General features: G+C 42.9%; 2 protein-coding genes and 1 pseudogene across 2 annotated transcripts; 1 reads left to right on the forward strand and 2 right to left on the reverse strand.

The window, feature by feature from the left end:
* Positions 1-1,230: 1,230 nt before the first annotated feature.
* Positions 1,231-28,495, forward strand: LOC123938735 (proton-coupled amino acid transporter 3). Its single transcript, XM_046000367.1, has 10 exons — positions 1,231-1,370; positions 4,877-4,967; positions 7,390-7,478; positions 10,111-10,206; positions 15,687-15,771; positions 19,191-19,409; positions 21,688-21,786; positions 22,382-22,548; positions 24,991-25,160; positions 28,227-28,495. Exons 1-10 carry the CDS (start codon positions 1,231-1,233, stop codon positions 28,493-28,495), a joined length of 1,425 nt encoding a protein of 474 aa, XP_045856323.1.
* Positions 10,612-11,934, reverse strand: LOC123938736 (annotated as a pseudogene).
* Positions 28,496-42,817: 14,322 nt separating the features above from the next.
* GM2A (GM2 ganglioside activator) lies at positions 42,818-54,982 on the reverse strand. The gene is made up of 5 exons (XM_045998903.1): positions 54,713-54,982; positions 48,967-49,119; positions 44,844-45,026; positions 44,279-44,463; positions 42,818-43,153 (listed from the first exon to the last, which is right to left on the reverse strand). Exons 1-4 carry the CDS (start codon positions 54,812-54,814, stop codon positions 44,308-44,310), a joined length of 594 nt encoding a protein of 197 aa, XP_045854859.1. The 5' UTR covers positions 54,815-54,982; the 3' UTR covers positions 42,818-43,153; positions 44,279-44,307.
* Between the last annotated feature and the right edge of the window lie 1,909 nt (positions 54,983-56,891).

Here is a 56,891-nt window from a genome sequence, read left to right on the forward strand (position 1 = left end):
TTGCATTTACTCTTCCCTCTGCTTTAAGTTTCTTACCCAAGACATAAATGAGACATGTTCCCTCATCCCATTCAGCCCTTTACTCAGATGTCATTTTCTCAGTGCGGATCTCTCTGACCACCCCATCTAGGACTGCAACCCTCTCTATCCCACTCAGCACTTCACATTCCCCTTTATTCCTTTATTTTTCTGTATAGTACTGATTACCAACTAACATAACTTGACATAGTTGTTTGCTGTCTATCTCCTCAGTAGACTGCAGTTCCATGAGGGTAGAGATTGTAATAAATTTCTACCCGAATGTATTCCCAGGAGGGAGAACAGTGTCTAGTATATCTTAGGTGCTCAATAGATATTTGCTGAGTAAATTATTATTATTTTTTAAAAGATTTTATTTATTATTTATTTGACAAAGAGATCACCAGTAGGCAGAGAGAGAGAGAGAGGGAAGCAGGCTCCCTGCCAAGCAGAGCCCGATGCGGGGCTTGATCCCAGGACCCTGAGATCATGACCTGAGCTGAAGGCAGAGGCTTAACCCACTGAGCCACCCAGGTGCCCCAGAATAAATTATTTTTTAAAAGTTTACTTGTACTCCCTTCCAAGTAGGTGCAGAACATATGCCATTCCTGTACAAGAATTCTGAGCAGATAGCACTTGAACTGGGCCTTAAAAGACACTCTTCATTCCCACCCAGGGAAGGTGGTGGATGAATCAGTCTTGCTTGGGCCACACATGCATCCTGGATTCTGTAGCACCTTATTGGCCGGGCAGGCCTCATTGTGAGGTAGCTCTGGCTTCCTCCTCGCAGAGGTAGACAAGCGCTGAACTTGGCCCCACATCCAGGCACCAGGACTTGCAGTCCAATGGTGACTTCCTCCTCCCGGTCACACTGTTCACTTTGCCCTACAGGACTTAGGGCTGACCTGGGAGGGACTGGAAGCCCAGGTGAGTCCTGGCGTGTGGCTGACCAATGGTGAGGGGTCCTGAGCGTCATGCTGAGACTCTCCGAAGTCCCCCAAAAGCCAAGTGAGGCACAATCAACATCAACTTCCCCTGCCACCAGCGCTTAACTGATTCGCACATTTGGGCTTCAGTCTGGGTCAGACACCCTCGGGAAACAGGAACCATTATCTTGAGCCTGCAGCCTTGGTTTCTCTGGAGAAAAACCCATGGGAAGCTGGTTCAAGGCTATTACAGGCCTTCAACCTGATCTGCCACAACCCATCTGCCATGTTGAAGACGTCACTGCTTGGAAAGGACTTCAACAGTGCACCCAGCAACTTGGACGATGGGTCCAAGTCACTCTTAGAGAGTAGGACCGGTGTTGCTTCGCAGAACGTCTATCCTGCTGAGGAAGCCAGTGGATTATCGTAAGTGGCCGCACTGCCCTTCCAGACCTGAGGCCAAGCACTGCTACCCTCACAGCGCTGGGCCACATCTGCCTACTTCTCTCTTCCTAACACCCTTAGCCTCACTGAACAGAAGATGCATGGAAGAAATAAGAAAGCCAAATCTAAGAAGGTTCATCTGTGTGGCTCTCTGTACTATTACAACTGTCTCCTAGCTTTTGCAGAGAACCCAAATAGAGTAGGCATCCCAACATGAGCTTGATCCTAGGAACAGTTTTTATCACAGGCTGGCTGAATGCTCTTCCGCAGTTTCAGACTGCCTTCCTCTCTTTCTGCATCTGCTTTATTCATTCCTATTATTCGCCTTCCCTCCCTCCTTCCTGTAAACCTATCCAGGAAACAAAAGGTAACCTCCTAGCCCCATGTCCCTACTTCTACTGCTACAAACGCAGACACATGGAACTTTTTCTTAGAACTTTACTGCCAGTTAGACTATTATCCAGTAATCAGATCAGATAATAGCCCTGGGCATAACGAGATTGTATATGGCAATACCCAAGGTGGATAAGGATGTCAGGAAATGCCCTCACTCATGTTCTTCTAGGAAGAATTAAATGGGTGTATTTCCAAATGGCAATGTTGTAATGTACATCAAATCTTAACCCCTATTTATTTATTTTTTAAAAGATTTTATTTATTTATTTGTCAGAAAGAGAAAAAGAGTGCGAGAGTGCACAAGCAGGCAGAATGGCAGGCAGGGGTGGATAGAGAAGCAGGCTCCCTGCTGAGCAAGGAGCCCGATGGGGGACTCGATCCCAGAACCCTGGGATCATGACCTAAGCCAAAGGTAGCAGCTTAACTGACTGAGCCACCCAGATGTCCCTTAACACCAGTTTATATAAAACATACAAATATCGAGGCACCTGGGTGGCTCAGTGTGTTAAAGCCTCTGCCTTCAGCTCAGGTCATGATCCCAGGGTCCTGGGATTGAGCCCCACATCGGGCTCTCTGCTCGGCAGGGAGCCTGCTTCCTCCTCTCTCTCTGCCTGCCTCTCTGCCTACTTGTGATCTCTCTCTCTCTCTGTCAAATAAATAAATAAAATTTTAAAAAAATACAAATACCAACTTGGCATATGCTTCCTTTGAAAGTACACACCTACACAGAGTAGGCAACAGTGGCTGCTTTGGAGCGAGAGAATGGGGAGACCGAGAGGAAGAATGATATATATTTACTAATAAGGTTTTCTGGTTCTTATTTTTGTTCTACCTTTTGAATTTCATCTCTGTGTTACTTAGGTATTTTTTAAGTACAGATATAAATAAATACATCCTTTGATCAATAAACACCACTTCTAAGAATTTTTCCTAATGAGATAACAGGTATGCATAATTTTATTGAAGTACTGTCTATAATATTGATAATTTGGAAACAGTAACACATTATTTAAATGAAGTATAGTACATACATACAGTAGAATGCAATATGGCCTTTACAGGTGATGAAGGAAATCTGTGGAAAATGTGTAGGACACACCATTCATAAAGAAAATTTAGAATACAGTATTAATTTAGAATACAGTATTATAATGGTTCTGCATGTGTAAAAGTGTGCACCTTTAAAAACAAACACCCAGAGAAGTGCTAGTCAAAATGCTAACAGTGCTTATTTTCGATTCGTGGAATTTTGGTATCTCATTTTACAATAGTAATGTATCATTTCTCAAAGAAAAAAAATTTTTTTTAAACCCCAACATGGATTTTACTCTCCAAGGCCCTGATCTATAATGCTGTTAGCTAGGGCATCCAGCTTCTCCAAAGCTGATTTCACCTTTTTCGAGAGATCTGATTCAACTTGGACAAGATGCTGCTGTAGGCAAGAAGTAAGAAACGGAAGGACAGAAGTCAGGAAGGGGGGAGAAGAGCACATGTCTAGAGAAATTAGTACTAAGAAATTGACAAAACATAAAAAGTAGTGTTTTGTTTTTGTTTTGACATATTTTCCAATAATTGCAGTGATCAAGAAATAAAAGTCATAAATGTCCTCTTGGCAGTGAAGGGACAACAGGTGCCCACCCCCATCCTCAGGTGAATAGACCGAATTAATGAAGATGCAGAAAGTCAGGGGGGGCCCCAAGGGCCTACCCTGTTCTCTCAGCCCCAACCCTCTCCCAGGTCGATATTGGATTATAAAATTGGACACAACCCTAATTCCCTAACCAATGGGACAAAGACCTGGAGATCAGAACACCGTCTCTAAGGGACTCACTCTGTGACCGAGGCAGTCTGCCTCTAGAAAGTTCTAAGACTGCACAAGGAGCTCCCTCCAATGGCCTCCTCAAGGTCTCTTCTATTCCAGGAGGAGGGGACACCTCTACCTGCTTAAACCAGCCCTTACTTGCCTTCATCCCAGCTCTTCCCCTTCAAGGGAGTCCTTTTAGCAGGTGAGCACCATAAGGTCAGACCTTATGGTGATGCTGAAGATGAAGAGAGGATGGTGATGATGGTGATGGTGGTGGTGACGATGCCTCACTTCTGAGATATGCTTCATGGTTCCAGGATTCCTATTATCATTACCTCTTTGGATTTTTACCACTTCTCTGGAAGGAAGGGCAAGAATTATTCCCTTGCTCGCTCTCTCTCTCTCTCTCACTTTCTCTCTCTCTTTTCCTTTGTCCTAGAATCTTTTTTTGTTTGTTTATTTATTTATTTTTATTATTTCTTTCTCTTTTTTGGCAGATGAAGAAGCAGAAAATGTAAGCAGCTAAGGGTCTTTCCAAAGTAGTGACCAAATTTCAGACGTTAATGGCAGAACTAGAACTCAGAACTCAGTGTTCCTTACCTCTGAGTTCATTGCTCTTGAACTCAGCTTTTCATTTCCGTTCCTTCTTGATTCCCTCCCCGGATCTTGTCCCCGCTTCCCCCTTCCCAATGGATGGGTGGTGCCTGGGCAGGAACTGCTAGCACAGGCGTGGAGGGTGTTTCAAACCCTGGTACCCAGCCCCCTGCCAGGCACGTAGTAGGCATTCTGTATGCGTGACAACAATTATTATTAAATTGTATCCAATGCAGAGCATGGAATATAAATGGATGGAGTGAACTAGAACCAGTAAATACTCCATATGTCATGAGAAGTTATGTTCTTTCTAGTGAGTGAAATTAATACATGACCTGGCATCAATAATTACTCTAGAAATTGACAGAATTGCTATTAAGTTCTTTCATTGGTCCTCTAAATGCCAAGCAGCTAATAGGTCTCAATAAATATTATGTGAATGAGTAAGTAGTGAAAGAAATCATTGGATGAATGCAATTGTGAATTATTTCATTAGAGCCTATTGTGTATTAAATATTTGTTGGGTCACCTAAACTAGAACCAGCCCTGGATCAGATGTTACAGGGGCCACTTCATCTGGTTTTTGTCCCTCTTCCCAACAGAGGGTTCTGGAGATGCTGAAAGGAACCTGAGCTCTGGGTCACCTTTCCCATATACTAACATAACCTCTTGTCTCCCTACTCTCCCCCTACAGGATCATGCAAACGTTGATCCATTTATTGAAATGCAACATTGGCACAGGGCTCCTGGGGCTTCCCTTGGCCATGAAAAATGCCGGCTTATTGGTAAGAGGGACCTGTGCAATGGAAACTAGCTTTACCCATTTGGGGGGAAGGGGCAGTGGACCCCTAAGACCTCTGCATTATCAATGGCCAATTTGGGGGTACCCTCCACAATAGGAAATGTGCCTCTTGGCATCAATCCACCAGAGCCAGCCTGGAACCAAATGAAGTGCTCCTAGAGGGGCGGGCTATTACTCTCCCTTGCCCAGTTTTATTGAGATATAAATGGCATATAGTACCATATATGCTTAAGGTGTAGTACATAATGACTTAGTATACATGTATTGCAAAATGATTACCATAATAAGTTTGAGATATATGTATATATATATATATATATATATATATATATATAATTTATCATATACTTTGCAACTTTCAGGCTACCATACAGCAGTGTTAACTATGGTCATCATGTTGTACCTGTTTATCTCATAACTGGAAGTTTGTACCTCTTGGCCCCCTTCCTCCAATTCCCCCAGCCACCACTATTCTTAAAGACCCCCCACACTCACATACTGGCACTCAATCTGTTTCATCGCTGCCCTCCCACTCCCTAGAACTGTAACCAGTCCATTTCATTCATTTACCTTAGCAGCCTGGTCCCTGCAGGCATGCACTGCCTCTTGGTTCAAACCCTGAGGCTGACTGTGAGAAAGTGGCCTAGAAGAGGAGGATAGCGAAGGCCCCGCCCGTCCCCTGACACCCCACGTCATCCCACCTCTATCTCTTGCCTTCTACTGTTCCTTCTCCCTCATTTCTGTCTTTTGAAATCTGCCTCCTCTGTGAAACTTTACTGTTTCCTGCTAAAATTAATGCCACCTTCCCCTTGTGTTTTTCTAGAACTTGTATCTACCACACCCAGAATTCTTACAAAGATGAGATAATATTTTAGAATACCTACCTTCCTCACTTACCTGAGAGCCCTGAGGGCAGGAACTCTCTAATGCACTCTTACACCTCCTCACAATACGGGCTGTAGAGACAGGACACACAGGAAGTCTCAATTCATGTCTATTGAACTGAATTGATGCCAAATATGTGATTTCCATTTAGATGATGCTGATTTCTCCTCCTCTTCAGGCCTGGTAAGGGACCCACATGTCAAAAGAAGACATATCAAAACTCTGGCTGCTTCTGACGTGACTTGCAGTCTGAAGCAGTTCCAACCCACAGATGAGACTCTCCCCCTTGGGACTCCTCAGGGTTCTAGAACCTCTGAAGAGTATTATTACCACATGGCCTCCAGCCAAACTCTCTTTGCCTGTGTGGAATTTGAAGATAGCTCTCTTACCCTCTGACTTTTGCTTCCTAAGAACCATTCGATATTTTCTCTGCCCTCCATTTCCCACCAGAACTTCTGATCATGGTTCATTTGAGAAGTACATACTGAACACCTACTATGTGCATCCTTAGGCCCTGCAAATGTAAAAGTACACAAGATCAAAGGAAGTATCTCTTATATGGAGGCTGTGCTCTAGTGAAATCTAGTGGTGCTCTTGATCTCTCATTTGTTACTTTGTGATAATGTTCCATCAGGTCACATCTATAAAGGCATGACGAGTGACCAGCACAGAGGAGGTGAGGGAGTCTCTCTTTCCTCTATGCTCCTCTGATCATATCTGAGAGATTAGGATTAATAATGAGTTCTGGTTTTTTCATCTCATCACACAAAAATGGAAACTTTGTGAGAATAAGATAGTTTTATTAGCTTGACTGCAGTAAACATTTCACTATGTATATGTATGTCAAATTGTCATGTTGTACACCTTAAATATATAGTCTTTAAAAAATAATAGGGTTAATGACAAATTATACTAGAGCAATGATACTCACTGGGAACAATTTTGCACACACACCTCCCAAGACATTTACAGTGTCTAGAGACATTCTCAGCTGTCACAACTCATGGAGAGAGGGAGTACCACTAACGCTTAAATAGAGACCAACGAATAAGCTAAACATCCTGCAATGCACAAGAGGGCCTCCACAGCATAGAATCATCTGGTCCAAAGTATCGCTAATGTCCCCATTGACAACTCTACACTAGAAGAAGAGAGCCAAGTCCTAAGAGAAACCTTGGTCTTCCAGTATCTCGAAGGAGGTAAGGGCTAGGGTGTGAAGAAGGAACAAGGGATCTAGAAGGCAGAACCCAAGGCAGATGAGGAAAGGCGTGGGTTGTCTGTGGAGGTAGTAGGCTAGTCATGAGAAGTACTCAGCAGAGACAGGGCAGCTACTTTGCAGTGATGGTAAAAAGGGCATTTGGACTAGACTGTCTAGGGGCACAAGGACATTCAGGCAAGGACCTCCATCCCAGAGGCAGCTTTATCATGAGAGGGACACCCTAGCACCCAGACTAGGAGAGGACCAGTTATGGTAATGATCAATGTTTGGCTCACTGTCCCCACCCCTCTTCCCCCCCTAGGTGGGTCCTATCAGCCTGCTGGCCATTGGGATCCTCACCGTGCACTGCATGGTCATCCTGTTGAACTGTGCCCATCACCTTGGTCAGAGGTGAGAATCCTGCTTCTCTCTCCCCCCAGTGCCAGGCCCTGTCTGTGTTGAGTTTCCTTTGGCCACTGACCCACTTAATGAGCCACTTCTCCAGCCATGCACCTACTGCTCTAGATTCTATAGAAGTGCTGGAGACGGGGATACAATCGCAACGGGAAACTCCTCTGTCCCGGCCCCACTCTGCTAACCTGCTGGATGACTTTGTCAAGTTCCCGCACCATCTGGCTCTAAATATCTGCACCTGGAAAGATCAAAGGTGATAAAAGATGCAATCGTGCCCTAGAAACTACCATGAGTATGCATGATACTTAGGATGTCCTTCTTTCCCCCTTACTCCCCACACCCACCCTCCCCCCAACTCCAAGACACATACCTTGGAAGGGCAATTTGGGCCAGGGAAACCCTTCCTGGGACAATTCAGTAAAAGCAAAAACCATAGTTGAAATGAATAATTCATAATGGCTCTGGTCATTGATAAAGCATACATACACATACTCAGTGTTTCCATATTTGAAACTCCAACGCATAAGAAATTCCTGAAAGAGAAGACAAATGTAATGAAGGCGAACAATGCTGAGAGTTGCATATTTACAAACCAACATTCATGGGTGATTAGTAATTCCTTACAGCCAACTGCCTGGTGACTTTCTGTGTACAACCCTTAGCTGCTCCCAAGCCACACAAATCCAGAGGAGTCCTTGCTGATATGCAGAAATTCCCCATAGGTCAAAGTAGAGAGAGTAACAGAAACTCCTCCTACAGCCAAATTATCAAACCCAAACAGGTGTGTCCGGAGTACTCATCAGTCACACCTAACTTGTAGGGCACTTTCCAGCTCACAAAAACACTTGTAAGAGCATTTATTCATTCAACAATTAAATTTACTGTGCAATTACATGTGCGAGGTACATGGCCAGAGCTTTAGAAGTCTTCTTTTATTTACTCCTTACAGTAAACTTTTACATCAGGCGCTATTATTGTCCCCATCTTACACAAGAGGAAACTGAGACCTAGGGGAACTGAACGTCTTGCTCAGGGTCACACAGCTAGGAAGTGGCAGAGCTGGTATTCAAAAGCCTGTGGGACCCACTCCAACAATTCTGCACATCTCTTGCTGGGACAATAATATCACCTTGTAGGTTTCTGATGCCTAAGCCATGATAAGCCTTTTCCTGGTTTTTAAAAAGGTTTTATTTATTAGAGAGAGAGAGTGAGACCATAAACTTGGGTGGGGAGACTGCAGAGGGAGAAGCAGACTCCCCGCTGAGCAGGGAGTCTGATGTGGGGCTCCATCCCAGGAACCCAAGATCATGACCTGAGCTGAAGGCAGATGTTTAACTGCCTGAGCCACCCAGGTGCCCCCTGATTTTTTTTTTATGAGTTGTTTTTCCTTTTTCTTTTTTTCTAATATAGAGTTTACAGACTGATGGTCTAAGAGCTTCACAATTTTTGTTTCGTTTTGTTTTGTTTTAGCCTATGTTTAAAAACCTGGAAATTTCACATTAGGAAAAAAACAAACTTCACCTTCTCCTTGCCAGTTAGATAATCTGGAAGCTCTGGGGTCTCATTCCTCATTGCTCAGGGGGAACCGAGTCCTGGTCAATCCCTCTTAGAATAGAATGTGTACCAGGGGCTTGCTACGGTCTCTACTCTTCCCTCTTCTGTGGGGAAGAGCCCCTCTCCCCGTATCACTGAAACCTCATGCCCCACAGTTTTTGAATTTGTAACCGTCAGACTAATAAATTTACCACTCCTATGCAATGTGATGACCTCATTTATATGGGAGTGCCCAGCGTCATGAACAATAATAAAAATGGAAGGATTATGCCATATTTCCAACAGCATCTCCACATTCATCAGTCACCATCTCCTCTCCCAAACCCAGATGGTGTGGCTCAGAAGTCTAAAGAGACTTGTTCAAGGCCATCTGAAGGGGCTTGTGTTGGGATTTTAACCCAAGACCCAAGTCTGGGTCTCCTTCCCATTCCCAGCTACTTCCCTCAGGTCGCAGTTGGGGTCCATCCCTTGGCCCCCTGCTACAGCTCCCCTGCTCACAGATGGTTCTTCAGTAGGGTTTTCCCTGCCCTTAGGAAGGGCCATCTAGGGCAGAGGGACAAGACAGACAGCAACTTAGGTGTCACATCCCACAGGGGTGCTTGGCAGAAGCCTGAGTACCATGTTTGCATGGGACCTAGTCTAGGGCGGGTATCTCAAATGTTCCAACACCCTCAGCAGTGGGAGGGAGGGAATAAAGTCCAGAAAAGACTATCACTGGCTCGGTCATACCCAAACCCCCTTTTCTACTTCCTACTCCCCCTGACTAGGTTTACACACCTTTCATGACCCCTCTTCCCTGGTTTGTAGACTTAAGTCAAGACAAAGCTACTGTTTCCTTAAAAATCTTTTTTCACTTAAATATTATTGTTTAAGAAGACAACTACAAAAAAGAAAAAAAGGCAGTCTCCTGCAAGTTGTAAATGTGTATTATAAAATATCTTGTTAATACCATTGCTAGAAAATTTCCAGAATGTTCCATGCTAACACACAAATATATAATAATTACTCACTTTGGGAGTAAAGTATACCCTTAACAAAAATGCTTTAAGTTGTACATTGTTTGCCCTTTCCCTAGACTGCAGAAGACTTTCGTGAACTATGGAGACGCCATGATGTACAGCCTGGAAACCTGCCCAAACGCCTGGCTGAGGACCCACTCGGTGTGGGGAAGGTAGTACTCATAAATGTTGTAGCAGTAGTGGTGGGAGTAGTAAGAACAATAATAATCCTCTCCTGGTCTTCCATTATTCCTAGTTACAGGGTTAAATGAATACATTGTTATTACAAGCCATCCAATAAGACATCGGCTCTGTCCCCAGCCCCTCTTCATCCTATATGTAACAACTGATACCTAGTTAGTAAATATTCTTCTAGACTTTATCTCTACGGGTACATGAATATACCTGTGTGAGTGGAAATACAAGTTTCATTTAGCATTTTCTTGTACATTAAGTAGAATTTCATTTTTGAAATTTGCTTTTTCATCTAATAATCTATCTCTAATTTCTTTCCATGCTGGGACATAAAGATCTACCTGGTTATTTTTTTTTGTCATTTAATAGAAATATGGGATTTATTAGTCAACTATAATCACAATACAATCACTATAGATTTCCCCTTCTGTATTCATCCCACCAAACGTAAAACAGGAGTGTGTCAGTCTGACTTTCTTCATGTTACTCAGCATCTTGGGTCACTCCTTTGTCAGTGAAGTCCCTTTCTCAGTATCACAGTTCAGAACGACAAATTTGAATCTTCTTTCTCAGAAGTACACATCACTGGCCATGGAATGACATACATAGAATGATCTGAACGTCCGGGTGGTAGAAAATTTTCAGATTTTTAAAAAAGATTTTATTTATTTATTTGACAGAGAGAGAGATCACAAGTAGGCAGAGAGGCGGGCAGAGAGAGGGAGAAGCAGGCTCCCTGCCCAGCAGAGAGCCCGATGTGGGGCCAGATCCCGGATCCCAATATCATGACCTGAGCCAAAGGCAGAGGCTTAACCCACTGAGCCATCCAGGTGCCCCGAAAATTTTCAGATTTAAGCAAAGTCCATCCAATGCTGCTTTTCTATGTAATACTGGTACGTTGTGTCCAATGTTGCTGCGTGGGAGGGTCACCCCTACAAAGATATACAGGTATTTCCCCACAATGTCGGCTGAGTGCGCAGCACAGCCTATGGGAGGTGCCCCAGTGGGACTTAGCCTCTGCCACTTCATGTCACTTTTATCAGTGCAATGGACATTATCATAGAATTTGCCCCTGCCAAGCCTTGTGGATGAAGAGCTTTTTCTCTTGCTGCCACCGTCACATGAGGGGTGGAGGTTTTCCAAGTGTGTCTGTCTGTGACCACGTTAGAGTATCTGTGTCAAACACATGCAGCTTCACACCCCAGATGGGCTGGGCACCTCTCTTTCCACCTGCGAAGACATACAACTGGTTTTCAATGGCTGCATGATGTGTGGAATGTTCTTGTGGTAGGTGGGGGACTTGCTTACCTCTGGCATGGTCTCGAAGTCCTAGTTCCACAATTCAGAACTTGTAGGCAATTTCAGTTTCCTGACCTCCAAACACCCAGATGCTCTGAGGTGCACAAGAGGAAATGGAGCTAGCATGCTTGTAATGGGGCAAGAGGCCCTCCAGGGTGGCTAAATCCCACTGGTGTGTTCCCAGACCTGTGGTGTGCACAGCAGAGAAGCTTTTGCTTGAGTCTGCTCCCCCAACAATGAAGACCTTCTCTCTCTTGGCATCACCAACTGGGTAAATATGAGCAGCTGTGGCCAACTTGAGCACAGGAGCTGTCTTGGGGCAGGGGGTTGGTGCACGGTACAGTCAAGGTCTACCATGTTGCTTTCCTGGACATGTCTCCAGGCTCCAAGACTGGCAGCAGCTTCATGGTGTCCTATGGCAGCTTAGGATGGTGATTATTTTTTAAGGCTCAGAATGTTCCTCAGTGGAGACATGTGCCATAGTTGCATTTAAGTCTTCCCCTAATGTGAACATTCAGGCTGCTCCCTTGTTGATAAAAAGTGCCTGTTATACAAGATGATTTTCTGTGTCTTAGCATCTATGATTATCTCCTTGACTTTGTAGATAGGCAGGGAGGGTCTTTATTGTCCTGGAAATATGAGACGACTGAGGCTCATAAGGAAAAAAATAACGTGTCCATGAACAGATACAGATAGTGGTTGCACCAAAATTCGACCCAATCCTAACATTCCAGCCTTTCCCAGCAGAGTTCTTCAGGAGGTAGTGAGTCAGTATTGTGGCTGCCAAGATCCCTTCTGCAGCTCCTCTCTTGCGACTCTCAGTAGGTCATTGCTCTCTTGATCAGGAGACACTCTGATTATCAGACAGGTGAGGTCATGGGGCAATAATGAGTGAATGACTCACAAACGCTCATTCTCTCTCCCCAAGGTTTATGTTTCAGATAACCCTGAACAGAACTTTTGGGTAGGAAGGGTCCTTAGATACCACCATATCCATGCCTATTCAATGGCGAAATATAGAGCCCAGATAGGGCAATAAAGCTACCCAACATCACACAGGAATTTAGTGGCAGAGCAAGAACTAGAATCCTGAACTTCTAGCTCCCACCCATTACATTGTACCATTTTTTGAGAGACTCAGTAACTGAAAAAGAGTTGGGAACATATTTTAAACAATGATTTGTAATTTTTAGTGTGCTAAGGGATATGTGGGAGCATGAGGTAGCCAATAATCATCAATGGGTGCTCAGGCCACAAGGTGAAAATTCATTGGGAGACTTTATATAGGAAGAAAACACTAACACCACCCAACCCCAGGTATTAATCATAGCATCTCATGTCTAGACATGGGATAACCAGACATAATGTGTCTTATAATGGAATACAGTAGGGAGTACAGAGTATCACCCTGGAAATATTCTTGCCAGAGATGAATAAAGAGCCTCAATCTAGTCAAGCTGCTAGATCTAATACCAGTTTACAGGAAACATGGGGTATGGAGAAATGCGTTAACTGACATTATGAAGAAGTCATCAACCAAATCTAGGAAGTGGGACATACTACAAGATAAATTATCTGATGACTTCAACACCCCCTAAACGGTTAAAAATTGCAAAGGAAAAAAAAAATAGGGGCGCCTGGGTGGCTCAGTGGGTTAAGCCTCTGCCTTCAGCTCGGGTCATGATCTCAGGGTCCTGGGATCAAGCCCCGTATGGGGCTCTCTGCTCGGCGGGGAGCCTGCTTCCTCCCCTCTCTGGCTGCTGCTCTGCCTACTTGTAATCTCTCTCTCTCTCTCTCTCTCTCAATCTGTAAAAAAGAAAAAAAAAATTTTTTTAAAAAATAAAATAAAGCAGAGCGAGGGGAATGCAACAGTTTTAAAAACTTAAGAGATGTAGTAGTAATGACAAAATGCAATTATATAGACTTGTTTAGAAACCAGCAGTAAAATAGATATTTTTAAGACAATTAGAGAAACCTGAATATGGACTGTAATTAAATGATATGAAGAAATTATTGCTAATTTTGGAGGGATGATAATGGCATTTTGGAGATCTATATATAGTAAGTCCTTATCCATTAAAGTTGTGTATGGAATTATTTACAGAAGAATTGCCTTAAATTCTCTAGTCTGCGACAAATACTCCAACAAACAAGCATGTGTGTCATGGGGTAAAGGGAGAGATGTAAGAGGACTGGCAAAAAGTTAATAACTGTTGAAGCTGGGATTGGCAGGTGAAGAGTAATGGATTATTGTCATCCCTTTTGTATATGTTTAAAACTTTCCATCATAAAGAGAGAAAACATCTCTATTCTGGTCTCACATGATACTGAGCTTCTGATTTCAAAGGCTGATACAAGAGTCAGGAATCTGTATTTTTTTGCATAAAGCTCAGGTAATTCTGATGCAAGTGGTACTGCACCCCAACTTTGAAAACCACTTCTCTAAGGCTATACTACCCTGAACATATCCAATTTCATCTAAACTGATCATATTTTTGTTCCCTTAAACAATAAATGCATCTCCAATTTGGGGACAATTGAAGAATACAAAAGAATAATGACAATAATGGAGTATAATATACTAAATTTTAAAAATTAGAGTGAGTTTGGGGCACCTGGGTGGCTCAGTGGGTTAAGCCTCTGCCTTCGGCTCATGTCATGATCTCAGGGTCCTGGGATCGAGCCCCACATCGGGCTCTCTGCTCAGCGGGGAGCCTGCTTCCTCCTCTCTCTCTCTGCCTGCCTCTCTGCCTACTTGTGATCTCTGTCAAATAAGTAAATAAAATCTTTTAAAAAAAAATTAGAGTGAGTTTTTTGTGTGATACCCCAAAAGAGGAAGAATATATCTTTCTTAAATACCAAATGATAAATTTAGAAAAAATGCCAGATAGAATGAGAAAACCATCACTCTGTCACCGATGAAGTAATTGATTCAGACAAGGATCACCAATGAATGTCAAAACCCTTGGTTGGAGAGGAACAAGATATTCATGCCATCTCAAAGCTTTACTTCCAGATTATAATGAGGTTAAATGTGCATTTACAATGGAATCGTCTGACAGTCATCATCACAGAGGAGCCACAGGACAGGATGGGCCTCCTAATATGATGGAAAACGTACCACATATCACCTATGCAGTATGCTTGCCAAATATACTTACCTGAGTCTATCACGAGGAAGCAATCTTCCAAGTCTACAGTGTGGGACATTCTACAAGACAATTGTCCTGAATTCTTCCCCCAAAAACCAATGTCATGGAAAATCAAAGAATGTGGATGTTCACAGGGCTGGTCTAAATGGATAAAGACTAGAGATATAGCCACATGCAATATAGAAACCTCAATTAGATCCTGAATCCAAAAAATAAATAATAGCTTAAGAGATATTTTGGAGACAATTGGGTTATTTAAAATATGGACTAATATTTGAGGACGTTGAGGTTGATTTTCTGGATCATAGTCTCCAGAGGGATATGCTGAGGGAGTTACAGTTGAAGTATTATGATATCTGAAGTTGACCTTCAAGTGGTTCTGAAAAAGAATGCCTGTGTGGGGGGATGAATACGTACATTCATATACAAATCCATACTTATATAATGCAGTTAGGGCCAAAAGTTAACAATTGGCATATTTAGTTCAAGGACATATTGATGTTAATTATACCAGTCTTTCAATTGTTTCTGTGGGCTTGAAAATTTTTTTTAAAAGATTTTATTTATTTATTTGACAAACAGAGATCACAAGTAGGCAGAGAGAGAGGAGGAAGCAGGCTCCCTGCGTAGCAGAGAGCCCGATGTGGGGCTCGATGCCAGGGTCCTGGGATCATGACCTGAGCGGAAGGCAGAGGCTTTAACCAACTGAGCCACCCAGGCGCCTGGCTTGAAAATTTTTAACGTAAAAAAAATGTAGCAGAGTCTTGAGGGTTTTGAAGGGTCAGGGGTGAGAGGTTGGGGGAACAGGTGGTGGGTAATAGGGAGGGCACGTTTTGCATGGAGCACTGGGTGTTGTGCAAATAATGAATACTGTTACGCTGAAAAAATAAATAAATTTAAAAAAATAATAATAACAACAGAAATAATCACTTCAAAAAATAAAAACAAATACATTTTTAAAAGTAATTTGTTTTCTCCCTCTATCTGTCTCTTCTTTTCCTCTTCAGGTACACTGTCAGCTTCTTATTAATCACCACCCAACTGGGATTCTGCAGCGTTTATTTTATGTTTATGGCAGACAACTTGCAACAGGTGAAGAGGATCTTCTGGGCAGAGTGGGAAAAAAGCAGACATCCCACTGCTAGGGCTGCATTAGCAAAAGTATAGTGTTCAGATAGAGGGGGGGAAATGGTTTCATTTGTCATTCCTCATCAGTCTACATGGGGGTTCTCTCAGTCCTGTCACTTGTTAAGAGGATTATTGAGAAGTCAAAGCAACATCTGAGGAGTAGCCAGATGGAAAAGAGGCTTGCTATCACGTCCAATCAGAAATCATTGAGAATTTTTAGCCTGGAAAGTGTTGCTGGAATTCACTGTAGGTATCTCAGGGTTGTCACATAGAAAATGACTGCTTAAATATGAGACAAATAAGCTGCAATCCTGGCCCTCATTGCTTTACCAAGAGGCATTATGAATCAGTCATAGCATTCTTTCTTGGCTTCATGGATAGAGGAAGCGTAATTGGTTTTGTGCATTCAAACAGCCAGAACTATGGCAAGTATTGTAGATGAAATAGTCAAGCAGATGGATTTTGCTCAGAGCTTTCTAGCTTTTAGGACTAGCTAAAGTTAGAGAAGATATCCTTCTGTAATCAACTTCCATTCTCCGAGTATATGAAAGGAAACCACTTGTGACAGGAAAGAAGAAGTTGGGTTAGATGACAAAAGGAGATTTTAAGATTCTAAGGGTTTCTTATTGTCACAGTCATGGGCACCACAGTTGGGGTTACCAGATTTTGGGAAAAAATGTGTGTGTGTGTGTGTGTGTGTGTGTGTGTGTGTGTGTGTGTGTTGTTTGTGTGCAACACCCAGTTAAATTGATATTTCTTTTTTTTTTTTAGTGTTTTTTAAAAATTTATTTATTTATTTTCAGCGTAACAGTACTCATTGTTTTTGCACCACACCCAGTGCTCCATGCAATACGTGCCCTCTCTATTACCCTCCACCTGGTTCCCCAACCTCCCACTCCCCACCCCTTCAAAACCCTCAGGTTGTTTTTCAGAGTCCATAGTCTCTCATGGTTCATCTCCCCTTCCAATTTCCCACAACTCCCTTCTCCTCTCCATCTCCCCATGTCCTCCATGTTATTTGTTATGCTCCACAAATAAGTGAAACCATATGATACTTGACTCTCTCTGCTTGATTTATTTCGCTCAGCATAATCTCTTCCTGTCCCGTCCATGTTGCTACAAAAGTTGGGTATTCATCCTTTCTGATGGAGGCATAATACTCCATCGTGTATATGGACCACATCTTCCTTATCCATTCGTCCGTTGAAGGGCATCTTGGTTCTTTCCACAGTTTGGCGACTGTGGCCATTGCTGCTATAAACATTGGGGTACAGATGGCTCTTCTTTTCACTATATCTGTATCTTTGGGGTAAATGCCCAGTAGTGCAATTGCAGGGTCATAAGGAAGCTCTATTTTTAATTTCTTGAGGAATCTCCACACTGTTCTCCAGAGTGGCTGTACTAACTTGCATTCCCACCAACAGTGTAAGAGGGTTCCCCTTTCTCCACAACCTCTCCAACACACGTTGTTTCCTGTCTTGCTAATTTTGGCCATTCTAACTGGTGTCAGGTGATATCTCAATGAGGTTTTAATTTGAATCTCCCTGATGGCTAGTGATGATGAGCATTTTTTCATGTGTCTGATAGCCATTTGTATGTCCTCATTGGAGAAGTGTCTGTTCATATCTTCTGCCCATTTTTTGATATGATTATCTGTTTTGTGTGTGTTAAGTTTGAGGAGTTCTTTATAGATCCTGGATATCAACCTTTTGTCTGTACTGTCATTTGCAAATATCTTCTCCCATTCCGTGGGTTGCCTTTTTGTTTTGTTGACTGTTTCCTTTGCTGTGCAGAAGCTTTTGATCTTGATGAAGTCCCAAAAGTTCATTTTTGCTTTTGTTTCCTTGGCCTTTGGAGACATATCTTGAAAGAAGTTGCTGTGGCTGATATTGAAGAGGTTACTGCCTATGTTCTCCTCTAGGATTCTGATGGATTCCTGTCTCACATTGAGGTCTTTTATCCATTTCGAGTTTATCTTTGTGTACGGTGTAAGAGAATGGTCGAGTTTCATTCTTCTACGTATAGCTGTCCTGTTTTCCCAGCACCATTTATAGAAGAGACTGTTTTTTTTCCATTGTATATTTTTTCCTGTTTTGTCAAAGATTATCTGACCATAGAGTTGAGGGTCCATATCTGGGCTCTCCACTCTGTTCCACTGGTCTATGTGTCTGTTTTTATGCCAGTACCATGCTGTCTTGGTGATCACAGCTTTGTAGTAAAGCTTGAAATCAGGTAACATGATGCCGCCAGTTTTGTTTTTGTTTTTCAACATTTCCTTAGCAATTCGGGGTCTCTTCTGATTCCATACAAATTTTAGGATTATTTGCTCCAGCTCTTTGAAAAATAACGGTGGAATTTTGATCAGAATGGCATTAAAAGTAGAGATTGCTCTAGGCAGTATAGACATTTTAACAATGTTTATTCTTCTGATCCAAGAGCATGGACGGTCTTCCAACTTTTTGTGTCTTCTTCAATTTCTTTCATGAGTTTTCTGTAGTTCCTCGAGTACAGATCCTTAACCTCTTTGGTTAGGTTTATTCCCAGGTATCTTATGGTTCTTGGTGCTATAGTAAATGGAATCGATTCTCTAATTTCCCTTTCTGTATTTTCATTGTTAGTGTATAAGAAAGCCACTGATTTCTGTACATTGACTTTGTATCCTCCCACATTACTGAATTGCTGTATGAGTTCTAGTAGTTTGGGGGTGGAGTCTTTGGGGTTTTCCATATAAAGAATCATGTCATCTGCGAAGAGAGAGAGTTTGACTTTTTCATTGCCAATTTGGATACATTTTATTTCTCTTTGTTGTCTGATTGCCGTTGCTAGGACTTCCAATACTATGTTGAACAAGAGTGGTGAGAGGGGCCATCCTTGTCGTGTTCCTGATCTCAACGGGAAGGCTGCAAGTTTTCCCATTGAGGATGATATTTGCTGTGGGTCTTTCATAGATAGATTTTATGAAGTTCAGGAATGTTCCCTCTATCCCTATACTTTGAAGCGTTTTAATCAGGAACGGATGCTGGATTTTGTCAAATGCTTTTTCTGCATCAATTGAGAGGACCATGTGGTTCTTCTCTCTTCTCTTATTGATTTGTTCTATCACATTGACTGATTTGCAAATGTTGAACCATCCTTGCAACCCAGGGATGAATCCCACCTGGTCATGGTGGATAATCTTTTTAATGTGCTGCTGGATAAATTGGTATTTCAATAAACACAGAAAGTTTGTTTTTATTTTTTTACTGTGAATATGTCCTATGGTATATTTAGAACATACTCACTAAAAAGTTACTTGTTAATTATCTGAAATAGAAACTTAAATGGGCCTTTTGTATTTAATCTGACATTTCTAACTACATGGCCCCTCCTTATGAATACATCAGATGGTAGAGGAAGTCCACATGACCTCCAACAACTGCCAACCCAGGAAGATCCTAGTGCTGACTCCCATCCTGGACATTCGCTTCTACATGCTGACAATCCTGCCCTTTCTGGTCCTGCTGGTGTTCATCCAGAACCTCAGGCTGCTGTCCATCTTCTCGATGCTGGCCAACGTCACCACCCTGGGGAGCATGGCTCTGATCTTTGAGTATATCATACAGGTCTGTGCCTAAAATCGATGGCAGAAGGGGTTCTGAGACACCTGGGGAACGTTAGTATCATTATGGGCAGGTGAAGGTGAGGAAGGTGACCTGCTCTGAGCTAAAGTGACATCTGTGAGCACTTTGGCCCCCCAGGCTGTAAGAGCTAGTTGACATCATCATCGTTGTCATCATGCTGGATAACAGTGAGTCATTTGACAATTAGTTATTGAATACCTTCTGTGATCCAGGCATGGTGCAAGGCACTGGGATTCAGCAGTGGCTGAAACTGATGGCATATCTGCTCTCATGGAAGTCACATTCATGTGGGGAGATAAACCTCAACTAAGAACCAACCAAAGTTGTAACAGTGGTAGTTTGACAAGGGATACATGCATGATAAAGAAATTTTATTTACTTGGTGTCAAGTTCTCAACATATATTAACTCATTGAATCTTTTCAGTGATACTATTTTATATGTTTTATATTTTGTAAGTACTCAGCTTAGAGACAAGGAAACTGATAAACAGAAAGTAATTTTTTCACTAATTTCTATCAGTTTGCTTCCCAAGCCCATGCTTTGCTATTATCATAGGCCCTGAAATTCTACCATTATAGCTTTATTTCTTTGACTCTGGAAATCTTTGGGGCTATATTAGTTTCCTACTGCTCCTGTAACAAATTATCACAAATCTAACCTTTTAAAACAACACAAATTTATCTTACAGTTCTGGAGGTCTCACTGGGATAAAATCAAGGTGTCAGCAGGGCTGGGTTTCTTTTTGGAAGCTTATGGGGAGAATCTGTTTTCTTGCCTGCTCCAGCTTCTAGAGGCTGCCCACATGCCTTGGCTTATGGCTGCCTTCCATCTCCAATGTCAGCAATGCAAAGCTAAGTGTGTCCCACACCACCATCTCTCTAGTTCTCTTTTCTGATCCCCTTTTCCACTTTTAAAGACTGTTGTTATTACACTGGACTCACCTAGATGACCCAAGATAATCTCCTTCTTTTAAGGTCGGCTGATTAGAAACCTGAATTCAGTCTGAAAATTTAATTCTCCCTTGTCAAGTAATATAACATATTCAAAGGTTCCAGGACTAGGACAAGGGCATCTTTGGGAAAGAGCCATTATTCTGCCACAGGCGTCTATTAAAATAACCATTCTCTCTGCATGCAGTTGGTGCTATAGTAGAAGTGATGAGAAAGAGGCACTGGAGAGTGGGAAGACAGGAGACCTGAATTCTCATCCTGGCTAGGCCACTATCTTGCAGAATAGCCTCAGGCAACTCCCTTTTCCCTGGGTCCCACTTTGCCCACATGTAAAGAGGTGGTAAATACATGAAAAGCATTCCTGAAGAAGGAATGAAATTCTGATCTACGCTGCAACACGGATGAACCTTAAAGACATTATGCTCAGTGAGATAAGCCAGCCACAAAAGGACAGGGATTATATGATTCCACTTTATGAGGTACCTAGCATTCTCAAATTCAAAGAAACAATGTAGAATAGAGATGACCAGGAGCTGGGCAATAAAGAGTTATTATTTCATGGATACAAAGTTTCAATTTGGGAGGATGAAAAAGTTCAGGAGATGTGTGGTGTTGTACATCAGTGAGAATGTACTCAGTGCAACTGAATAGTACACTTAAGTGTTTAAAATATTAAATTTTATGCTATGTATAATTTACCACAATAAAAAGAAAAAACTTTTGAAAAAAGATTTATTTATTTATTTGTGACACAGAGAGAGAGAAAGAAACCATGAGTGGGGGAAGGGACAGAGGGTGAGGAGAGAGTCTAAACAGACTCCCCACTGAGTGTGGAGCCCAACATGGGGCTCAATTTTAGGACCCTGAGATCATGACCTGAGCTGAAATCAAGAGTTGGATGCTTAGGCACCCAGGTGGCTAAGCTAGCTGAGTACCTGCCTTCAGTTCAGGTCCTGGTCTCAGGGTCCTGGGATGGAGCCGTGCACTGTGATGGCTCCCTGCTCAGTGGGAAGCCTGCTTCTCCCTCTCCTTCTGCTACTTCCCATGCTCATGCTTTCCTCTCTCTTTCTCTGTCAAATAAATAAATAAAATCTTTTTTAAGAAGTTCGGGTGCTTAACTGACTGAGCCAGCCAGGTGCCCCCAAGAAATTTTTATTTAAAGATAAGAAGTCTGATTCAGCTCTAGCTACCTCATGGGTGCTCATAACACTCGTGATGGCAGGTGTGGCCCAATTTTCTACCAGGAAAAGTTTGAGGATGACTCCAGTACCATGGCAAAACAAATACCCTTCTTCTCCTTCCTCTCAGGAGATTCCAGATCCCAGCAGCCTCCCCTTGATGGCAAACTGGAAGACCTTCTTACTGTTCTTTGGTACAGCCATCTTCACATTTGAAGGCGTCGGTATGGTAAGATGGATGTAGGGTTTGTATAAAGAGTCCATGGTGCCCTCTGGGGAAGCCAGTTGTTCCAGATGTCTTAAAATATTTTTTTTAAGATTTTATTTGTTTATTTGTTTGACAGACAGAGATTACAAGTACACAGAGAGACAGGCAGAGAGAGAGAGAGAGAGGGAAGCAGGCTCCCTGGTGAGCAAAGAGCCCAATGCGGGGCTCGATCCCAGGACTCTGGGATCATGACCTGAGCTGAAGGCAGAGGTTTTAACACACTGAGCCACCCAGGTGCCCCAGATGTCTTAAAATATTAATGAGAAGTGCAGGATATGATCTTTTCCTGGTGGGAGGGAAAATCAGGACCCATCCTGGTCACCAGCTCCTCCATGCACCACACTAAGCCTTGAAGACTGAGTGCAAATGTACTCATTAGTCCAGCCAGAGTAGGGCACTCCTGGCAATAGAGAATGGAAGAAAATAAAAAAGAGTGTGGCCATTCCTGACCCTGGGCCACCCAGAGAAGGATGTCTACCTGCAGGTGAAGCCTGCTCCTTCAAGAGGGGCCACGCTTCTGACTACCTCTTCTTTCTCAATCTCCTTTAACCTTTAGGTTCTGCCTCTCAAAAATCAGATGAAGCATCCACAACAGTTTTCTTTTGTTCTGTACTTGGGGATGTCCCTTATCATCATCCTCTACATCTGCCTGGGGACACTGGGCTACATGAAGTTTGGGTCCAACACCCAAGCCAGCATCACCCTCAACTTGCCCAATTGCTGGTATGTCCCTGCCTGCCTGTGGTGATGAGGGTAGTAGAGTCATGGGATCTGAGTCTTAGCAACAGAATGTGGCATTCCTTTGGGTTGTCACTAGCACCATACCTTAACTGCCAGCATTGGTGAGATGATAACATGGGGGTTTAATAATAGAGGTATTGTGCATTATCTGGTTAAGCTCTCACAACAGCCCTATGAGTTAGCATGATTTTCATCAAGTCCAGTCACCAGACGAGGAAGTTGCTATTTGGAAAGGCTGTATAGAACTCTCCCAGCTCACCTTGTTTGTGAAAAGCGGAAACTTGACACTGAACCTGTCTGATTCTATGGTTCAAAGACCCTAAAACTGAACGATCTGGGAGTGTTTGGGAAATACAAATAGCAACAACAAAAAGTGTAACTCCAGAATAATGATCGAGGGTCTCGCAGATGGACCACTACTCGGGCCCCCAGTTCCAGAAATAGACCTGGGCTGCCATTGTTGTGCCCCAGCTGGAATTTAGTTTGGAGTTCTTACATTTGATTATTCATTCATTTACTCACCCACTTGTTCATCCAAGTAACATTTTTGGGGCTGGCACACAGCATTCATCAAGTGTTAGCTATTATCATTATTCTGACAGTATATAGTGAGTGCTTTGCAACTCAGCAGTCAGTAGAACCAAGTTGTTGAAGGGCACAGGTTCTAAAACTGAGTAAAGGGATTTGCATCCTGGTTCTTATGTGACCTTGGACAAACTGCCTAATTTTACAGACCTCATCCATCATCAGTAATATGCGGATAAACCTAACGCCTATGTGTATAGGCTCGGTTATGCTCCAGTAATAAACAACTCCAAAATTTCACTAGCTGAATACACACAAACGCTTCATTCTATGCTCATGCTACATGTCCGTTCTGGGGAGGCTGGGGCTTGCTTGGCTCTGCACCATCCCCACTCAAGGACACAGAATGAGGAGACAGCCACTCCCTCCAATGTCAAATAAAACATTCCAGAGAGGGCAGTGAATCATGCCCTTCACCATGAAACTGCTAAAGGAAAAGAAAAGTGCCTGGCACACAGTAAGTATTCGTCAAGTATTAGCTCTTGTCCTTGTTATGTCTCCTCACAGCCTTGCTCCTTCAGAGGCAAGTAGAGTGATAGGGTCTTCAATTCCCACAAGGCCACAGCTATAAAATAAGAAAAATACCACCAGCCCCACCCACCTCATTGTGTTGTGGTAATGAGTAGGTGGGGTAATAATGTGGAATTTCTTTGAAGACTTAACTTACTTTATGCAAGTAAGATATCATTCTAATATGCTCCTCCCATTCTGGGCCCTTCAGCTGCCTTTGGCTACCTTGGGCAGGGCACGTTCCTTGTGGGGGGGTCTCAACTGGACAACGTGGGCATCAGGTACCATGAGAACTTCACATTGGCTCTGAACCTGGCTGGCAACCAGATTCCCCAGAGGAGCCTTAGACAAATACCCCTTCCGAATAAGAAAAAGGCCAACAACCCAAGGAAAAAATGGGCGTGAGCCCACAGTTCACAGTCAAATCTTTTAAATGGCATTTTATATATTTGAAAAAATACTTTGTTTCCCTCATAATAACAGAAATGCCTGAAAAAAACAGAATGACAAAGACCAACACACATTCACACATTGTGTTTTGACAAAGATGCCAGGAAGCAAGCTTTCCAAAAAACTAGGATAAGGAAGGGGAAATATGTCAGTAGCTATCCTAAGTTCAAATCACATGTACTTTCAGCCAGCAATTTTTACCTCTCAGGGTATATGCTAAATGTGCATAGATAACTATGCAGCAGGATAGGTTTTGCAACATTGTTTACTAGCAAAAAAACTGGGAATAATCTAAATATCCATTAACTGGGACTGGTCAAAAAAAATTATAGTGTATGTATGCAATTGGAATATCAAGCATCTATTACAAAGAAGAGCCAAATCTATGTGTACTGATAAACAATCTCCAAGAAATATTTATTGAACAGAAGTGGAGCTCAGCTGTGTGTAGAGGATGCTATGGTATGTGTGTAGGTGTACCTATATTCAGTATAAGGCTCTTTATACACTGATTATTTTTGAAACGGCTACAGGGAAATTCTTAGAGGAGTTGCCCATGGAAAGAATGGGAATCAAGGGTGGGAGGGAGGCTTTTCACTCTATGACTTTTGAACTAGGAATTTTACTCTATATAAATAGAGCTTTTCAAGAAAGTAAAAGAATAAAAGGCACAGGTGCCTGAGACTGTACAGGCCTAATGAGTCAGAATATCCAGGAATGTCACTTTTAATGAGCTTCCTGGGTGGCTCTGATGGCAGGTCAAACCTGAGCCAGTTCTGTAACTCAGTGATAGGTACTAGTTTCCGAGCAATGAGTGAGTCCTGAGTGACCCTGCCCAGGAGCCACATCAAATTTCACATCCTATCCGTCTGTCTGCAGGCTGTACCAGTCGGTCAAGCTGATGTACTCCATCGGCATCTTCTTCACCTACGCCCTCCAGTTCCATGTCCCAGCCGAAATCATCATCCCCTTCGTCATCTCCCAAGTGTCAGAGAGCTGGACACTGTTAATAGACCTGTCTGTCCGCACAGCCTTGGTCTGTCTGACCTGTGAGTAGGATAAAAGGGCATTCTTTCTCCAAAGCTATGGCTGCTAGTCACACTGGCATCTACCCCACTATCACTGGCTCTGCCACTTACCTTCTTTGGACCTTGGCCAAGATAGCTTCACCTTCCTGAACCTCAACTTTCCATCTGAAAAATGGGCTTACACATGGAATGTATCCTTTGGCAGGTTTATTGGAGAAAGAAGTTCCATTCATTCAATCATACTCCTATGTGCCTGCCAGATGCCAGGTACCATACTGACGTTGCCTTATACTCATGACAGCCTAGCAACATAATATTACCAGCTGGAGGAACAATGGCCTAGAGAGTTTAGGTAACACACTCAAATCACAGAGCTGCTAAGTGACAGAGCTGAGCATCGGTTATATAGCACTTAAGTCTGTTTTCCATCGTGTGCCATATTGCCCTCTATTATAAATTAAGATCAAGTCCCTATCATAAAGTGCCTTCAACTGTAGGAGAAAACAAGGGATGATTTGTTAAAGTCTTGGCAATCATTTTTTGGGATGCAACCTTTTCTCCTCTCTTCCTCCCATATTCTTTCCTTAATGCTTCCTTCGTTCATTGATTCACTCATTCATTCTACATTAGGCACTGTTGTAGATGTGAACAGGGCTGGAGACCTTTTTCTCTGAAGTTTTTCCAAGGAAAGAACATCAGAAAAGGTGCCCCATGAGGAAAGAGGGAAAGAACTAGGAACGTTTTGCCTGGAGAAGTGAAGGCTTGGGGAACTTCTCTATCTGTCCTCAAACACCTATGGTATATATGCAAGAGAGAGAAAATTTAGTCTTAAATATTCCAGGAGTTGGAGATTAAAGTTGAGGAAATGAAGTTTCAGTTCAAGGTCAGGAGAAACTGTGTAATTGTTGGAGCCTTCCAGCAGAATATGCTCTCAGATGCTATGCACCACATAAATGGATTTCTGGAAGCAGAAACAACACACCTGCTGGTTTAAGGTACTACAGAGTTTCTGGTCTGTAACAGGACACTAGGGACATGCAGCTCTATTGTTTTGAGATCATTCCTAATAGGAAGGGTCTAAGTTGAAGAGAAAACCTGTACACAGGTTCACACCACTTGAGATCAGGGAAGACAGTGATACACAGAGCTGACCATCTAATGACAGGCCCTGTTTCTGTTACATGCCAGATAACCACTTCCTCCTCCTTTATTCAGCAGCCAATTCCATTATCTTTCATTCATTCATTCAACAGTCATTTGTTGAGCACCTACTATATGCCTGGCATTGTGCTAGGCACTGGGGATACAATAATGAATAATAAAGAAGACATGTTGTGTAAGAAATATATGCAAGGAAATAATTACAACACATTGTGATGAATGTTAAGATGGCACGTAATGAGGTACCATATGATGGTTAAGATAAGAGGATACTCTGAGAGCACATTAGAAGGTCCTGTACTTTAGCCAAGGCCAGATCAGGGAGTCCTCTCCAGTGGAGTGATATTTCAGTTAAGACCTAAAAGATAGGGGCACCTGGGTTGCTCAGTTGGTTGAGCATCTGCCTTTGGTTCAGGTCATGACCCCAGGGTTCTGGGATGGAGCCCCGCACCAGGCTCCCTGCTCAGCAGTGAGTCTGTTTCTCTCTCTCCTTCTGCCGCTCTGCCTGCTTGTGTTCCCTCTCACTTTCTTTCTCTCTATCAAATAAATAAAGTTTTTTTTAAAAAAGACCAAAGATAAGTAGAAGATAGATGGAGGAGTGAAGAATGAACCACATTAGGAAGGAGGCTGTGCATAGAACTGAGGCAAGTACTTAACATATGGCCTCTTTGAAGAATTAAAAGTAGTGGGGAGTGATAAGGCATGAAGCCAGAGCACCTGGCAAGACCCAAGTTATCAGAGACCTTGTGCCAAGGAGATGGAAGTGGAGAGTCATAGAAGGTCTGTGAGCAATGGGTTGGTATCACCAGATAGGATCTTTCTAGAGAACAGATCCAGACTGCCTTGTAGTATAGCTTTCCATTAAACTATTTTCTCTGCCTGGTCAGTGTGAGGTCTCCAGGAGAAGAGACAGATTCTTCTCTGTGCTTCCTCCAGTAAGCAATTCATTAAATATCTGAGAAGGGAAAGCTATGCTCCTGACCATCCCATCAGAGGGGTGACGAATTCTCAACTGCAAGAGTTGATGATTCTCTCTCATTCTCTGAGTAGATGTGTTGCAGCAATTTCAGAAAGAGGTGAGGTTTTCTTCAAATCCAGCAGCCTAGTTGGAGTGCTTTCGTGGACAGTTTTCCCCTAATTTGTTCATAGGAAAATCATACAGTTGTGCAAAGTGAAATCATATATGTGGTATAGTTATTCACTCATACATTATTGAAATTGGACTCCCCTAGAAAATCCATGATGTCTGTTCATCATCTGTACAGAAGATGGAGATTTAAGACCATGGTGTTTTAGATGAGATGGGGAGGGAGCAGCCTATTGCTGTCTTCATGTATTATGTTCTTTTTAGTTACCAGAATCATTCTAGGAGTAGGAAAACAAGTCATTCAGATTCTGACAACAAAGCTATCTCTCATTCTTGCTTCTAGAGAGCGGCTGTTGTTTTGTAGAGTAGTACAAATTCACAGTAGATTCAGTGTCTGAGTAAGAGCACCTATGATGTACAAGTTCTTTCATATGAAAGGGATGCAGCATAGAAGAGTGGAAGGTCCTTCGACACACATTTCAATGGATTCTCATCTCAGAGAATTTGTGACCTTGACCACATCCCATTTCTTTGGACCTCTAGATTCCCCCATCTCTTGAATGAGAAGGAGATAATAGATGGGTGTTAGAGGAGCCCTTCCTCTTTTATGTTTTAGATAAAACATAAAAGAAGAGCATCTATATTGGTCTTTAAAACAGAGGGAGGAATCCAGAACCACAGTGCCTGACCTACTGCTCTCATCTGCAAGGGATCCCTCGCCCACATTTCCAAAATGGCCTGGCATCCGTGGGATTATAAGGCTCCAAAGAAATGGTTGGTTTATGAGCTTCCCTCTTGCAGGAACAATCAGGGATTCTAAATTTCTTCTCTCTCTGCAGGTGTCTCAGCCATCCTCATCCCCCGCCTGGACCTGGTTATCTCTTTTGTGGGCTCTGTGAGCAGCAGTGCCCTGGCCCTCATCATCCCACCTCTCCTGGAGCTCATCACCTTTTATGCTGAAGACATGAGCTGTGCCACCATTGCAAAGGATGTCATGATCAGCATCCTGGGCCTTTTAGGGTGTGTATTTGGAACATACCAAGCCCTCTATGAGTTGATCCAACCCATCAACCATTCCATAACCAATTCCACAGGTGTCTATGCATAATTATCTATTTTTATTCTAATAGCTCTCCCTTCCTCCCATCCCCAACTTGACTTCCATTGTGGATGTTATATACATTCATCAAACCCCAACATCTCTATATTAATTAGCGGCTTCTTTATCTTTCCATGAGAAATGTACATGACACAAGCCAGTACTCATACCTCTCAGACTATGCCTTTTTTGGTTTTAGATTTCTTTGGAGGTCTTTTGTACCTATGAACCAAAACCACATTCAACCATTTGTACCATCAGCCTCATGTACTGGGAAAAGGGATGCCATTCGCCCATGATATCCCTGGAAACAGACCAAGCATGAATGTAAATGCAAAAGCAATTTTTTTTTCTAGAGAAAAAACAATTTTTCCCTACATTTGCTTCCCTTAAAGCATAAGATTTAGAGAAGTATATGCTGGGGAAGTGGGGTTTTCTATTTGAATATTCTTCTAAGTGGAAGGGTCACAGACAAAACAAAAACAGAACTTATCAGTAATTTTATCCAACCATTTGGCTCTGCCACTAATTTCCCAAGGGATCTTGGGCAAGTTCCTCCCTCTCTCTGTCTCAGTTTTCCCATCTATGAAATGAGGGATTGGACGAATTGGTTGTTAAGGGTTCATCTAGATACAACATTCTGAAAGTGAAAAAAAGAATTTATCCTTCAACCACCTGTGTGAAAATCAAAGTGTTTGCCATCTAGCAAGCCACATTATTGCCCTGGAGATATGGGCCTACCAGAAGTAAGGTAAGGAATACAAACATAATTCTTAGCAATCCGTCATAATGGTGACTTCCCTACCTAGAAGACATTACCTCTTTCTCTCTCTCTCTTTTTTCTCTCATATTTCAAGGCCACTTAGAACTATTTAGGCTGAAGAGGCTGTGCGATTTGTGTGAGAGAAGGATTTCATCATGTGCAAGGACTACTGACCTACTTAACAAAAATTAAACCTAGTATTGGGAGGGGTTTTGAAAAACAGACAGTCTTGTACTCTGCAGATGGGAGTATACATTGTTATGGCTTTTCTGAGGGACAATTTTATAATACATAAGTTTTTAAATATGTGGCCCTCTGACCCACTAGTCCTGAGAATTTATCCTAAGAATATTTTGTGTTTGCAAAAATTTATGCAAAAGGAGAGCTTGTGTTTTTTATAATATTAAAAAGTTGGAAGCAAACATCCAACATTAGGTTAAGTTATGACTCATCCAAAGTAAAGTGGTGTGATGCTGCCACACATTGAAAAAATGCATATATTGATAGGCAAATATGTTTGTGATTGATCAGTGGGAAAAGGCTTGTTTATTAAAAACATTATGTAAACCAAAACTAGACAAACACATGAGAAAATAAAGCTACGGATCAAAATATTTCATGGACATACATGTAAAAATTGTAAGCAAAATTTTAGGGTAAACCAAATCCAACAATATATTAAAAGGGTAATATGTCATGGCAAAATGGGATTTATCCTAGGAATACAGGATTGGTTTAATATTTGAAATCAGTGTAATTCACCATTACTAACAAACTAAAAAAAGGAAATAATCATCTCAATAGACACAGAAAAGCATTTGGCAAATCTAACATCCATTCCTAATATAAAACTCCCAGCAACTAGGAATAGAAGGGAACTTTCACAACCAGTAAAAAGCATCTATGAAAACCTACAGCTAATGTCATACTTGATGGAAAAAAAGGAATGCTTTCCCTGTAAGAAAGATCAGAAGCCCTTCAATACACTAGTGGATAAAGAGGATGTGGTCCATATATACAATGGAGTATGATGCCTCCATCAGAAAGGATGAATACTCAACTTTTGTATTAACATGGAGAGGACTGGAGAAGATTATGCTGAGTGAAATAAGTCAAACAGAGAGAGTCAATCATCATATGGTTTCACTTACTTGTGGAGCATAAGGAATAACATGGAGGACTTTGGGAGTTGGAGGGGAGATGTGAGTTGGGGGAAATCGGAGGGGAAGACGAATTGTGAGAGACTGTGGACTCTGAGAAACAAACTGAGGGTTTTTGAGGGGAGGCATATTGGGGAGCTGGGTGAGCCTGGTGGTGGGTATTAAGGAGGGCACGTATTTCATGGAGCACTGGGTGTGATGCATAAACAGTGAATCTTTCAACACTGAAAAAAAGTAAAATTAAATTAAAAAAAAGAAAGATCAGAAGCGAATCAGAGATGTCTACTCTTACAGCTTCTATTTGATATTGTGTCAGATATCTAGACAATGAAATTAGGCAAGAAAAAGAAATAAATGGCATCCAGATCAGAAAGGAAGAAGGAACCATCTTTATGAAGATGGCATGATGTACTCGCTTCAGCAGCACATGCACTAAAAATGAAGATGGCATGATACCAGTGTAGAAAACCCAATGGAATCTACAAAAAAGCTACTACTAGTTGGTTTACAAAGCTTCAGGACACAAGGTCAGTATACAAAATCCAATTGTGTTTCTCTGTACTAGCTGAGAACAATCAGAAATTACACTTAAAATTGCATCAAAATATGCAATAATGGATAAATCTGATGAAAGATATGAGGCACCTGTTAAAGACTATAAAATATAATCTTTATAAAGACAATAATATGTTACTAAAAGAAATTAATGCCTAAATAAATGAAGAACTATACCTTGTTAATGACCGAGAAGATTCTGTGGGTAAGATATCAATTCTCACCAAATTTGGCAGGATTTTAATTTTTTTAAAGTTGATCAGCTGATTCTAAAATACATATGAAAATGTAAAGGACCTAGAATAGACAAAATATTTTTGAAAAAGAACAAAGATCGAGAGCTAACACTGTCTGATTTCAAGAATCCTAACAAAGCTATGGTAACCAAAACTGGTGTTGGTGCCGAGACAGACGAGTACATGAATAGATCAAAATAGAGCCCAGAATAAATTCTACCCATATGCAGGAAACTGATTTTTGACAAGGGTGCAGAGTAGTGGGAAAGGATTGCCTTTTCAAGAAATGGAGCTACAGGGGTGCCTGGGTGGCTCAGTGGGTTAAGCCTCTGCGTTCGGCTCAGGTCATGATACCAGGGTCCTGGGATGGAGTCCCACATCAGGCTTGCAGCTAAGCAGGGAGCCTGCTCCCCTCCCTCTCTCTGCCTGCCCTTCTGCCTACTTGTGATCTCTCTCTCAAATAAATAAATAAATAAATACCTTAAAAAAAAAAAGAAATGGAGCTACAAAAATTGGCTATCAATATGCCAAAAAAAGAGAGAGATCCATATTTTACATTATATATATTAATCAACTCAAAATAGACCTATGGACATTTGGCCTAAATATAAAACCTAAAACTATAAGATTTTTAAAAGAAATCATAGGGGACAAATTTTGTGACCTTGAGTTAAGTGAAAATTTCTTAGATACAACACCCAAAGCACAGTCCATTAAAGAACAAATCACTAAAATGGACTTTGTCAAAATTAAAACTTTTGCTCTTCAAAGACACTGTTGAAAGGATGGAAGGAAAAGTCACAGTCTGAGAGAAAAACTTTGCAAAGTTATGTCTAAGGAAACACTCATACCCAGAGTACATGAAGGACTCTCAAAGCTCAGTGACAAGGAAACAACTTTTTTTTTTTAAATAGACAAAGCTTTGAACAGACCCATTACCAAAGAAGATATGTGGCTGGTAAATAAGCATAGAAGAATATGTTCAACATCATTAGTAATTGGGGAAATTCAAATAAAAGTCATAATGAGATACCACAATATATCTAAAATTTAAAAGATTGCCCCTACTAGTGTTGGCAAAGATGTGGAGGAACTGGAACTCCCATAAAAGAAAAGGAAGCATATACCTGTAAAAAGACTTGTACATAAATGTTCATGATAGCTTTATCATAGTAGAAAATGCAACCTGTTCTGGAGGGACAGAAAATAAATCTGCTTTCTGAAAGGGGAAGGGGTGGGTGGAGCAAGTGGGAGGTATTACAGAGGGGCATGAGGAAACTTTTGGATGTTATGGATAATGTGTTCATAATTTTGATTGTGAGGATGGCTTCCCAGGGTATGTATCTCAAAACTTACCAGTTAAACACTTTAGATATGTGCAGTTTAATATTAGCTATACCTCAATACAACTGTTAAAAATAAAATGTGAAGCATGATTCCATGTTGGTTCTTTTTTAAAAAGAGGTCATTTGCATATAGTCAAGCAATTTTAAAGGGTATGCAGAGCAAAAAATGTTATAGGAACTTTCACCAAGTTGGTTGAGTTAGGAGTGAAATTTTATGCTTTTTTTTTTTTTGCTTGCTTGTGTTATTGTATTTTTAACAGCAATGTATTGATTTTACAACTAAAGAAACTTTATGTAAGGGGAAATTTTAATGATGATTTGTTTCACTATAGTGGAAACACGATATCAAAAAAACTTTTTATTTTTAAAGTATGTAAAGCATAAATGTACAGTATAATGAATACTTAGAGGCAATGTCACTTTTCTTTTTTTTTTTAAGATTTATTTATTGATTTGGCAGAGAGAGAGAGAGAGAGAGAGAGAGAGAGAACACAAGCAAGGGAAGGAACAGAGGGAAAGGGAGAAGCAGGCATCCCACAGAGCAGGAGGAGCCCGATGCGAGACTTGATCCCAAGACCCTGAGATTATGAGATCACAACCCCAGCCAAAGGCAATCACTTAACCAACTGCGCCACCCAGGCACCCAGTAATATCACTTTCAACCTACCCTTTTATAACATGATTGATGCTATGGAACACCAGGAATCCCAGCGGAGTTAGGAGAGTTCTCATCTTCAGTGATCATCCATTACCAATAGTCAGATGTCAAACAGCAACCTATTAGAAGAGAGGAGAAGTAGCTATGAAAGTGAGGGGGGTACAGAGAAGCATCCTATCACTAGATAAGAGAGCTATAAGCCAATAACAAAATCTTTGCTCTTTTGAGACTGAGGCCACAAGTATGGAGAAAGGCTTTGGGGATTATATGGAAGCCTTCCTATAGAATACAGGGCAATAAAAATGCAGGTAACACAGTGTGGTTTATGACCTTGGCGTAGGAGATGGTTACAGACCCTGTTGAGATTCTAATGGAAGTCATAGATCCTCCTTCATAAAATTCACACATATGTGCACGTGCTAAGATCTACGTGCAATTTCAGGCACAATCACAAAGTCCATGAAGTTAATAGACCCTGGGTTGCAAAAGAACCTCTGGGAAAAGGAATGTAAGAATCTCTGCTTCTCGTAGCACTGAATAATCTACAGATAGTGGATAGCCAACCTTGGCACTAGGGTTTGCATGCAAAATAAAGCAATGCAAAACAGATTAGGGAGGTAAGCCACCGGACAATGAACTTCAGGCATCATGCGACTGGTGCGACACACGCTATCTGATTGCAACCTACATTCAGATCTTTAGATCACTGATAGGACCCAAACTGGCCATTCCAACTGCAACAATGCAGGCTGAATTCTCTCCACTTCATTCCTGCCCCCGCCCCTGACCAGGACCTTCAGAAATGTTTCCCATTTTAGTTCTCTGGTGGACAAATGTGATCAGTCTTAAAAATGACAGAGCTGGACTTTGGATCTTCAGCAAGCCCCCTGAAAGAAGGAGCAATAAGAGAACTGGGATTGCTACAGAACTCAAGCTGATATTGCTAAAGCAACACAGGCTCTGCCTGGGTGGGTGGCGTGGTGGGCAGCAGAAGTCACCCACGTGAAATGGAGGCATCCAGAGTTGGTTCCAAGGGACCCAAGTGCAACCATTTATAAGTCACAGTGCCCCTGGCAATGAAACTGAAAGGCAAATTCCTAAGGACGCACAAGATTTGCTCTTGGCAAACAGTGTCCAGGCTGACTCAAACCTACACAGGAGAGCCTCAAGCAAGTCCCTGAGTTCAAAGATTTAAAAAAAAAAAAAAAATGGGTGAGAGATCAGAACTTCTGCCTGGTATGCCAACACCACGTGAAAGTGAAATTGAAGTGATATGACTCTTGAAAGGGAAGATCTTCAGGAGGACTCCAACTTAATTAAGAAGCTGGGCTTACAGGTCAGGGAGGTAAGCTACCACACAAGAAAACTCAGGCACTGTGTGACGGGTACAACGTACACTCTGATTGCAATCAGCACTCTGAAGATCACCGACAGGACCCAAACTGATCAGTCTAGTCGCAACAATGGAGGTAAACTCTCCGCTGTCTGGGCTGCTTTGGCAAAAACTGGGACCCACTTGCAAGGCCCTGGGTGAGCCGGCCCCTCCCCACCTCTCCAGCTTCTTCCTGCCCCAGCAGCACCTTTTCTTTCTAGTCCTAACACTCCTTGTCCGGTTCCCTAAACACACCGTGTAGCCCCTTGCTGCAGAGCTTCCCCATACACTATTCCTCTCCTTCCCTGACGCACTCCTCCTCATTTCTCAGATGTCAGCTGCCACGTCCTCAAGAAAACCCTCTATGATTTCATGCACCAACCCAGACTCTGCAGTCCCCAGGAACGTCTATCTTGTAACACACCACAGTTGTGGTATTTACTTGCATACGTTTGTCTCGCTTGCTGGGCTGAAGTGTCATGAGAGTTAGCTCATACCCTCTTTGTACCTCAAAATGGAAACTTCAGCAATATATTTTTACAACTTTCTGTTTTGAAAAAACTTTAAGGTGGCAAATATAATACAGAGTTCCCAATACACCTTCCGCCTAGCTTTCACTAGTGTTAACATCTTACAGAACCCTAATACAATGATCAAAACCAAGTAATTGACATTGGTGAAATCCTGTCTCTGGGCTTTTTTCTAATGCAGTATCAAATTCAAGAGCCCACAGTTTATTCTCTCTAATCTGTGGCCGTTCTTCAGTCTTTCCTTATTGTTCACGGCCCCGCGCATTTGAAGAATACTGAGCATTTATTTGGTAGTGTCTCTCAATTTGGGTTTGTCTCTTTTCTCCTCACTGAGGTTAACCCATTTTTGACAATACCACACAAGTCTCATTGTGTTTTAGCAGTGCCTCATATTGGGAGGTGCCCAAGGTCAATGTCTTATTATTAGTGATGTTAACTTAGTGATTTACATTTGGTTAAGGGGGCGCCTGACAGTTTCCTCACCACAAATTTTCCCCTTTGCAGTTGATATCTTGTAAGAACCTTGAAACCATGAAAATCCCATTTTGTTTTGTTTTAGAGAGAGAGGGGGCGTGAGCACACGAACTGGGATGGGGAGAATGGAGGGAGATGGTGAGGGACATAATCTCAAGCAGTCTCCCCACTGAGTGTGAAGCCCAGTGGAGGGCTAGATCTCATGACCCTGAGATCATGACTTGAGCTGAAATCAAGGGTCCATGGTTTAACCTGACGCACCCACGTGACCCATAAAATCCTGCTTTTGATCATACTTTGACCCAATAATTTTAGCGTCCCTAGGTGTTCCTTGTTATTACAATGCTATTTGCCTAAGGGTGATTTTTTTTTTCTCTTCCCAACATTCCTTCTATATTTCACTGGGATACTAACGTGTATGGACTCATGGAATTTTCTGTATTCAGTGGATTAGAATACATTACTGTCATTATTTATTTTATTGCTCAAAATGTCCAAGATTTGACCATTGAGAGCTCCTCTTCAGGTTGGCTTCCATGTCCTTTCAGTATGCCCCCATGCTCTCATTATCCACAATATATTTAGTTTTTCAATCCTAACATACACATATTTTCAAAATTTCTAACCCCTATTCCTGTGAAAAACAAATTAATTCGACTCCAATATTTGTGTGCAGATCCGTTGGTCTTTAGCTTTATAGTATCCCATCAAAACACTGTAGCTTCAGTTACTTATCTTTCTTACTCACCTTCGTCAATATGGTTGCATTCTTCATGTGAAATACCATACAGTTGTTATTGTTTGTATTCCATATTGAATTCCCCTCATCTCCTGGATGATTTTAATCCTGCGCTGGGTATGAGGAACATCATTATGCATCGAAGAGTTACAGTTACACAGAAAGATATGCTCAGAAATATCCCACCCCCTATGTCCTCTATGCCTTGTTATCATTTCGCTCTCTTCCCCCAATACTCCTACCTACCCTCTGTAAATAACTACTCTCATCAGTCCCGGCTCCTCTTTACAAATGAGCAAATGCGTATGTATTTATTTATACCCACCCCTTCTTTCTTACATGAAAAGTAGCACATTACACTTCTCTTTGCCTTTGCACCTAATACTGTAACCTGGAAATAACAATATATCAGTTCAAAGATCTTCCTCATTCTTTTTAAATTAATATATAATGTATTATTTTTTTCAGGGGTACAGGTCCGTGATTCATCAGTCTCACACAATACACAGTGCTCACCACAACACATACCCTCCCCAGTGTCCATCACCCAGACATCCTAACCCTCCCACCTGTTTCCACTCCCGCAACCCTCTATTTCCTGATATTGAGAGTCTCTTATGGTTTGTCTCCCTCTCTGGTTTCATCTTCTTTCATTTTCCCCTCCCTTTACCTATGACCCTCTTGTTTATCAAATTCCTCACATCAGTGAGATCATATGATAATTGTCTTTCTCTGATTGACTTGTTTCACTTAGGAAAATACTCTCTAGTTCCATCCATGCAGTTGCAAATGGCAAGATTTCATTTTTGATGGCTGCATAATATTCCATTACACACACACACACACACATACACACACACACACACACACACACACACACACACATACCTACACACCACACCCTCTTCATCCATTCATCTGTCGATGGACATCTGGGTTTTTTCAATAGTTTGGCTATTGTGGACATTGCTGCTATAAACATTGGGGTGGAGATGCCTCTTTGGATTACTACATTTCTATCTTTGGAGAAAATGCCCAGTAATGCAATTGCTGAGTCGTAGGGTAGCTCTATTTTCAACTTTTTGAGGAACCTCCATACTGTTTTCCAGAGTAGGTAGACCAGTTTGCATTCCTACCAATAGTATAGGAGGGTCCCCCTTTCTCCTATCCTCACCAACATCTGTCATTTCCTGACTTGTTCATTTGAGCCATTCTGACTGGTGTGAGGTGATATCTCATCATGTTTTGATTTGGATTTCCCTGATGCTGAGCGATGTGGAGCACTTTTTCATGTGTCTGTTGGCCATCTGGATGTCCTCTTGGCCAAAATGTCTGTTCATATCTTCTGCCCGTTTCTTGATTGGATTATTTGTTCCTTGGGTGTTGAGTTTGTTAGGTTCTTTATAGATTTCAGACAGTAGCCCTTTACCAATATGTCATTTGCAAATATCTTCTCCCATTCTGTTGGTTTTCTTCTGGTTTTGTTGACTGTTTCCTTTGCTGTGAAAAAGCTTTTTATCTTGAAGTCCCAATAGTTCATCTTGCCCTTGTTGCTTCCCTTGCTTTTGGCAAGGTGTCCAGGAAGAAGTTGCTGTGGCTGAGGTCAAAGAGGTTGCTGCCTGTGTTCTCCTCTAGGAGTCTGATTGATTCCTGTCTCACATTAGGTCTTTCATCCCTTTTGAGTCTATTTTTGTATATGGTGAAAGGAAATGGTCCAGTTTCATTCTACTGCATGCGGCTGTCCAATTTTCCCAACATCATTTGTTTGTTTGTTTGTTTGTTTTAGAGATTTTATTTATTTATTTGAGAGAGACAGAGTGAGAGAGAGCATGAGAGGGGAGAAGGTCAGCGGTAGAAGCAAACTCTCCATGGAGCTGGGAGCCCAATGCAGGACTCGATCCTGGGACTCCGGGACCATGACCTGAGCTGAAGGCAGTTGCTTAACCAACTGAGCCACCCAGGCGCCCCCCAACACCATTTGTTAAAGAGACTGGTTTTTTTTTTTTTTCCATTGGATATTCTTTTCTGCTTTGTCGAAGATTAGTTGACTATAGAATTGAGGGTCCATTTCTGGGTTCTCTATTCTGTTCCATTGATCTATGTGCCTGGTTTGGGGCCAGTACCATACTGTCTGATGATGACAGCTTTGTAATAGATCTTGAAGTTCAGAAATGTGATGCCGCCAACTTTGGTTTTCTTTTTGAATAATTCTGTAGCTATTCGGGGGTCTTTTCTGTTTCCATACAAATTTTAAGATTACTTATTCCATTTCTGTGAAAAAAGTTGATGGTATTTTGATAGAGACTGCACTGAATGTGTAGATTGCTCTAGGTAGCATAGACATTTTCACAATATTTTTTCTTCCAATCCGTGAGCGGGGAACTTTTTTCCATTTCTTTTTGTCTTCCTCAGTTTCTTTCATGAGTATTCTATAATTTTCTGAGTACAGATCCTTTGCCTCTTTGGTTAGGTTTATTTCTAGGTATCTTATGGTTTTGGGTGCAATTGTAAATGGGATCGACTCCTTAATTTCTCCTTCTTCTGTTTCATTGTTGGTGTACAGAAATGCAACTGATTTCTGTGCATTGATTTTATATCCTGACACTTTACTGAATTCCTATATGAGTTCTAGCAGTTTTGGAGTAGAGTCCTTTGGGTTTGCCACCCAAGGTGTCATATCATCTGCAAAGAGTGAGAGTTTGACTTCTTTGCTGATTCAGATGCCTTTTATTTCTTTTTGTTGTCTGACTGCTGAGGCTAGGACTTCTAGTAATATGTTGACTAGAGTGATAACAGTAGACATCCCTGCCGTGTTCCTGACCTTAGGGGAAAAGCTCTCAGTTTTTCTCCATTGAGAATGATATTCACTGTGGGTTTTTCATAGATGACTTTAATGATATTGAGGTTTGTACCCTCCATCCTACACTGTGACAAGTTTTAATCAAGAAAGTATGCCGTACTTTGTCAAATGCTTTTTCTGCATCTATTGAGAGAATTATATGGTTCTCCCCCGACCTCTTTTTTAGGATCATATGGTTCCTAACATTTCTTTCATTAATGTAGTGTATCACATTGATTGATTTGCCGATGTTGACCCAACATTGCAACCCAGGAATGAATCCCACTTGGTCGTGGTGAATAATCCTTATACTGTACTGTTGGATCCTATTGGCTAGTATCTTGGTGACACTATCTGCATCCACGTTCATCAGGGAGATTGGTCTGTAATTCTCCTTTTTGATGGGGTCTTTGGTTTTGGGATCAAGGTAATGCCAGCCTCACAGAGTTTGGAAGTTTTCCTTCCATTTCTATTTTTGGAAGCAGCTTCAGAAGAATAGGTATTAATTCTTCTTCCAACATTTGGTAGCATCTCCCTGGGAAGCCATCAGCCCTGGGCTCTTGTTTGTTGGGAGATTTTTTTTATGACTGCCTCAGTTTCCTTGCTGGTTATGGGTCTGTTTAGGTTTTCTGTTTCTTCCTGTTTCAGCTTTGGTAGTTTATACATCTCTAGGAATCAATCCCATTTCTTCCAGATTGCCTAATTTGTTGGCATACAGTTGCTCATAATATGTTCTTATAATTGTTTGTATTTTTTCAGGGTTGGTTGTAATCTCTCGTCTTTCATTCATGATTTTATTTATTTGGGTCTTTTCTCTTTTCTTTTTTTATAACTCTGGCCAAGGGTTTATCAGTCTTGTTAATTCTGTCAAAGAACCAGCTCCCAGTTTTGTTGATTTGTTCTACTGTTCTTTTGGTTTGTATTTCATTGATTTCTGCTCTAATCTTTATGATTTCTCGTCTCCTGCTGGGTTTAGGTTTATTTGCTGTTCTTTCTCCAGCTGCTTTAGGTACAAGGTTAGGTTGTGTATGTGAGACCTTTCTTGTTTCTTGAGAAAGGTTTGTATTGCTATATACTTCCTCTTAGGACTGCCTTTGCTGCATCCCAAAAGTTTTGAACAGTTGTGTATTCATTCCATTTGTTTCCATAGATTTTTAAAATTCTTCCTAAATTCCTGGTTGACTCATTCATTGTTTAGTAGGATGCTCTTTAGCCTCCATGTATTTGGCTTTTTTCCAAATTTCCTCTTGTGATTGATTTTTAGTTTCAAAACATCATGGCCCAAAAATATGCAGGGAGTGATCCCAATCTTTTGGTACGAGTTGAGACCTGATTTATGACCCAGGATGTGATCATTCTGGAGACTGTTCCATGTCCACAGACAAGAATGTGTATTCTGTTGCTTGGGGACTGAATATTCTGAATATATCTGTGAAGTACATCTGGGCCAGTGTGTCATTCAAAGCCCTTATTTCCTTGTTGTTGTTGTTTTTTGCTTAGATGATCTGTCCATTTCAGTGAGGGGGGTGTTAAAGTCCCCTACTATTATTGTGTTATTTTTTATGTGTTTCTTTAACTTTGTTATTAATTGGCTTATATATTTGGGTGCTCGCATTTTATAGGCATAAATATTTACAATTGTTAGATTTTGTTGGATAGTCACTTTAAGTAGGATATAGTGTCCTTCCTCATCTCTTATTAGTCTTTGGTTTAAAATCTAATTTGTCTAATATAGGGATTGCCACCCCTGCCTTCTTTTGATGTCCATTAGAATGGTAAATGGTTTCCACCCCCTCACTTTAAATCTAGAACTGTCTTTGGGTCTAAAATGAGTCTCATGCATATAGCTTATCAATGGGTCTTGCTTTTTTATCCAGTCTAATACCCTGTGTCTTTTGACTGGGACATTTAGCCCCATTTACATTCAGGGTAACTATTGAAAGATAAGAATTTAGTGACATTGTATTGGCTGTAAGGTGATTGTTGATATTGTCTCTGTTTCTTTGTGGTCTGTGCTACCTTTGGGATCTCTCTTTGCTTAGAGGACTCCTTCCAATATTTTTTGTAGGGCTGGTTTGGTGATTGTAAATTCTTTTAGTTTCTATTTACCCTGGAAGTTTTTTTATCCTCTTCCTATTTTCAGTGACATCCTGGCTGGATAAAGTATTCTGGCTGTATATTTTTCTGAATATATCATGCCAGTCCTTTCTGGCCTGTCATGTCTCCGTGGATAGATCTACTGCCAATCTAATGTTTCTACCATTGTAAGTTATAGACCTCTTGTCTCAAGCTGTTTTCAGGATTTTCTCTTTGTCTCTGAGATTTATAAGTTTTACTATTAGATGTCAGGGTGTTGACTTATTTTTCTTGATTTGGAAGGGATGGTTCTCTGAGCCTCTTCCTCATTCTTTTTTATAGCTAACGTACTCTGTATGCAAATATACTGTGGTTCATTCAGTCACTTTCTGATAGACACTTATATTCCCAGTCTTTGCAATCACAATGCTGCAGTGAATAATCACATCCAGGCATATTTTTTATTGTCAGAGGTTTATCTTTAGAGGAAATCCCCAGTGGTGAAATGTTGGGTCAAAAAGTAAGTGTTTTGAAGCTTGGTTAGGTAGTGACAAATTCCTGTCAAGAATTGTACCATTTTGCATTCCCACCAGCTGTGTAGGGATGCCTGTCTCCCTACACCCTTGCCTAGCCGTGTGGTTGTACTTCCATTGTTTACCAGTCTGAGACATGACGTTCTCTCTAGTGTTTCATTGACATTTCTCTAATCTTGGGTAAGTTTGTACCTTTTTCAGGTTTAAGGGCCATTTCTACATTTTAGTGTGAGTATGTGTGAGAGAAAGAAAAGAGAGTTGTCTACTTATGTCTTTTTTCAATTTTTCTTTCAGGTTTTTAGTCCCCTGAATGTTTCATTCTTTATATAGTAGAAATATAAATGTTTTGTCTATTATATATGTGCTGTAAATGTTTTCCTCCAGTCTTTTAACTTTATGGTATTTCTTAAGAAGTGACTTTTTTTTTTCTTAAGGTAGTCAAATGTGTCAATATTTTACCACCTCTGGATTTTTCACCCATGTTTTCTTTTAGCATTTGTATGGTTTCATTTTCTGACATTTAGACCCTGGATCCATTTGGAGTTTATTCTGCATATGGTATGATATACAAATCTATTTTCAACTTTTTCCAAATGGCTTTCCAGTTGGCTCAGTATCATTCCTTAAAAAATCTATTTTGCCTCTGATTTGAGATTTCTCACCCCTTCCCCATTGAGACCCAGGGGAACATTGGACCCAAGAGCCTGTCATGACATGGGAAGATATACCAAGATAATGAGATTCCATTCTCAAATATGAGCCGAGAACAACTGTGAGAATCAGGACAAAAAAGCCAAAAGGATGAAAGGCTGGCATGGTCACAGAGCAATAGGAAAGTCAAAAAGTAAACCAAGGACATTGGACGGTGATGAGGCTGAATAAAGCAGGGATAACAAGCAACTCACAAGACAAAAACAGAAGAGATGGTCCCTGGAACCACCTCAGCTCTTCTGTGCCATCACAACAAACCTTTCCACCAGGAACAGCCCACCACTGACAAGCTCCTAAAATCCCAAGATGGACAAATACGCAGCCAAGACAAAGGAGGAGTTCTCAGCAAGTTAAAAAGCTTTATTGCCATTCCAGTCTTCAAATGAGCCCAGCAGCTGGGGTCGATCCATAGGTCAGTAGGCTGCGTGGAGGATGGGACGATGGCCAAACCCAGGCACCTGATGTGAGTCCACCCCTCTTCCTGGGATCCTTGCTCCACAGAGCAGCTGCTGGTGTGTTCCAAATCTTCAGGGTTTTCCCCATTCACCCTGACAACACTCCCAGGCTGGGGCAGGCGGTCTCGTGATTCTTGCAGCTCCCATCCTGAGAGGATGCCTCCCCGTCCCCGAGCCCTGGAAGAGTCTGCTCCATGTGTCAGACACTATGGATTTAACCCTAGGGAGGGAAAAACAGTGCTCGAGGAGCTGTCTCCAGACCGAAAGGACGATGTGTATTCTTACATCCGAGGTCGCAAACCGGCCACACTGGGCCAGACTTCCCCACTGGCAAGTCTGTTTGGCCCTCTTGGCCTGCACAGTGTTTTAAAAAATAACTAGTTGCCAATATTTAAAAACTCTAAGATTTCATATAAAAGTCTGGATTTCCGGCTTCTCCAAGGGAAAAAAAAAATGGAAACTATTTGGTCATACTGGGCCCACAACATTCTCATGCAGCACCAGCTGCCCCTAGGGGCGGAGTGTACCCTCTCTAACTCAACTCGGGCCCCATCAGCCCTGATAATAGTCCCAAGCTCGAGACTGGACACCAGCTGCCTTATAACAGTGGATATGAGCTGCTACACAAAGGGGGGGAAAAGACGTGTCTGAAAGCAATATGTTCCTCGTGGTTGTCCTCACTCGTTTAGGTCTCGTGCTTGGCCCAGCAGGCAGCTGAGTTTGTAAACTCTCTTAAATACATACAGCATTCTTAAATACCTCTCCCAGTGAAGCCCTCCACCACATGCCCTACCTCCCCAGGACACGCTATGCCCCGCTGTTCCTGAGCAAGTCTAGAAAAGAATACTGAATTAACCATAGCAGTTAATGGAGGAATAGGCTAAGCTGAACTACTTTAGTCCCATCCTTGTAATCGGGCTTGGAGTAAAACAAAGACCGTTCATGCTCTCATTCTGCTTTCAAGTCAGTGACCAAAAAAAATTTTTTTAAGAAAATCATGAAGATACTTCAGGAAACCAAGATTGGGTCAGTCTGAACTTGGGGTCACAAAATATATTAGTCCTATTGCTTGATTATTTAGAAAATGAGTTGAGCTCTTAGAGAGAAAATCATAAGTGTGAGAAGGAAGATGAAACGGCTGGCCTGGCAGGTCATGGGCTATCGAGAGCTGCCAAGCTCCTCCCCAAGTCAGGGCTGCCTGCCCAAGCCTAGAACACAGGTGGCACAGAAGGGTTTTCAGTGAGGGAAGTGGCATCATTGTAGAAAGGGGCTTGAAGGGGGACAGAGAGTCAGAATTTGACCTTGGCAAATGCAAGGCAGAAGAAGAGAGACATCTTCCTCATACCCTTTCGTTCTGCTGTGGCTGGTGCCACTTTACTCGCCCCTCAGAGCAACAGTGATCTTGAAACAGCCCAGTCGTTTCCCACCGCTGCTGAGGATGCTCTGGATGCGGTAGGTCCCGGAGCTGATCCAGCCGGGCAACTCCATGTTGGGCAGGGTGAACTGAGTCTTGGGTACTGAGTAGGTGCCCTGCGGAAAACCAATGGATCACAGGTCAGCGGGAGCCTACTGACGGGACTCTCCTGGAGCTCTCCTGTAAGACTGCAGCCATGAACTGCCCCCTCCTCCCACTCTCCTGAGTGCCACGTGAGATTAGAGATGGCTGGAGCACTACACAGCATGGAAGGTTACAGCTCATGCGCACTGGAGGCCACACTGCAGCTCAAGTCACCCAGTTCACAAGTGGATAAACCAAGGCCCCCCAAACATAAGCAATTCAAGATAGATCACACCAATTTTCACCCACAAACATCCAGATCTGCAGGAGGAGAATGCAAGAACCCATCTCTCCAAACCCCACATTTTTACTCCAGCCACAGAAATAATACTCTCCTTCCCCAAGTACTTACTACTTTGATGGGACAGTGGCAGGGAAGCCCATAGGTATGCAGGGGCTCTGGGCAAGACTGTCCAGGGGGAATGAAAACGTCTAATATTTGGCAGAAGTCATCAAAGCTGCAGCTACCAGCATGGCCCATACATGGAAGTCTGACCCAGAAGCTGGCCAGTTCCTTCTCTATAGATAATTCCACCTGGTGAGAAAGAGTTTGAAACAGTATGAATTCCAAGGCAAAGATCCCAGCCTCTCTACATCTCCAAAAGGTCAGCATTTTATTTTAATCACAGAAGTTTTAATCGGATGGGATCTTGGAGATATTCTGATATCGCAGTGACAACATTGTGGCACGTATCCCAACGGCACCTCTTCCAGCGCCCGGGGCAGGCGTTAATCATTGCTGTGATTTTTTTTTACCCTTCAATGAACCTCTGTCTTAGAATTCTTTAGGTGGTCACTACCCTCGGCGGCACTGGATTTGAAAGGCACTTGCCATCTAACCGCTAACTGGCTAACTAGCACCATTTCCTAGACTTCTCTTCTCAGCCCAATCTTGGCTTCAGAGCCCTTGTCTGTGTAGGACCTCAGCTACTGCCAGCCAACTGGAGCAGAAACCTATGTTCTATCCTTGGATCAAATTTTCTCTGTGTAGCTACCAAACACAGTATTTATTTTTTAAAACATTTTTAAAATTTATTTACTTGAGAGTGAGAGCAAGAAGAGATCACAGAGAGGGAGAAGCAGACTCCCTATGGAGCAGGGAGCCTGATGTGGGGCTCGATCTCAGTACTCTGGGATATTGACCTGAGCCGAAGGCAGACACTTAACCAACTGAGCCACCCAGGCATCCCAAGAAAACAACAGGAATTTATAGGGAGATCACTATGGGATTGGATAAAGGGAGACCTTCTTAACCATCATAGCTAGGTTACAACAGACAGAACTACCCCCCAAGAAGTGGTGGGCTCCCAGGACTCAGCTGGAGAAGCCACCAGAGGAGCCCCACAGCCAGAGAGAAGCTGGACGAGAAGATCTATGATGTGCTTCACACCTCCATGCCATCAGGATGCTATTCCCATTCTAGAGGTTGCCGCTGACCCAGAAGTGGCCAGGATTTCAAGGCAGACAGTCCCAGCCGGATGTGTGCCAGGCATTCACTGAGTGAGTGGTCTCTCTTGACCATGTCTGTGCCCTCAACCCCCCAAAACGTATCAAGGGAAAATAGTAAGGGAAGGGCAGGAGGACGTTAGCTCACTTGAGCATCTGACCCCTTGTGGGTGTTACGGCAGGAAACCACAATTTTAAGACACTTTTCAGTTCTGACATCCTAGCAATTCCATATTTCCCAGCCTCCAGGCTCACTTGATTTAGGACTTTTCTGTTTGAGACAGAAAGCTCTAGATAAAGACACGCTGATAAGACGTGAAGGGGAGTCATGTGATGCCCTGGGAAGGGGGCAGTTATAAAAGCCACAGGCCTCAGGCAGGGGCACTGCAGGTACATGATTTTAGCGGGGGGAAAAGCCAAACCATCAGGCCTGAAAGCAATGTCTAAAAGCCCCACATAAGGGTATATGCCAAACAAAACAGCAATTTATGATTCTTGAGGATGGGAAAACCAGGGTCCTGGAGGATGGAACTTGAGAGAGGGCCCACAGAAGGGAGTTATAAATTATGCCGGATCCTATGAAGCAAGTCAAAAGAGGAAAAGGCAGGGGCGCCTGGGTGGCTCAGTGGTTAAGCCTCTGCCTTCGGCTCAGGTCATGATCTCAGGGTCCTGGAATCGAGACCCACATCGGGCTCTCTGCTCGGCAGGGAGTCTGCTTTCCTCTCTCTCTCTGCCTGCCTCTCTGCCTACTTGTGATCTCTGTCTGTCAAATAAATAAATAAAAATCTTAAAAAAAAAAAAAAAGAAGAAAAGGGAGCTCCTGGGTGGCCCCAGCTCCTGGCTCATGGACTCTGGGACACCCAGCTTCTCAACATTGCCGCTGGGGTTAAGTCCATCCAGGTCCAAGATGAGACTCTGCATTAAAAAAATTCCACCTCAGCAAGGTCAGAGGAAGAGAGGACATGTTGGTTCTCCAGCTAACAGGCTGTGGGTCTGGACCACTCACTCTCTTCTCTAGGCCTCAGTAACAAGAGGTAGAAGCCATTTGAGGCCTCCAAGCTCATACGGGGCTGGAGTCCTGACAGTCTCTCAAAAGGGGGTCTCTGCTGAGCAAGGGAAAGTTCTGGAGCATTCTCCTCCAAACATATCAGGCGCTAAGTCCACCCCCCCTGCCTGAAAGAGTTGAGGAACAGGGAACAATACAACATAAGGACACCCAGCCTTGAATGTGCTAATAACCACGTGACCTGAGGCAAGTTGCACCCTTCTATGAGTCTCAGTGTCCCTTATCTGTAAAATGAGGCTAATCATTTTTTTCCTACACAAGTGTTCAGAGGCTTTCATTTAATAGCTAATATGCACATTACCTGAAAAGTAAAAGAACAAAATAAAAAATAACAAGAGAAATGTAGGGCGAAGGGAACCTGAGCACGGTTTTTAAAAAGTGCAATGGCCCAAATATTTGACAGGTAATTAAGGGATTGGAAAGGGGGTGGTGGTGTCCATCTTAATGGTCTTTGAAGAAGCCAAGAAATGCAGGCTGGGGGCAGAAGGAGATTGTGAGTTTTTTCCTTCCAAGTCAGATGCACAGTGTCACAGAAATGCCAGCATTTTGCCTAACGATGGCATGAGAGCACCTGCCAGAGAGTTCTGCACCCCAGACCCAGCAGGAGCATGGAAATGGCATTTGTGTGACCCTGCTAGATTATCAGTTGAAGTTCAGCTAAAAAAAAAAATAAATAAAATAAAAATAAAAAAATAAAAAAAAAATGCAATGATCTCGCCTGGAAAAGACTCAGAAGGAGGTACCAAAGAAGGCAGGGCCCTAGAGCGGTCCACACACAGCCGGGGCTTCTGTCTAATTGAACAATTAAGAAGAGTTAACATTTTCTGAGCAAGTCTTGTGAGCCAGGCCCTATGCAAAGTACTCTCCGCATTATTAACCCAGCAATTGTCTACAAGCAACCTATGAGGTAGAGGCTGTGATTCGGGCAGGTTGAAGGGTAGTTAGAGGGATAGATTCCAAATCAAAAACCTTGCAAAGAATCAGAATAAAACTGGGGCCAGAGTAGAGCTGCACCAGGACAAGCAGAAGGGCATATAAGAATGTGCTATAAAGGCAGCAATTCAAAGTAGTGAGAGGGATGACAATGTATGGTGATAAATAGATAATGAAAAGCCTTTAGTGTTCTGAAAAAGCATGGAAATAGCCACCCCCACAGAGGAAACAGACATGATCAAACTGGTCAATCTCAAAGGAAACACAAAGGGCAAGAAAATTACTGAAAAGACATCAAACCTCCCCAGGGATGACATAAAATCGTGGAAAACGTTATTAGAAAATGCTCAGAATCAACAGATGTGTGGAAAAAGGCAAATCTGTTGGAGAACATACACGGATTCAAAAACCTGGAGGCACTCGAAAGACCTAAAAAGTCTGTGACTAGGTAATCAGAGAAGGACAAAAAGATACATAACAAGGATAATTTCAGCAAAGGTGTTTCTAACAGCCAAAAAATAAAACCGAACAGACAAAAAACTACCACAGAAACAAACTACATGTCTGGTAACAGATTTGTTAAGTACACCAGGACAGACCTACAGTCTCACTCCCTCTCTGGAAATCAATAAAGTCTTTAAAGAATATGTGTGTTATATGTGATTGATTGGGGGACCGTTCCAAAGCCTCGCCTACCAAATGTTAAAAGTGTTTACCCCTATCACTGGGTAGTGAGATTTCAGGTGATATATTTCTCCCCATCTTTTGGCAATTTGTGATTTCCAAAGTGACCAGATGTCACTTACAAAGTGATGTGTCTGTGTTATAATTAACAACAGCACCACAATAACATTGCCCGACTGGGGCTGTTAGACAGTCTACACATCTATGCCTCCTCTGTTGCTCTGAGAAATCGGGATTGTGCAATTACCCACAGGTCCCTGAACATACATCCTTCAGGGCCCCTGCCATATGGCCCCCCGCACCTTCCCTCCAGCACCTCCCCAACCATGCCCATGCCCAGACTCACCTTCTGAGGACTGCTGAGGGGGACACCGATCTGGAACTCGGCGCTGAAAGTCACGTTCCCAGGAAAGTTAATGGGGTTAGGTTCCAGAGTCAGGCTTTTGAGCAGCACAGGGTCCTTCCTGCCATTGCAGTTCTCCCAGGAAAAGCTACCTATCTGGGATGGCCAAGGAAAAATCAGGCAGAAAGAAAAGAAGCATTGACAAAAGGAACCTTCGCAGATCAGAAGCATCAACAGTACAGGCTACTGAGGGTGTGCACTGGGCGAGGTACCTCCCCACCCTGAGCTTTATCTGCAAGTCTGTACCTAGAAGCCCAGGATAACACTTGTGGTCCCCGTTTCCTGGGTAGTAGTATACTAAAAGATTCCAAAAACATAATCTCCTAAAAGTGTGCTGTAAACTATAAAGCACAATATACCAGACCTTGAGCTTCAAAACAGGTGACTAACCACATCCACCCTTGGTAGGTACCTTCTCTGATCTCCCACTCCCGGCCCCCCACCCTTCTTCAGCCAGTCCTGGTATCTCCTTAGAGAGAAGCTCCTGGAGGATTCACCTTTGCAGCCTCATGCCCAGGACCTTATTCATGTCATACCCCATGCCCAATCCAGGACCAGGAATAATAGGAAACTTTACACAATGGGAAACCCCACCCTCAAGGAGTATGCAATCAGCCCAGGGAGGTAATAGAACGTACGCAGAGAGACCCCCAGTGGGGTGCTTGTTGATGAACCCAAGTGAACAAGCTTCCCCTGTCCTAACTAGTGCTTCCAGCACCCCCGCCATCCCATTGCCCATGCCCTGCCCCATCTGAATCATCTTCCTCGCCTTTGCTCAGCCACTTCGTCCTCTTCCTCCACATCCCCCAGAGGTCTTGGAATTCCACCATCTTGTCTGGCTACACAAGACTGCTGACTCCCCACTGCCACAGAACCCTGCCTACTTGTCCATAATCTTTAACACTTTCTATATCAGGCAGACTCTGCCCACCCACTCACCCCTTTCCCACCCCCTGAAGGCCATCTAAGAGACACTTCAGGCACTCCCACCATGCACATCCCATCTTAGAAGGAAACCCAGCCAGCCCCACACCCCCGAGCTCACCCCATCGTCAACACACCAACTGAGCTGAAAGGAAACACCTAACCCAAGCTAGGCTGACAGATTCTCTCTGCCTCTGGGACATGGAGGTTGAGACAAAAATCACTTATAGGACTTTGCACTGTTATTGGGTGATAACCTTTGGCATGAGGCCAGAATACCTAGACCTATGACTCACGACCAAGCCAAAGTTTGGGAAGAGACAAGAACTCAGGGCTCTGCTGGTCTCTGGGGGAGAGAACAGAGGTGTCCCCTCCCCACCCACACCCCTGTCTAACCAGGCAGTACGGGGTAGCAGTGGAAGGCATGACTCTGGAGGGTGATATAGGGTACATCAGAGCTTTAGTCACCAAGAGTGGCTCAGTCACCATAGCACATGATTCTGTGGGCCCGTTTCTCCTTTGGCACCTCAATTTCCACATCTTTGAAGTGAAGGTTTATACTTCCCTCTTAGGGCGATTGTGAGTATGAGCACGAGCATGAGAGCATCATGCTCTCAACACAATGCCAGGCCCAAAGCTGGGCTGGCTCACAGAATGAAAGCCACGTTGTGGCCCAGCCTCTACTTCCAGCCATTACTTCCATGAGATTCCTTGGATATCTGGAGTAAACTTCCCTTTACTTGAGCTTCTTGGAATGGGTTTCTGTCCCTTGGAATGAAATGTCATGACATGAGTAAGAAAAACAGGACAGGGTCTGAATCATGCCTACATGCCCCACAGCCCCTCACACAGGGTAGGTACCAATAAAGGTTTTCTTCAGTATTCATCCCACAAATACTTAAGGAGCAATGATCATGGGCCCCTGGCTAAGTCTGTATTAATAGTGGTAAACAATTAGAAATGTTCTTGCCCCGGGGCTCCTGGGTGGCTCAGTCATTAAGCATCTGCCTTCCGCCTGGGTCATGATCCCAGGGTTCTGGGATTGAGCCCCGCATCAGGCTCCTTGCTCAGTGGGGAGCCTGCCTCTCCTTCTCCTACTCCCCCTGCTTGTGCTCCCTCTCTTGCTATGTCTCTCTCTCTGTGTCAAATAAATAAGTAAATAAATCTTAAAAAAAAAAAAAAGAAAGAAAGAAAGAAAGAAAAGAAAAGATAAAGAAAGAAAAAAATGTTCTTGCCCTGCCTCGAGGAGCTTGGAGTCTAATGCCAATAAATATTACCCACCATGATTTCTGAGAGCCAGAAAAGAAACGCACAGAGGTCATGTTGAGAGTAACAAAGGGCTTATTTAAATAAGGTGGTAAGGAAATGATACTTAAGCCGGACTCCTGCAGGATGAGGAGTCAGCCATGTAAGTACAGAGAGAAAGAATGTTCTCTCCAGGCAGAGACAACATGGGCAAAGGCCCTGTGGTAGGAATTTTAGCTGGTCTGGGCACTACAAGAAGGCTATAGGGCTAGGTGTAGCAGACGACTGACTTGAGGGATGAGGCTTGAGGGATGGCAAGGTCATTTAATGTATGACCTCATAGGTCATAATTGGGACCCCGGACTTACTATATTGCAATGAACCCTCTGCAAGAGAGTGCCACGCTCTGGTTTATGGTTGAGAATAGATTGGAGAGGGACAAGCGGATTGTCCAATCCAATGGATTGGAACGGGGAGACCAGGTCGGAGGCCACTGTCAAATGAAAGAATGCCTGGACTTAAGAGTTGGGCTGAAGGGTTGGTAAGGAGGACTAGCCATTTTCTGGGGCTGCTTTCACAGATTCTAAGGCAACCTGCTTCACATCGAGGACTCCTTCCAGGCTGGGGCAGGTATCCGGAGTGTCCTGCTGGAGATGAAAAATTCCCTCCCTTCCCCCAAGCTCCCTGTCCTTCAGGTCCTGGGGGAGGCATAACAACACAGTTTCCCAGTGCCTAAATAGAGGTTTCTGTGGCAGTGATTTCTGCAGCTGGGTCCAGCCTCATCTGGAAACAGAGGCAGGAAGGATTAGCAATGCTCACTATGAGCTAGACCTGGCACAGGAGTTCCTCTTCTCTGTGCAGGATACATCCCAAGACCCCCAGTGAATGCCTGAAACCACAGACGACATTGAACCTTATATAACCCTATATAGTCTATGTTTTTTTCTATGCATATTTTTTATACATCCTTATGATCAAGTTTAATTTATAAATTGGGTACAGTAAGAGATTAACAACCATAACTAATATGAAACAGAACCATCATAATCATAACAAAAGTTACATGAATGTGGTCTCTCTCTTTCTCAAAGTATCTTACTATACTACACTCAACGCTTTTTCTTGTTGATGATGTGAGACGAGAAAGTGCCTGTCTGATGAGATGAGGGGAGGGGAATGACACAGGCATTGTGATATAATATTGGGCTACTATTAAACTTCCAATGATGTCAGAGAGGATCACTTGCTCCGAGACTGGGCATCCAGGCCACAGAGAGCAAAACCATGGGTAAGGGGGAGACCACTGTATTTACCATTCCCAGGAGAGGCGAATACGTGGGAAGAGGAAACATAAGGCAGAGGAGAAAGGCACAGGTCTGGAGTCAAGAATACAGGTAGACATCACAGACCTCGGTGCCAATCACCCCTCAGCTGAGACCATGGGTAAGTTACCCTCTTGAGGTTTGGTTTCCACATCTATTAAATGGGCACGATTATATCTTCTCACAGGGCTACTGGGAAAAAGAGAAGTCTGTACAGAAAATACAGGTCATCACTCCTCAAGACTGTTAAAACATGAAAACACAAGACTGAGAAGCTGTCACAGACCAGAGGAGCCTGGGAGATCTGATGAGATCTGTGGAGCCCTGGACTGGATCCTGGAACAGAAAGAGGACATTCATGGGAAAACTGGTAAAATCCAAATCAAGTCTGAAGTCTAGTTCATGGTGATGAATCAATGTTAGTTTGTCAGTTCAGGCAAATGCACAATGGTAATAGAAGATGTTAACATTAGGGGAAATGGGATGAGGAGTATATGAGAATCTATACTCTCTCTGCACTTTTCTATAAATCTAAAATCATTCCCCCAGAGATGCCTGAGTGGCTTGGTCGGTTAAGCATCTGCTTTCAGTTCAGGTCATGATCTCAGGGTCCTGGGATCGAGCCCCACATCGGGCTCCTCGCTCAACCAGGAGCCGGCTTCTCCCTCTGCCTGTCACTCCACCTGCTTGTGCTCTCTCTCTTGTTCTCTCTCTGATGGATAAATAAAACCTTAAAAAAAGAAAAAAAAGCATTCCCCCACAAAAGTTTATTAGGAATAAAAGCACACAGCTCAACACGTTGCACAGAGTATGTGCACAATAAATGACAGTCATTATACAGTGTCACCGAGTTTATTAAGCACCTACTATATGCCTAGCATGGGATTAGACATTCTCCCCCCATCTAATGCTGGCCACAGTCCAGTGACACGAGACTAGTAATGACAGAAAAGGAAATAAAACTCAGGTTTCCAAATGCTTAAATGCTCACTATCACCCACTGCCTTTATCTGGCCCGTGGTCTCAGGCATAGGGCTCTGAATCACCATGAACCCAGAGAAAACAAAGTGCCTCTTGCTGCACAATGAATGATGTGTGGGCCCGCATCCTATAGGGGCCTGAGCGAGGTGGGTGAACTCTATGATATCTCAGGGTCTCCCCAAAACTGCTGATCTATCTAAAGCCCTCTGGTCTGGGATGGCAACCATGGCCAAGACATATAAAAGAATGGGGAAGTTGGAGCTCTAGCCAGACTCCACCTCATAGCGGTCAGCCCTGGAACCAAGAGAAACATTCTCAGCCTACACCCAGGGTCAAACTGGGAATCATCTGGGCAAATAAAGCCAATAGGTCCTTATGCCTTCATTCAACAGGAAAAATAAAATGGGACCCCTTGCCCCTGGGGCAGGATGAGGCCAAGCCTACTGGCTTGTATCACTTACTTGTCTAAGATTTTAGACCCTTTCTATCCACGAAAGCATTTCCCTTCACCCACACCCATCTGAGAAAGGCAGGTTGGTATCATCATGCCCATTTTACAGATGAAGAGACCATCTGTGTCTTGCCCACAGCTATGCAGCAAAGAGGCAATGGAACTAGGCTTCTCCAGATCACACGCAGAATGACAGAACTTCCCTTTCCCAAGGGTCTGGAGCATGGGGTGAGTGAAAAGTCAAGGAGGATGCTGGAGACTCTTTGTGGCCTGTAACTAGAAGCAGTGGGCCACAGGGTTGGATCTCGAGCACCAGAAGAACAAGCCTCTCAAACCCACCCACCCATCAGGACAAGCTGAGACACAGAGCAGTACAGAGGGGAAGGGATGGGTGCCAGGCCTTTTTATGGGTGGCGGAAGGGAAGGAGCAGGTAAACAAGGTTGAGTCTCTGGGCCTGGGAGCAGTTCCTTAGCCTTGCAGTTCTGCCAAATTTCACTCAAATGTTCAGCAAGAAGAGGACAAGAGAGTAGAGACCTGAGGGAGATAAACCCTTCCCAAATGTCTGGAGCAGTCCACCTTCACTGTCCAGATGAGCTAACCGAAACTCGGAGAGAGAAAAGGACCCACTCACAGTCCCACAGTTAGCGACTTTAGGAGCCTCTATAAAAGAGAAGGAATTCTAGAAACCGGAGTAGTCACCCCCATAATCCCACCCCAACTGGGCCGGCAAGCTGGAAGCGGCCACCAGAGGAAACGGGGGCTCACCCGGTTCCCGGGGCCACGGACGGGGACGCGTGCAGGGGCCGCAGGGCGGGCGAGAAGCAGGCCCAAGGCCATCAGAAGAGGAGCCTGCATCTTCAGCATCATCGCAAACTGAGGGTCTGCGCCGGTCTACTAGGTCTGTGGCAGTAGCGTCTCCTTTAAATGCTTGCCTTCCCTGATTATGCAAAGCTGGTCATTGCTATGCAAAACAGCGCGGCCACTTCCAGGTTTGCTCCGCCCGGTGGGGGGATGGGAGATTTCAAGGCCTGCCCAGACCTCTCCTGATTCCAGCTGGACTGAGGCTCCGCCTTCAGCCCCTCCCTCCGGGGGGTGGGCGTCAAGCCCCTCCTTCTGACTGGCGACCGCGGAGCCGGATGATGAAGGGGGCGGGGCCTAGGGCGGGGCCAGAGCACGCGAGCGGGGAGGAGCTGCTCTTTCTAAACCCACACAGGTAGTGACCATCCCTGCCTGAAAAGCGTTTTTGTTTTCAAACCGGGGTACATTCCTTGACTAAACGTCACCCTCCCTGTCCCTGTTAACGCTCTCCTGTATCGTGTTACGAATCACTGTGTCTTTTTAATGATTATAATCATAATTGTAATAACCGATAGTAAGTGCTTTAATGCATGCTAAGCACTGTTAAACACCGATGAGGGAATCTTTTTTTTTTTTTTTTTTTTTTTTTTGCCCCATGTTACCACTGAGGAAAAACACACACGGCGAGGTTAGCTTTGCCAAGGTCACAAAGCTAGAAAGTGATAGAGCAAGGATTCTGCTTATATAGCCCACAGCCAAGATTTTGTTAAGTTATAATGCTTCGCAGTTGAGTTTTGCTTTTTAAAAAAGCAATAGGGATATTATTCCTGCCAAATCACCACTAAGTTGTAAACCCTACAAGGAGTGGCTCTATGACTTTTGGTCCCTAACGTGACTTAGGACCTGACACATAATAAGCAATCAATCTGGGGTGAATAAATGAATGCATGAATACAATTTAAAACTTACCCAGTCATCTCTTTTTATATAATTTTTTAAATTTTGGAATTAATTTTAGATTTACAGGAAACTTGCAAAACTAACAGAATTCTACCAATTTCCCCACTGTTCACATTAAGATATCAGGGTATTTTTTTATCACTTGATGTAATGAGCACGGGGTGTTATACAAAACGGATGAATCACTAAACTCTACTACATGTTAACTAATTGACTTTTTAAAAATCTTATTAAAATATAAACGCATTGCATTTTTTATTTTTTAAACGTTTTTAATTTAAATTCAATTGATTAATATAATGTATTACTGGTTTCAGAGGTATAAGCCTATGATTCATCAGTCTTATATAATATCCAGTGCCCATTACATCCCATCCCCTTCTTAATGACTATTACCCAGCTACCCCATCCTACACTCTCCTCCCCTCCAGCAACCTTCTTATGATTTCTTATGGTTAAGAGTCTTTTATGGTTTTTTTCCCTCTCTAGTTTATTCTTGCTTCATTTTTTCCTCTCTTCCCCTATGATCCTCTATCTTGTTTCTCTAACTACACTTATCAGTGAGATCATATGATATTATCTTTCTCTGATTGGCTTCCTTCGCTAAACACAATACCTTCCAGTTCCATCCATGTCTTTGCAAATGACAAGATATCATTTTTGATGGCTGAGATATATATATATATATCACATCTTTTTTATCCATTCATTTGTCAATGGATATCGGAGCTCTTTCCATAGTTTGGCTATTGTGGACATTGCTGCTATAAACATTCGGGTGCATGTGCCCCTTCAGATCACTATATTTGTATCCTTGGGGTAAATACCCAGTAGAGCAATTGTTGGATTGTAGGGTAGCTCTATTATCAACTATTTGAGGAACCTCCATACTGTTTTCCAGATTGACTACACCAGCTTGCATTCCCACCAACAGTGTAGGAAGGTTCCCCTTTCTCTGCATCTTTACCAGCATCTGTCATTTCCTGACTTGTTCATTTTAGCCATTCTGACTGGTGTGAGGTGGTGTCTCATCATGGTTTTGATTTGGATTTCCCTGATGCTGAGCATGTTGAGCACTTTTTCATGTGTCTGTTGGCCATTTGTATGTTTTCTCGGCAGAAATGTCTATTCTTGTCTTCTGCCCATTTCTTGATTGGATTATTTGTTCCTTGGGTGTTGAGTTTGT

Source organism: Meles meles, chromosome 3 (assembly GCF_922984935.1).
Source record: "Meles meles chromosome 3, mMelMel3.1 paternal haplotype, whole genome shotgun sequence".
NCBI lineage: Eukaryota > Metazoa > Chordata > Mammalia > Carnivora > Mustelidae > Meles > Meles meles.

Excerpts from the sequence above, each read along its gene's own strand:
- LOC123938735 (XM_046000367.1), top strand. The coding sequence starts at position 1,231 with ATGTTGAAGACGTCACTGCTTGGAAAGGACTTCAACAGTGCACCCAGC. Across the intron at positions 10,207-15,686 it reads ACCCACTCGGTGTGGGGAAG|GTACACTGTCAGCTTCTTAT; the intron begins GTAGTACTCATA and ends TTTCCTCTTCAG. Across the intron at positions 15,772-19,190 it reads TGGCAGACAACTTGCAACAG|ATGGTAGAGGAAGTCCACAT; the intron begins GTGAAGAGGATC and ends TGAATACATCAG.
- GM2A (XM_045998903.1), bottom strand. The coding sequence starts at position 54,814 with ATGATGCTGAAGATGCAGGCTCCTCTTCTGATGGCCTTGGGCCTGCTT. Across the intron at positions 49,120-54,712 it reads TCCGTGGCCCCGGGAACCGG|ATAGGTAGCTTTTCCTGGGA; the intron begins GTGAGCCCCCGT and ends TGGCCATCCCAG. Across the intron at positions 44,464-44,843 it reads GCCACTGTCCCATCAAAGTA|GGCACCTACTCAGTACCCAA; the intron begins GTAAGTACTTGG and ends GGTTTTCCGCAG.